This window comes from Chanodichthys erythropterus, chromosome 23 (genome assembly GCF_024489055.1).
Source record: "Chanodichthys erythropterus isolate Z2021 chromosome 23, ASM2448905v1, whole genome shotgun sequence".
Classification (NCBI taxonomy): Eukaryota; Metazoa; Chordata; class Actinopteri; order Cypriniformes; family Xenocyprididae; genus Chanodichthys; species Chanodichthys erythropterus.
In genome coordinates, this window is record NC_090243.1 from 27,444,998 (window position 1) to 27,517,086 (window position 72,089).

The 72,089-nt window shown below is 40.1% G+C and overlaps 3 protein-coding genes across 3 annotated transcripts in view; 2 read left to right on the forward strand and 1 right to left on the reverse strand.

The window, feature by feature from the left end:
• Positions 1-5,545: 5,545 nt before the first annotated feature.
• On the reverse strand, positions 5,546-8,142 carry LOC137013763 (protocadherin-8-like). Its single transcript, XM_067377694.1, has 2 exons — positions 5,818-8,142; positions 5,546-5,728 (listed from the first exon to the last, which is right to left on the reverse strand). The coding sequence occupies exons 1-2, from the start codon at positions 8,140-8,142 to the stop codon at positions 5,546-5,548; spliced, it is 2,508 nt and encodes an 835-aa protein (XP_067233795.1).
• A 12,799-nt stretch (positions 8,143-20,941) lies between these two features.
• On the forward strand, positions 20,942-40,859 carry LOC137013764 (ZP domain-containing protein-like). The gene is made up of 11 exons (XM_067377695.1): positions 20,942-21,077; positions 22,511-22,652; positions 25,768-25,923; positions 26,015-26,070; positions 27,018-27,193; positions 33,533-33,933; positions 34,821-34,917; positions 34,999-35,179; positions 35,263-35,353; positions 37,854-37,930; positions 40,549-40,859. Exons 1-11 carry the CDS (start codon positions 20,942-20,944, stop codon positions 40,857-40,859), a joined length of 1,824 nt encoding a protein of 607 aa, XP_067233796.1.
• Positions 40,860-68,996: 28,137 nt separating this feature from the next.
• LOC137013934 (tripartite motif-containing protein 16-like) overlaps positions 68,997-72,089 on the forward strand; it is a 9,984-nt gene continuing 6,891 nt past the window's right edge. Inside the window, exons 1-3 of the mRNA XM_067377985.1 lie at positions 68,997-69,618; positions 70,482-70,577; positions 70,664-70,897. Of these exons, the coding sequence (XP_067234086.1) occupies positions 69,049-69,618; positions 70,482-70,577; positions 70,664-70,897 (900 nt within the window). The 5' untranslated portion in view covers positions 68,997-69,048. The remainder of the gene's footprint in view (positions 69,619-70,481; positions 70,578-70,663; positions 70,898-72,089) is intronic.

Sequence of the window (72,089 nt, forward strand, 5' to 3'; positions counted from 1 at the left end):
ATGTTAATAAAAGATAATTACATTTATTTAAACAAAGGAAAAAAAAACTAAGAATCATTCCTCTTCTAAGAGACCAAGGCTTCTTCTTATTCCAGCAAATTTCTGGGCATTTTTCATTTTCATACATTCCATTGATGGAAAGTAATTAAAAATAAAGTCTCAAGGTTTTGTCTTCATACATTTGCATTTATGAATGAAACATTTTCCCAGAATCAACATTACATTAATAATTATTATTATTATTATTATTATTATTATTTTTTTTTATCATCCGTTTCCTAGCAAAAGTGGATTCAGATATAACCATAGAGGACATGACTTGATGTCTTCCTACCTTCCTCCGAAGGAAGTAAATGGTTCTGCCGCCACCTAGTGGACTCTCAGATCAAACCTCTCACTGTTTAAAGGGATAGTTCACCCAAAAATGAAAATTTGATGTTTATCTGCTTACCCCCAGGGCATCCAAGATGTAGAGGACTTTTTTTCTTCAGTCGAACGCAAATTATGATTTTTAACTGCAACCGTTGCCGTCTGTCATTCAAATAATAGCAGTGATTGGGAACTTGAACAATAAGAGTCGAAAAAACTTCCATAGACAAATCCAAATTAAACCCTGCGGCTCGTGACGGCACATTGATGTCCTAAGACACGAAACGATCGGTTTGTGCGAGAAACCGAACAGTATTTATATAATTTTTTACCTCTAATACACCACTATGTCCAACTTCGTTCCAGCTAGTGAGGTCTGATCGCGCTCTGACAACGGAAGTGATGTCTCGCGCTCATTGAAGTATATGGGCGAGACATCACTTCCGTCATCACAACGCATTTTTTGACCTCACTACCAGGAAGCTGAACGAAGTTGGACATAGTGGTGTATTAGAGGTAAAAATTATATAAATAATGTTCGGTTTCTCGCACAAACCGATCGTTTCGTGTCTTAGGACATTAATGTGTCGTCACGAGCCGCAGGGTTTAATTTTGATTTGTCTAAGCAAGTTTTATTTACTGTTATAGTTGAAGTTCCCATCTACTGCTATTATTTGAATGACAGACGGCAACGGTTGCAGTTAAAAATCATCATTTGCGTTCGACTGAAGAAAAAAAGTCACCTACATCTTGGATGCCCTGGGGGTAAGCAGATAAACATCAAATTTTCATTTTTGGGTGAACTATCCCTTTAAGGGTATAGTTTATCAAAAATACACATTCTGTCACCATTTGCTGACTCTCATGTCATGTCATTCATACACTCATACTCCACCTGGTCAAATGAGGCCACCTCAGTAGTAACTTTTTTTTCATTGAAATCAATGTAATATATATATATATATATATATATATATATATATATATATATATATATATATATATATATATATATATATATATATATATATATATATATATTACTTAAAAAAGTGTTTTGAAGGAACGACTTGCGGTTCTAATAATATTTATGTAATATATATATTTTTTTTTACAATTTTGCAATACACTACAATTAATTATTACATTCCCCCCAAATTAACCCCTTCATTGCTTTGTGCTTTTCTGCATTTTGGCTGACCTGTAGACTGTATCCCCCCCACCCACCTCCCCAAACATTTATGTATTTTTTTCCCCTCAATGGTGGTCATTCTTGACTGCAATGAGTACTTTTTTTTTTTTTTTGGACTAATTAACCATTTCGAATCATGTCCCCACAATTCACAAAAACAAACGTGTGTGTGTGTGTTTTCACATAGCAAGTGCCACAAAATTTGTGAAAATTTGCAAAAAAAGTGATTCTGACGAAGTAAAAAAAAAAAAAACGTTAAAATTTTAAACTATTTATTTTATTTTTATTTTTTGCAGGACAATGTTTTGAAGCAGTAATTTTCATTGCTTTTGTTGGAACTGTACTGGTCAGATGAAGCCAGAGCACTGAGTAGTGTAACATCTAGACAGTCTCTGAGGATTGAAACATATGTAACTAAGATTATTCAATAAACTCTGCTCTTTTATTATCATTACTTCGTCTCCTTCTGCTCTGGCATTCTCAGTTAAACTCTCAGGCTGACAGAAGACATACATCTTCTGGCAGGGATTCAGCGTTCTGTGTTGAATCTAAGATTTCTGACATGGAGATCCATCCAAACTAACATTTTGGTGCAATCTATCAATGTCTTTGTATGTAACTGTAATAAGTGAAAGACACATTTACAGCTAATGCACATTTAAAAAAAAAAAAAAATGTATCCCTTAAAATTCAATTCCCTTCTGTACATTCAAGCCAAATTAATAAATAAAATGAGACATTTCACCAAATGCAACTCAAACATGTTTTACAGTTTATTTTCTTAACATTTCAGACATAATGTACAAATAAATATATAACAGACACATTTTGAATTCAGAGAAATGTTTACTTCATTAACAATGGCCATTTTGAATTATAAAAAATACATCAACATGCTTTTAAAATCAAGTAGGCAATATAATTTTAGTAATCTTTTGTTTAATTATCAGTGGCATTATAAAAAATATACTCAGCTTTTCCAAAAGGACTCAAAATATTCTCTATAAGGTCAGCTGACTGTGTAAAAAACCTTCATAAGAACAGCACACTTTCGCACATGCCCACACAATAAATAAACTGTCTGTAAAAAGCTGTCAGTAATGCAGGTTTTGTTAACTTTACACTTCACGTGTGGAACAGTGTGTTGCTGTTGGTGAATACACTGGGATGTCATGTCCTCTGACTTGTTGAGGTGAATTTACTATAGTTATATAGTCATATTCACTGTGCATTACTTTCTCACAGACATTCTGCAGTCCCTCTGTTTTTGGAATGTGGGCTTGGTGGTAGTTTTCCCTCCTGAGATTGTCTCGTTGAAGTGAACCTGTCCTAGCAAAGGAATGTGCTAAATTGCTGTTTGTCATGGCAGCAGTTGGACACCAGCAGTCATCTGAATGGCCCAAAATCTTGCACTCGCTTGTGCATGCCCACAGACCTTGATAAACAAAAAGAAGATTATCAGTAAGTATAAGCTTTTTAGTCAATGAAATTAGACATTATGACAACTTAGGGGTTTTACAAATGCTTACTAGAGCACTCAAATATGTCAGCTGATATCAAAATAGGCAGTACTTCTATAGGCTCTCAATAAAACCACATTTCTGATGTAGGTTATTTGCTGTCTTTAAGCCTTGATATTATTTGCAAAGATGCTTTTTTGCCCTGCAATAAACTTTTAAATTCTTATTTAGAGGCAACATCTACCTCGAAAGACTCAAACACAAGTGAAACGAAAAACATTGGTTAACGAAGCCAAACTATGGTAAGCCACTCATATGGTAAGCCATTCACAATGAAAGTGGGACGAAACAGCGTTAAGCCATCCGCGTTCGTTCACCGTCCGCATGACGTCATTTTCGTCATGCAGCCCAAATTTCAAGACCGCGCGGATGGTGCACGTGCAACAGTTCATACGCAAACAGGACAGAAGGGTCCACTAGGTGGCAATAAGCACAGTACTGAGCACAATGTTCAGTCGTCGAAGAAGAGTGTGTGAAGAAGCGTTTCTCAATGTCAAGGAAGGATCCGCGGAAGCCAGAATTTCGAGGATGCTACGTCATCGACAGTTCCAATGTCGAGGATCCTTGGAATTTCAAACAAGGACTGAGTCCTTCGTTTGAAAAATATCCCATATACAGGAAAGGATGCATATGTGTAGCCTTTGCGCTCTTTGTGCTCTCAAATCACCCACAATCCTATGCGCGCAGCTTTGCGATCTTGTTAAAAAAATGTTTAAAAAATGTTGGACGTTAGCGGGCAATATGCTTTCAAATGTTAGTATATTTACGTTACCAAACGTTTGTTATAACTGTAGTAAATATTTCAGATAAATAAAGTTTAACGTTTAAATGCCAGTACAAATTACTACCGTATTGATATTATAAATTATACAAATACAAATTACGTTATTGATGGCTAACTGAACCGGACCATCATTTAACAATTGTTAGCTTGGTTGCCATCACCGGCATTTTCAGCGCCGAAAGCAGACGTTTTCACTGACGTAATGACGTGCACTTGCTAGTCTGTTCCATTTACGTGTTCAATGCAAAAGAGGAGCCTCGCCTAGCCTCTGAAGGAAGTGACTTGGAAGGATCCTTGACATTGAGAAACAAAAATAAGATGAGTAAACTCAGAAGTTTTTCCATCGTTTTTGATTCCTGTTCTCTTGGTGTATCTTCTGAACTATGTTGCAATGGTAGATGTGCTATTTTTCTTTTCCGATCCTGTCCAGCGGATATACAGTTGATGACACGATGTCTGGTAGAGTATAGAAAAAAATTGTACCGCGCATGTGTCGAACTCGGTCATCCGCGCGCATCCTTGGTTTAGTATACTTTGAAAGATGCAGTCGCGTCCTCGTTGCGTCCAGACGCGGAAAGTGAAGTATACCCGGGGCTTTATACTTTATACTTATGCGCAGTCGTGTCCGCGCATCCTTCAAAGTATACTCAACCGCAGATGTATGCGGATACCGAGTTCGACACATGCACAGTAAAAAAAAATTCTATACTCTACCAGACATCATGTCATCAATGGGACATTCACTGGGCAGGATTGGAAAAGAAAAACATTGTATCCACCATTGAAACATAGTTCAGAAGATACACCAAAAGAGCAAGAATCAAAAACAATGGAGAAGGATATGCTTCTAAGTTTACTTGTCTTGTTTTTAAATTGCTTTTTCCACACTCTTCTTTGACGACTGCTCACTGTGCTCAGTACCATGTGTATTGCCACCTAGTGGACTCTTCTGTCCTGCTTGTGCATGTGCTGTTGCATGCGCACTGTCTGTGCGGTCTCAAAATTTGAGCTGCAAGTGGACGGGGTGTACGGCTGAAGTATACTTTGGGCTTTACAGAGCTCGACCGACTCGAAGGGAAAACGTGTTTAATAGCGCGTAGCGCCACCGAACGGACAGCGCGCTGTTTCGTCCCACTTTAGGTGTGAATGGCTTCCCATACAACTGTTACAACTATCCGCCATTGCCTAAAAGACCTTGAGACACGCCAAATTAAACGGAAGTGCAACCACAGCTTCCTTTTCAAGTGAAATCAGCTCTCATCATCTACTGAAATCTCTTCTCATTTCAGTAATGCGTATTAATGAATCAATGTTTTCACTAGTGTTTGTTAGAGGCTTTTTTCAGTTATACATATGAATAAATTTCACTCAGGTTGACCAATGTTTTTGTTTGATTAGTGTTTGTAAGAGGCTTTTCAGTTATGCATATGAATGAATTTCACTATGGCTGATTAATGTTTTTCGTTTCACTAGTGTTTGTAAGAGGCTTTTCAATAACTATGGCCTATACGACCCCTCATACTCTTTAATGTTGTTAAACTGAATGGGCACCCCGCCACCACCACCCCCGGTCTTTCTCTCTCTCTCTCTCTCTCTCTCTCTCTTTAACACACACACACACACACACACACACATTTACGCATCACTGATGCTTAGGGCTATACTCTTTTGAACTTTGTTTTAATGCTTGCCTTTTCTTAGTCCATCGCCACTTATATCTGAATCACTGTCATTGTAGTCGCTGTCTCCATTCCCACTGTCCTTTCCACTGAATTGAGGATCTCCTGCTGATATAGTTGAGGTGCCTTTCCATATTTTAATCAGTCTCATAGGATTACCATAACCAGGTGGATTGGAATAATCCTATTAAAACAAAAAACAATACTTTAGAATACGAACCAGATAACGATATCAAATACAGAATTCACAAAGTGCAAGAGGCTGTAACTTACTTCTGACTTGACACCGTGGCTTTTGTCCTCTAGATCAAAGACACATGTACCATCTTCAGAGCTGCAGGAAATGTCGCCGCACGTCTGGATAAAGCCAGAAAAGTTTGGCTTGTTTGAATAAGAAGGCTGAATATCATACACACTGTCACTGTGCATTGCAATTAGTGGGTCGGAGTGGTTTCCATGTGCCTTAACTATGTCCACCTTTCCAGAATGGCTGTCGCCTCGATTATCCTTCTTTTGATTATTACAAGAAGTTGCAATAAGAATAATTGCTAAAAGTAGTAGTGCGCAGCTCCCCGCCAGTACCACAATTATAATGACTGAATGATCCCCTTCCCAAGTCTCTTCGTCAGTTCTGTGCCTGAATATACTGCGGTCACTGGGAAGAGATCCTGCAGTGATGCTGAAATTGATAGTGAATACTGTCGTTAGTAAAGGTCTCCCGTTGTCACTGACACTTACTGTTATTCTCAAGTTCTCATAATCTTTGTAGTTTAGTTCACGATTCAGATAAATTTCTCCAGTGGCTCTATTAATGGAGAACATAGAGCCCCCCTCTGAGATTCTGAATGACAATTCTGCATTGACACCTTCGTCAGCGTCCCTAGCAAGTATCTGGGTTACAACGTAACCTGAAGGCGCGTCTTTGGGCAGTAGAACCTCGGCAGAACCATTATTTAGCGCAGGCTGTGTGATAGAGGGAGCGTTATCATTCTGATCAACTATTTTTAGATTGATTATTGCGCTGCCTTGGAGTTGTGGCGAGCCTCCGTCACTCGCTTGGATGCGTAGCTGTAGCTGTTTGAGGATCTCATAGTTCAAACTTTTGAGCGCATAGAGCGAGCCCGTAGCGGGATCTAGAGAGACAAATGTTGACACCGGAGAGCCTATGATGTAGGTGTCCAGGAGCTCATAGCCGATTTCGCTGTTTTGTCCTAAGTCGAGGTCTCTGGCCACTACAGTTGTGATATATGCACCTGGTGCATTGTTCTCCATCAAGGATACTTCATAGACAGGTTTACTAAACACAGGGGCGTTGTCATTCTCATCACTCAACCTTATAGTATATTGCTTAGATGTTCTTAAGGGAGGTGATCCCAGGTCTTCGGCAACAACCGTTAAGTTATACTCCGCAATTTGTTCTCTATCAAGTGGAGATGTAGTTACAATAATAAAACTGTCCTCATAGGCTTGCTGGAGTTTGAAGTTATTGTGTCCATAGAGAGTACAGTGAATCTGTCCGTTTGCACCCGAGTCCCTGTCTGCAGTGCTGATCAGAGCCACAAAGCTTCCTTTAGCAGCAGCCTCTGTGATATATGCGATTTCCGCAGTGACTGGGGTCATAGGGGTAATGGTGATTTCTGGTGCATTGTCATTCACATCCTGCACTTGAACGACAACTTTACAGATGGATGGTCTCGGATTAGGACCCAAGTCAGATGCCTGTATATCGAACTCATATGTTTTCTTGCTCTCAAAATCAATCGGGCTCTTGAGCGTCAACTGCCCGGATTTTCGGTCAATGCTGAAACGCTGCCGGATCTCCAAGGGCACCTGATTTCCAAACCCATACACAACTTCCCCATTCAAACCATCGTCTGGATCAACCGCGTTCAAATCCAAAAGCAAAAACCCCACCGGCGAGTCCTCAAGTATATCAACTGAAAAATTGGTCCGGCTGAACACAGGGCTATTATCATTAAAGTCTTTTACTTTGACGTTGATTTTTGTTGTGCTGGACCTTGGTGGATTTCCTCCATCTGTTGCAACAAGCTCCAAAACATAGGAAGCTTGTGTCTCCCTGTCTAGTTCTTTCATTAGCACCAGCTCCGCATATTTAACCCCATCAGCTCTGCTCAACACATCAATAGTGAAGTGACTGTTGACAGATATTTGGTAGCTTTGAATGTAGTTCGAACCCACATCCTTGTCCATAGCAACATCTAAAGAAATTCTTGTGCCGAGCGCTGCGTTTTCTGAAATTTCCAAAGTTGATTCCTTTCTGGGGAACTCAGGAGCGTGATCATTGATGTCCTTTACTTCCACTTCAATATGAATTAATTGAAATTGCTCATTGGAGAGACTCACAACATCGAATGCAATGAGACACTGGACTGCATTCTTACATATTTTTTCTCTGTCTATTCGTTCTCCAATTGTTAGCTGTCCATCTTTTTCTCGGAGTCTAATAAAAGATGCATTGAACTGTTTCATCATTTTGAAATTGGTCTTCGAGTCATCTGAGGGATTTAAAAACATGTCCTTGGCCAAGTTTCCGATGACAGTGGATAAAGCGTCCTCTTCAAAAGTCTGGTATTTCATGATCATTCCCACTGCTAAAGTAGACAGAAAAGGCAGTGACACAAAGACGAGAAGCACTGTCCACCAATGCCACAAAACTCGACTGCTAGGAGTCCCTCCCATCATGGCTTGCCAAGAAGTCCTGCTGTATGTGACTTCAATTAAGGCAAAAAAATGTAAAAGTAAACAGTAGTCAAGTAAGCATGTATTTTGTTTCTCTGAAGTCAGATGGAGAAATACTGTCTCTCGGTGCACACACTGTCATGTATGACAAGCTCTACTCGCAGCTTGAGAAAACAGCAATGGTTGGGTGGTTTATAGACATCTTAATGCAAATGAGATTAAGTGTGACCAATCCCTTCTAAGGGGGGAGTACTCTGGTTTTGGGACAAAATTCCAAGCTGGGAGCCCTCCTCCTGGACAGCATGCCAAATACGCATACCCTTTACTCTATTTAATTATATCTAAATGTGGATTTGTGAACCTCTTGCCTTGTGATAAACACCATAATATCATCTGCATAATCTCAGCAAAATACAATACATCACTATCAAACCAACACAGCAAGTTTCTACACCCCAAATTTCTTCAAACTTTTCCACTTTCTTCATATATAGAAAATAAAATCATGCCTTGCTCTTGCTTTTATAAGCCCTTTAAAACACAATTCAACTACACAATTTTATTCATAAGAGAGAGAGAGAGAGAGAGAGAGAGAGAGAGAGAATTATCATTATCTCAGAGTTAAATTATTAATAATTGCAAAAGCAGATGTAACTAAGGCAATGTGTAAGAAAAAATAAAACCTTTATGGTGATTTTTAGTCTTATTCCTCATACATATATGGCATAATGGTGATCAACTACTAAATTTCCCAGGTGAAAAAAAAGTATACTTCTATAATGTACTAAAAGTGCTCTATTTTCGTGCACTAATTTTGAACTTAACATACTAGAAATTCTTCTTTAGTACTTCTTAAGATCATCTTAAGTACATCTAGGTGTACTCAACTGTGCTATTTTGAGACACCATGAAATATGAACTAAAATGTGCTTTTAATATCTCTGTATTAAAAATATATATATTTAGCTACTACTTGTAGTACACTTCAAATGTACTATACATGGTATCTAAATACATTTTTTAAATACAGAGATAGTAGCTATTAAAAGCACATTTTAGTTCATATTTCATGGTGTCTCAAAATAGCACAGTTGAGTACACTTAGATGTTCTTAAGATGATCTTAAGAAGTACTAAAGAAGAATTTTTAGTAGTACAAAATTAGTGCACGAAAATAGAGCGCTTTAAGTATATTATAGAAATATACTTTTTTTTCACCTGGGTTAAGATGTGTCACGAGCGAAATCTCGGGTTTTAGTCGCTTAATATGCATGTCAGTGGTGCTGTTGTGCCCTTTTCCCTTCTGGAATCTAGCCTTCTGTACCAGGTTTTAAAAAAAGGCCTTTTCAAATAGGATTTATTTAAAGCTTCAGGGTATTTAAAGTGCTTTCTATAGGATTGTATCAAATGCTCGTGAACCTCTCGTCTGCACATGTGATATCTTAGTGGGGTATCCCAATGCGTCGTCAATGTCTGTATTATTTTTGCAATGGCAGAAGGAGGGAGATGAAGTCCCAGGAGTTCTCCTGTCTGCGTTTAGATTGAACACAATAAGGCAGCGCCAGATGCGTGTCGCCTCAACAGGACACGGTTACGGTCGTAACTCTTTTGACTAAATTAAGCTGGCTATTGAATTGCCCCTGCCGGCTTTAAGCCCCTATTAAAACGCGTTTAAGGATCCACGGAGATCGCCACGGCTATTTAAGAGATTTTCTGCTAGTTTCCCCTTCACTGGACAAAACTTATAATGGAGCCACAAAGAAACAGTTGGAATCCATCTGTCACCATTGCGCTCGAGACGCAATATGCGAAATAACTGTGGCAATAGTTTTCTCTTGGTCCTGTTTGCTTTTAAGATAAGGTTGAATCTAAGGTTCATTTTATATTAATTATATTAATTGTATATGTTATAACCTATTTCATATTTAGAATGATTAGCTACAAGGTGCAAATTAAATTACTGAAATAACCTAATAGTGAATTCAAGTCAAGTCACCTTTATTTTTTAAAGCGCATTATACATTTAAAAAAGATGCTTCACAATAATAAACGGGAAAGTAACAGAAATAACTTGATTCAAACTTAAAACTTGAGACAAGTTCACATTGTGCAGTAAAGCCCCACATAAAAAAAAAAATTGGGTTGTTTTAACCCAACTGTTGGGTTAAATGTTTGCCCACACTCAAAAAAATGATTCTAGCTGCTTGTTCAGTTTATTTAAATAAAATAAGCTGAACCAACACAAATCTTTAGTTTTTTACTTAATTGGCATTCGCACTCAATTGTATTATGTTAAATGAAATTAAATTTGCAAAATGTTAGGTCTACCTAAACCATTTGTGTTGGGACTACATGAATCATTTATGTTGCATTGATTGAACCTGGGCAGTGGATTTCTAGTTCCCAGCATGCTTTGCGTAGGGAAAGATTGGGACAGTAAATGTTGAACTTAAGTGCTGTTTAATGTGTTTTTTAGTAAATGGAAATACCTTTTAAAGTTTGAAGTTCAGTTATATTTGACATTTAAAAGAGTTTATGTTATGTCGATTTTTTGAGGTTACCATTATGCTGAAGTGTAGACCTTGTGGTTAGGCTTTAGGTGGCTACGTAAAACAAATTTATAATTTTCTCAACAAGCTTTAACTGTGCTCAAGCTAGTAATGAGAAGTTCTTTATCTGATCATTTCTTGCATGCTATAAATGTTACTTAGCATATGAAAAGTGTTATTTTAGTTTAGTTTTTATAGAAATATAAATAAATTAGTTTGAGGGCCAGCACAAAATTTACACAGTCTACATATGGTCATCAGCTTTTCCCCTCTAAATGGTCATGAAACATGTATGTCTGTGTACAACAGCTACTCAAAACCTAAGCACAAGCGCACATCTTCACCATGATGGTAACAAAAAAAAAAAAATGGTTGGATCAACAAGAATGAATTATGTTCAGGAAACATACACAGAATACGTCAAATGAAACTGGTGTGATCTCATTCAATTAGGATGAATTTCACTGATTAGTACAATTAACCTAGCTTAAGTTCAAATAAATCAGTTCAACTGTGTGGAAATAGGTGTCATAATTGAATTAAGTTAGACCAACAAGTTATTTTTTTGAGTGCAACCTGCTGGGTAGTTTTATTTAACCCAACTATTGTTTAAAAATGACTATATGGCTGACTTAAAATTAATCTAAAATGATAAAAACATATTAATAAATGTTAATTTTCAAGATATTTTGGGTTCATTTTAAGTCAGCAATACTGTAATTTTTAAACAATAGTTAAGTAAAACTACCCAGCAGGTTGGGCAAACATTTAACCCAACTGCTGTTTTAAAACAACCCAATCGCTGGGTTTGTCCATTTTCAACCCAACTTGGGTTGTTTTTAACCCAGCATTTTTTAGAGTGTAGTAAATTATAGTATACTGCATATATTATAGTATTTGCAACACTTTGTTAATGAATGCTACAGCATACTGTAGTATGAACTATAGTGAATTGATAAACTGTAATAAATACTGTAGTATTCTTTAGTTTGTACTACAGTAAACTGTAGTGTATTGGAGTATAATATACTTTATAGTTCTAGAAAACTTAGTACAGTATTGGGTAATTTGTTTACATAACTATAGTTGTTATGTGGGACCTTTATTTTTAACGTGCTTTGTAATAGAAAAAGTTTCAAAGAAGCTTCAGAATAATGAACAGGAAAGTAACAGAAATAACTTGATGCAAACTTAAAACTTGAGCCAAGTTCATATTCTGCTGTAAAGTAGCAGCAAGTCTTTATTCAGATCAGCTCTACGGTGATCTGAATTTCATGCTGTCAGCAATGGCACCACATGGAAGAGAAATGTCACAAGACCTAAGAAAGAAAATATTTTTTTTACACCAGAAAGGTGAAGAAGATCAGCAAAGCTTTACTTATGAGTCAGAATACTGTAGCAAAAGTGGTACAAAATTTAAGAAAGATGGAACTGCAACCATCCCACAGAGACGTCCAGGTCATCCACGGAAGTTAACACCTCGACAGGAGCATCATCTAATGAGAGGGGTTGAAGAAAATCAGCATGCAAGTTCACTGCAGTTATCTAAAATAGTAGAAAGCCAAACTGGGGTGACTATTTCCCGTGACACAATACAGCATACACTGCAGAGGAATGACATGCATGGGTGCCATCCACGAAAGAAGCCTCTCCTATAAAGCCCAGACACAAAAAAGCCCTCCTAGAGTTTGCCAGGGCTCATGCTGACAAAGATGAAGACTACTGGGACTCTATACTCTGGAGTGATGAGACCAAGATAAATGTTTGTGGAACTGATGGCTTCAAAACTGTATGGCGTCACAAAGGTGAGTTATATAAATAAAAATGCATGGTGTCTACAGTGAAACATGGTGGTGTCAGTGTCCTTATGTGGGGCTGCATGAGTGCTGCTGGTGTCTGGAGCTGCATTTCATTGATGGCATCATGAATTCACAGATGTACTGCTCTATACTGAAAGAGAAGATGCTACCATCACTCCATGCCCTTGGTCGTCGTGCACTTTTCCAACATGACAATGATCCTAAACACACGTCTAAGGCCACTGTTGGATTTCTGAAGAAGAACAGGGTGAAAGTGATTCAGTGGCTCCTGATCGAACACCTATGGGGAATTCTGAAGAGACAAGTTGAGCTTCACTCTCCATCCAGCATCCAGTCTCTAAAAGAGCTCATTCTTGAAGAATGGAAAAAGATAGATGTTGCAAAATGTTGTTCATTCCATGCCTAGAAGACTTTATGACTGCTGTCATTAAAAATCATGGAGGCCATACAAAGTACTAGATGATGTAGTTTTTGTTGTGGGGTGTACTCATTTTTGCATCACCCTAATTTGAATAAAACTGAAAAATGCGTAATCTAAGTTATATTATTAACCTTACTTTAATGTTATAAGTTAAACAGATGTTATATAAAACTTTGTCTTGTCAACATTTTGGAAATTGTTTTTGTGTTCATTGAGATATTGTTCAAAATGTTACTTTTGTAGATATATAATATAATTATATCATCTGAGTTTGATGAAATATGGTTCTCTGAGCAGCCAGCTGTGATAAATTGGTCTATATGAACCACAGTCATTTGACCTCTTGCCAGGTTTATAGCAGTGTGATGACAAAAGTGTTCAAAAAGGGAGGAAGGATACCATTCTCATTAATATTTATATATTTTTAAAGTATCATTAATGGCAGTTTAGTGGAATAGCTGAATAGCCAATGACAAACAAAGCAGACCGCTAAACCTCTGAAGTATTAAGAAATATCAGTCATTCTCTCTCGTGATTCACATGCCATTCACGTGCTTGCCAGTTTCACAAAAGTGGGATTCGTCAGGCCTAAAGAATCACATATTCACACAGTCTATTTGCATTTGTAAAGAGTCGAGAATGGAATAGGGACAGCATTGTGAGGGCATTTGTTCTCAAGCACTCATGAGCGTTGTTTGTCTGAAGATTTTCTTTTGAGGGTGCAAGTCTTTTGGTATGATAATTAGGATATTTGGACTCTTTGTCAAGCATAAAATCATTAGAAAAGAATTATGAGGGTGTTGACTAATCGCTCCGTTTGTTCTCTCTCCCTCTCTCTCTCTCACACACACACACACACACACATGTTTGTTTTTGTGAATTGTGGGGACTTTCCATAGACTTCAATGCATTTTACACTGAACAAACTGTACATTCTATCCCCCTACCCTGCCCCTACCCCTAAACCTAACCCTCACAGGAAACTGTGCAAACTTTTACTTTTTCACAAAAACTCATTCTATATGATTTATAAACCCATTTACATTGTGGGGACCGCTGGCTGGTCCCCACGATGTAGGTGAACTCAGGTTTATATTACATCATGGGGACATTTGGTCCCCACAATGTAATATAAACAAAAGCACACACACACACACACACACACACACACACACACACACACACACACACACACACACACACACACACACACACACACACACACACACACACACAGGTTTGTTTTGCTATCTTAGTGAGGACATTTCATATGCGTAATGTTCATAAAATGTCCTCATGAAATGTCCTCATAAAACATGTTTATGTCATGATAACAGTGTAATACCATTATCATTATACAATGTTGTGTCCTCATAAATCATGAAAACAAGCACACACTCTAAAAAATGCTGGGTTAAAAACAACCCATGTTGGGTTGAAAATGGACAAACCCAGCAGTTGGGTTGTTTTAACCCAGCGGTAGGGTTAAATGTTTGCCCAACATGCTGGGTAGTTTTTTTCAACTCAACTATTGTTTAAAAATTACTGTATTGCTTAATTAAAATTAACCCAAAGTATGTTGGAAATTAACATTAATAATGTTCAATGAATAATTATTAAATAATAAACATTTATTAAATTGCTTATTAATAAATTTATATTAATAAACTATTAAACTGTTAAATTTATATTAATCAAATATTAAAGCTTATTAATAAACATTCACCTTTTGTCTATTATTGTTGTCTCTAATTGCATCTGGATTTTAATTTCCCAACTATTTTGGGTTCATTTTAAGCTAGCCATATAACAATTTTTAAATAATAGTTGGTTTAAATAAAACTACCCAGCAGGTTGGGCAAACATTTAACCCAATTGCTGGGTTAAAACAACCCAATCACTGGGTTTGTCCATTTTCAACCCAACTTGGGTTGTTTTTAACCCAGCATTTTTTAGAATGCACACACACACACACACACACACACACACACACACACACACACACACACACACACACACACACATGCATGCACACAAAAAACACACATTTGTTTTTGTGAATTGTGGAGACATTCTATAGGCGTAATGGTTTTTATACTGCACAAACCGTATTTTCTATCACCCTACACTACCCCTATCCCTAAACCTACCCATCACAGAAAACTGTGCACATTTTTACTTTCTCAAAAAAAAGTGTCGTACTATTCAGACAAAATTTAAAAAATCAAAACGTAAAATGTTTTGCTCAAAAGTGACCGAAGAGAATAAGAGGGTTAAAGGATCCCATTTAGTTGTTTTCTGAAGCCACACATTGCCATTACTTTATCATGTTTTACATGTAGTTTAGATCATATTTCTTTTTCTTTGTGTAGTTTTAGTCATGGTTTTTGAGTATTGAGGGAATGTCACACAACCTGTCCATTTTGGCATCCAGTTCAGCTGCTTCTACCAGGTGACAAATGAATAAAATAGAGTTCGGTCAAGAAGCATCTCGTCCATTTAGTTGGCATTCCCAACTATGCTTAATGATATGGTTAGTCGCGGCCTTATCATTACGGACCTGTGACCCATCTTTCAGTTATGACCCATCGGTTGAGAAGCACTCACCTAGGCCTATCTGGTACAGTGCTTCTCTAATTATGTTTTCATTTCCCGGCAGGAATGTAGAACATGTTAATCAGTATCATTTACACACACACAAGGAAACAAATACTGAAAGCTGATATCCATGGATGTTGTTTTGAAACAGAAGTGTGATCAGAAACATTCTTCATGTTCTTGTGTTCAGCTGGTAGAACCAGTCAAACTACAGAAGGAAAAATAAAATGTCCATGTAGTCGTCTGTGTTTACCGCATTACTCACAGTGCCACTTCATCAAACACTATGGCACATCCTGCGCTACTGCTGCTGATCAGCTTGACCGTTTCTGTGAGTCAAGCCGTAAGTTTCCATGGGGGATCTGTGACCTTCATGCCTGGAAACAGATATCCAGATGGAACAGTGGAGGTAAGTCCAGGTTAATACATTAGAACTAAATTAATATCTCTGTAATCTTTTAACTGTCACCCCCCCTTTTTTTTGAGCATAGATTTGAACCTAAATGGTTGTAATTCATGAATGCTTTGGAACACAGACTAATGTTGGTCTCTTTTTAAAGAAGACACTCAGCAGACTATTGCAGAAGTGAAAGCAGCTTCAAAAAAATTGAAAGTGTAAAAAAGTATATCAGGGTTTTTTTTTTCCCCGCTACCGGGACATTGGCAGTTAAAAGGCTAATGAACATTTTTTATTTGTTCAATTTCTGTTATTTGGTATGAAACTCAACATAACTGAGATGCCTATGTGTTCCTGCAGATGCACTTTTACTACAGAGAGTCTGGTAAACTGCCCTGTGATCCTCAAGTCTCATGGGTCTGTGATAGTGGCAACTGTGGCGTTCTCACATACGCACAGCCTGAGGTGACGGATCAGGACCGGTCGGGTCAGATCCTCTGGTGCCAGTCCGAGCGTCACATGACCACCAATGTCACTGGTGGCGGGCCCTTCGCTCTGAGGTAAGATCATGTGAAAAAGAAGTAGACTTTTATTATTAACATTACTGAAGTATGAAGCAGAGAAGGACAGGTGTTGTGGAGAACTTTTCCAGCAGAACTTTTATTATGATACAGTCGCCAGCTACCGCTTTTCCGGTCATGAGTATGAGGTAACGCAGCTCTGTTTATCATATTAGATACATTTGAGAGTGTTGAAAATGATGTTATAACGTTACTCTGTGCGTTCGCTCGGCGGCTGCTGTGAGACACTGTTACACACTGCAGTAAGATAGATCGATTTTACAATATCATATTAAATGCTGGATGGCTTGTGTTGATAAATGGCATGGAATTCATTTTAAAACATATTGTACAATGGAGAAAATTTTGTATTACTGTTACTAAAAATAAAGCTGCATCTGATTCTGCTATGTTAGCTACTTCACAAAATAGTGTTTTTCTCTGAGGCATGGTAAAGCATGAGACTCGCAAAAAATCAAGAAAATTAGATTTAAACAATAAGACTAAACACATTGAGCTATATGACAATAATTAGTTTTCTGTTTATAAATATATCAAAACAGTTGTTCCCTTGTCTATTAAAACATGTAAATATTAAAGCGTCTTTGGTGTTTCCATGGTTACTACAAAATAAAACTGGAGACCGAGAGTAACGCGGGTATGACGCAATTGACAGGCGACTGCTCACACGTTCTGAAGCCTTGGATAAAATGCATTTTAAATGCAAGTTGCAATTTTCTCACAATTTACAAATAGTTGGAAACATCTGGGATATTGTACTTTAGTGAACAAAATATATAACACTGGCCTAGTGGTTTTTGGATATTTTACTACAAAAATCTTACATATTGCACATGTAATTTCATAATTACTTTTATTATCTTTGAGATATGATTAAAGTGTACTGCTGAATACTGACAAGCTTTTATGGTAAAATACAACATACTTTAATGTCATTTCTATTGTCACTTGGATTACACTTTATTTTATGGTGTCTGTATTACAGAGTATTTATACATATAGTAATAATAATTAACTACAGGTACTTACCATAGGGTTAGGGTTAGGATTATGGTTTGGTTTAGGGTTGGTTGCATGTAACTATGCATAATTTATAGTTATTATTACAGTAACTACATGAAATATTGTGTTACAAGGACATTGTAAAATAAAGTGTTTCTGAAGCTTGTGTCATGTATTTATAAATATTTGTAATTACACATTTTGTAATGAAGTTTCAGTGTACTACATTTAAATATTTATATGTAATATCAGTTAAAAATATAATCAAGTACTTTAAATGTGATTTAACATGTTAGTCAACACATCAAAATGATTGTGCTTCTTTAAAGAACTACAAAAATAACATAATATAAAATGTATTTTAAAGTAAAACATTTTACAAGTGTACTTAAGTGTGTTACATAAAAAGTGTGCTCTCTTTAAGTACACTTTAAGTAAGTAGCCTTTTTTCCATTAATAAATTAATCCAATATATTGTCTAAAAGTATATATTTTTTAAATATACTTTTAAGATTTGAAATACACTACAAGTGCATATTCAAACACTTAAGTTATTATATTGACAGCATCTTAAATGTAAAGCCTTTTAAATATGTAGAATTTTAGAGATGTTTTAATGTTCAAAAATAATTACTATTTTTAAATGCATAACATATAAATTCGGTCTGAGAAAGACATTTTAATGGCAAATTTCTTTATATATTGGTTACAAATAATTATTTGTAATATGTATTATTATATCATGAATTCAATATTGTATCAACCTCAAAGGATTCATAACATTTTTATGTCTCTAATATTGCCATCAATGTGCTCATATACAAAGTTTGAATGTATGTGTGCTACTTTTATGTACAACTAGTCGCCAATATTAATGTATCACATTCTTTAAATATAAAAAATGACATAATAATAGAATGTTTTATTAATAAAAATATCTTTCAGTGGCTCTGGTTGCTGCTGGGCAAGTAATGTTCATAATCTCAGTGAATGGACACTTCGCAGTGTTGTTGACACAAGACAACGTTCAGACACTGGGACTGCAAACAGGTCCCCCATTTCAGCAACAATACCAAACATCAGGTTTGTGCTTTTAAAATGACAATTTTTTGAGGATTAAATATGTTTGTGACCGCCAGACTGTACAATATATTTAACTGCTGTCACTTCAACTATCAAGAAAATAGTTGCGTCTTTGATAATGGTCTTTCCTCAGGGTTCCTCAGAACTGTTTTCAGCGTCTTCACCTGCTGGCCCACGACCCAGATGGAGATGATGTGAGATGCAAGTGCCCATCTTGCCATCTGCACCCAAACATAAATCTCGATGAGGTAACAGTTTCTAATGAGACACTCCCATGAAACATCCAGATACAGATTAAACAGGAAAATGCACTTTACATTAGCAATTTAAATAGCTGATTTCAGTACTGTGGATGACAGAAATGTATATAATGTATATAAAAATATTACTATTTCAAGTCAAGTCACCTTTATTTATATAGCACTTTATACAATACAGATTGTTTAAAAGGAACTTTACAGTGATAAACAGGAAATTAAGAATTCAATGATGCAAACAGAATAAATTTTTCTGTAAAGCAGCTCTAAAAGAAAAGTGTCAGTTCAGTGTTGATTCAGTTTTGTTGTAAAGATCATCAGTTATTAAATTAGCTCATTTCAGCTATAAACCAGCTCTGCAGAAAACAGTGATTCAAATTCATGTTAAATGTATGACAAAAATGTGTGTAAAAAAATCACAACAAAACAACTTGAATTATTCTGCTTATATGTTAACTTGAACTTTCCCGCTATCCGTGAGAACTCGCCACCCTGGTTCACATGACCATAAATGATAAAATGACTTCCTTAAAGTGACCATCACATGTGAACTTGTGGAGCAGACTTCACGTTCACTTGCAGTCTTGTGTCTGTTAAATCCACAAGACCACAGGATTTCCCATTTGTCATTTTAGGTTTCAGATGGGGGCTCGCGAGTTTGGATTCACCCAGCGTGTTCAATGTTTCGTACTGTAGTCTAACAACTTTCAGTTGACAAACGCCATAAAACAGTTTTAAAAGTTGTGAGTTGTGAAAATTACGAGATCTAGGACCAGTGCATGTCATTGTAAAGACTATGGGCCCTATTTTAATGATCTAAACGCAAAGTGTAAAGCGCACGGCGCAGGTGCACTCAGGGCGTGTCCAAATCCACTTTTGCTATTTTAATGACGGAAAAACGGTTCGTGAAATGGGTTGTCCCTATTCTCTTAATGAGTAATGGGTGTAACGTTCAATAAACCAATCAGAGTGTCATCTCCCATTCCCTTTAAGAGCGCCAAGGCGGATTGCTATTTACATGGCGGAATTTGTTGGCGGAAAAGCTGAATGCTTTCAAGCGAAGAAACCGATCTGCTCGTGCGCGAAGTTAAAGCGGGCTTGCAAATGCAGGCTTTCAAATAGCTCCGCGCGATAAGTCAGTTAATATATATGTGTGTGTGTTGGCACGATTGTTCAATTAATTAGCCAATTTCGTTCATCATTATAAGTAGTAATAGGCTGAATTGAAAATAGGTAGCCTAATTCTAATACAAGCAATGACTATTCATCATTACATTTTTATATTTATGTAGCCTACACAATAATATTCTTTTACACTGTAATCCTTTTGTTTTTAATATTTGGCATGTTTGTGTGATGCGTATCCCTGTGTGTAATAAGCAAAGTCAACGCGCACTGTGGACGCTCCCAGAGGCGCAGTTTCTACCAACGCGCTCTAACAAAAAAATATTGCGCCATTGACTTTAGACTTTAGACCAGGTTTGAGTTGGTCTATGGCGCAGTCTATTTTCAGCTCCTTAAAATAGCAATGCGCCGGCAATGCGCCTGAACACACCTCTTTTTTAGACCAGCACGCCCATGGGCGCACTAACTGGCGCAAATGCATTTACTAATTTAAGGACGTGGCGCTGAACGGGAAAACGCGAACGGCGCCGGACGCAAACTAGCAAACACACTTGCGCTGCGCTGCATTGCGCCGGGTGTATTATAGGGCCCTGTATGTCTATCAGTTATGGTAACAGGAATTTAGAACATGTTGTTTGTGGATAATCTCTTAATCTGCATCATTAATACTGATACTGTTCAATATTTGTGCGATTCACCATGACAGACCTGCTACAAATCATCTATCCAATGTCTTTTTAGTTTATTTTGAAATGTTCTTCACCTTTGACATTTTTACCATTTTTTTTTTTTTTTTGTCTAGGTCTCATGTACTCTGAGCAGTAATGGTGCATTGGACCAGGGACTGCATGTTTTTGAGTTCACAATGGAGGATTATCCTGTATCAAATATCACTTTGACGAATGAGAATGGGATCTCCTCTGTCAGAAATCCTTATAATCAGACCACCAACATTGACTCAGCTCCACTCAGTCAAGTGCCTCTGCAGTTTGGAGTTGAAAGTGAGTGAGAATCATGTGGATCAGTTGTTCTCAACCTTTTTTAATTCCGTCCCCCATTGTCCACAACAAAATTCAGAGGCCTGGCACACTGCTAGTTTCTGTAAATTAAGTAACAGGATTCTGGATGTTTTAAGACCTGGATGTTTTTTAAGGCTCTTTTTAACCACATATACATGATTGGATAAAAAAAATAAATAAAACAATCTCCACCTGATAAATAACATATTTTGGAGCTTGGAATTGTTAGACAAAAAGTACATTCTTTATAAATAATCTCCATGACTTTTCCAGGTCTAGAAATTAGACTTTTAAAATTAGACTTCCTCATATATCCAGGTTTTCCAAGATCATGGAACCATGTTTCTTTTTTAGCTGATTTTAATGCTTATGCTGACTTACTTTAAATCATTAAATCATCTTGAGGACCCCTTGGAAGCTTGCTTAGGCCCTCTAGTGGCTCTTTGTTTGAGAAACACTGACTTAAAAAAAAGAAAGGTCTGTTTACTCCCTTTATGTTGTTCAAAAGCCATTTAAAAAAAAAATCTTCTGTAAATCACAAAAGCTTTTTTGTCTACGGAATGATAGTCAAAGGTATTGTTAAAGTATTGTTTTGAATTTCACTGTATGGACAGCTGAAACATCCTTGAAAATATCTTTTGTGTTTAAAAATCATATGGATTTTGAATGACATGAAGTGATATAAAATTATGTTTCTCCATTGACAGCATTTCATATTAGAATGCAACAATTGTGTTCCAGAAGTAAAAACTCAAAAAAAAAAAAAAAAAACTCCATAAGGAAATTCATTTTTAACAATAAATTATAAACCTTTAAACACAGCCCTGCTGTGAACTATGAGGTTGTTAATCAATGGTATTTGCTTCTGTTGAAGACATCAGACCACTTTATTTCAACATACTTTTTAAAAATAATTGTGTTTAACAACATAATTCATGGTGAAAAACTACATTACCCATGGTGCTGTACAGAAAATCCCACCAATCAGAGTGCCACGACAAGAAATACATGCCAAAAGAACTCTTTAGCCCCGCCCACTCTCTTGAAGCACTGCAATAGATGTAATTGAGTTGGTCTCCCTATGATCTCAAAATATTATTCCAAATCGAAGTTTGTAATGTTCATGTTTATGACTTATATTGCTTTGGATAAAGATTAAAAATAAAAAAATAAAATAAAATCTCTATGGAAGAATTGAATGGGGGCAGAAATACTTCCGGAACCAATATAGATGAAAAACTTCACTGCTGCACTCTATTAGAAACATATGTGATGAAATACAAACTAAAAGAACAAGTGCTATATGCTGTCAAAGACTAGTCCTGTATGACTAAGGCTTTAGCAGTAGTTCTCATGTATTGTGTAGCTCCAGCTCAACATTTAAATCATTCTACCCTGTTTCCACTGTTTTGTAGTCCTAACACCAGTCCATAGCTGTGTACCAGGAGTGAACAGGCCAAGTTTACTGACACCAACTCCCTTACATGGAGATGTACATCATGCAGCTGTGGGACATGTTCACATTATCGATCTCCGTGCCCAGAGCTCGCAAAACAGGTCTGAAATATGCATTGTCTAAACTAAAAGTATTCCTGCAGCAATTTTCCTGAACATATCCAAAGTTCAATCTATGAACATGCAGTTTTGAGACATTCAGTAGATCTATCAGATGCAGGTCGAGTTCTACAGGGGTGCTAGAGGATGCTAAACACCCTCAAACAAAAGCAAGAGCACTCTCAGCCTCAGTTGCTACAGTAATAATCTAATACTGGTGAAACTGATTTGGCAAACACAGTGCCTATTTGTGTTTGCTCTCTGGGAAGTTTCTATTTACAATATGTTTTTACAGCTCTGAGCAATGTAGCCAATCAAAGACATGTCTGTTGATCTCTTAAATGTAGTGACCAATCAGAGGTTTTTGGAACCTTTCCAATCTGGCTTCACTGCTTATCATAGCACAGAGTCTGCTTTGTTAAAGGTATCTAATTATATTTTACTTGCAGTTGATGCTGGTAAAAATGCTGTTTTGATGATAGATCTTACAGCATGATACTGTAGATCATGATGTACTTCTTTGGCGTTTAGAGTATTTGATTGCTATCAAGGGTACCGCCATACAGTGGTTCACTTCATATCTTAGAGATAGGTCCTTTTCTGTATCACTGGGCAAATTTTCCTCTTCTTCAGCTCCTATTATTAGAGGTGTACCTCAGGGTTCCATCTTGGGCCCGCTCCTCTTTAACTTATATATGTGTCCATTAGGGAATATTATTAAAGGGCACAATGTTTCGTTTCATTTATACGCTGATGATACCCAGCTGTATATTCCATTGAAAGCTGCTGATTCCATTCAACCATTGTTGGACTATCTTGATGATGTCAAGAAATGGTCAAAAAATAAGTTTCTCAAAATTAATGAAGACAAAACTGAAATAATTGTTTTTGGTCCCCCGAGATTGAGAAACGGACTCATTAATGAACTTGGCAATCATTTCCCCTCAATTTCTTCTCAGGATAGGAACCTTGGTGTCATCTTAGACTCTGAATTATGCTTAACCAAGCAAATCAATTCAGTTGTTAAGAATAGTTTTTATCAATTACGGATTATTTCTAAACTTAAATCATTCTTGTCTTTTCAAGATTTGGAGAAGGTCATTCATGCTTTTATCACATCACGTTTAGATTATTGCAACTCATTGTATTTGGGCCTTCCTCAGTCATCCATTGCTCGCCTCCAGATGGTTCAAAATGCAGCTGCAAGGATGTTAACCAGAGCAAAGGAATTTGACCATGTCACCCCTATCTTAGCATCACTCCATTGGCTCCCAGTCCATTTAAGGATTCATTTCAAAATTCTGTTGTTTGTTTTTAAAGCTCTTAATGATCAAGCCCCCTCTTATTTAAAAGATCTTTTTATTCCACATTCATCTAGTAGATCTTTAAGGTCTGCTGATCAGTATCTCTTATATGTCCCTCGATCACATTTAAAAACCAAGGGCAACAGCTTTTTCAGTTGCTGCCCCTCGCTTATGGAATCAATTGCCACTGGATATTCGCCTTGCACCTTCTACTATCATTTTTAAGAAGAGGCTGAAAACGTATCTTAGGCATTTTAATCTAATCTTAGTACTGTTTTATTGTCTTCTTTGTTGTTTTATTCTGATTTATTTTTTTAAAATTTATTATTATTATTTTTCTATACTCTGTTCAGCACTTTGGTCAGCTTTGCTGTGTTTAAATGTGTTATATAAATAAAATTGACTTTACTTTTTTCAGTGTAGAGTTTTGCACACTTTCAACTTATAACATTATAACAAAGTGTAGACATGATATACACTCTAAAAAATGCTAGGTTAAAAACAACCCAAGTTGGGTTAAAATGGACAAACCCAGCTGTTGGGTTGAATCTTAAACCCAACCTGCTGGGTAGATTTATTTAACTCAACTAATGTTTAAAAATTACTTTATTGATCACTTAAAATGAACCCAAAATAGGTTGGAAATTAACATTTATTAATGTTTAATTAATAATAATTAAATAATAAATATGTATTAAATTGCTTTTTAATGAATGTTCACCTTTTGATATTATTGTTGCCTCTAATAATTATGTGTCTAATTTTTAATTTTCAACATATTTTGTGCTCATTTTAAGCCAGCCATATAGTCATTTTTAAACAATAGTTGAGTTAAATAAAACTACCCAGCAGGTTGGGTCAAACATTTAACCCAACCACTGGGTTAAAACAACCCAATCACTGGGTTTGTCCATATTTAACCCATCCTAGGTTGTTTTTAACCCAGCATTTTTTAGAGTGTAAGTAAAATATTTACTGTACAGTTTAGACAGCTTCATTGATTATAACAGAAGTTTTTGCAAGAGTGCAGCAGAACTGAAGCGAGTGAAAGTTTTCTAGTGATTACAAAGGGAACGCTGTTTGCATGCTTTTTATATATGACCATTCTGAATTTGAATAAAGGTATTGTTTTCATGCTGCTAAGAGGACCAATGGCAGATTTAAATGCAAGATTCACTCTTGAAATTGCAATTATCAATAACCATAGTAATGGATGTCAAAAATACATACACTCTAAAAAATGCTGGGTTGTTTCAACCCAATTTTGGGTCAAATATGGACAAACCCAACCGTTGGGTTAAAAAATGCATTTAAAAATTTAACCCAATGGTTGGGTTTGTCCATTTTTGACCCAAACTTGGGTTGAAACAACCCAGCATTTTTTAGAGTGTAGCTGTGCATTAAGCAATGTACAATGCTGACTGGTTCAAGTCTCAGTACCGGCAGGAATTGTTGATGGGGAATTGAATGTACAGTGCTCTCTTCCATTCTCAATACCACAACTGAGGTGAGACCCTTAAGCAAGGCACCAAACTCCAAACTAAAATGGTTGTCCACTGCTCTGGGTGTGTGTTCACGGTGTGTGTGTGTGTTTGGATGGGATAAATGCAGAGCACAAATTCCAGACACCATACTTGGCTACATGTAATGTCACTTTCACTTTCACGCTTTACTAGAGCACCCTCCCTAACTTCAGAAGCACCGTCAGTAATTTGATATATGTGTTGTTGAAAGATAAAGTTTCAACCAACATGTTTTGCATGTACAGGTTACTAATCTACCGGTTATCTAATCTTTCAATCACTCTTGTTTAGTATCTTGGACTTCCAGGTCAGTGGTCCGTGGAATATGTCAAAGAGCTTGAGAAATGCAAGTCAAGGGGTTACAGAGGCCACGCTGACATGGACACCACAGGAATCAGACCTGTATCATCATGTACCTGTGTGTTTCGCTGCAGAGACACTTCAGAGGTAAAAGAGGTCTGTTCTGATGCTCACTGGTAATTCAGAATTTATATGAATTTTTCCATGACCTGTCATTTGTCTTTCTCTCTATAATTAGTCAGTCAGAGATGAGGTGCATTGTGATCATTGTGGCAAAGTCGAGGGTTCTCTCAGGTAAAAAAAAAATATTTCTTAAATTTCTTAATGTATTAAATTTTCTGTAAACAGTTGTTCATTTTCACAGTTTCTGTCATTGTTTTTTTGTATTGTGAAATATCTAGTTCAGTCATTAAACTCTAGAGTGTACAGGCTGATTGGTCCTTTACATGCAGTCTGCTACCAATCACATAATTTACTGCATGGGACAAGCTGATTGGCCTCTGCTGTTTCAGCAACCAATGAGATTGCTTGCTCAACATTTAAATAGTCTGGATGAGTCTTCGCTGTAGGTTAGTCCTGCAGCATGCTATCCAGTGTTGCCAAATCCATGGTTTTCCTGTGGAATTGGGCTATTTTTACACTGTTGACACAGGTTGTCTTTTTTTTGTCCGGGAGTTGAAGCAACTTTTCCCCCCAAATGCAATCATCTCCCCCAGAATGTGATTTTTACCAGGGAACCCCCCACAACGTGATTAGGATAGCTTTGGGTGAGTTTTGAATACCAATTGGGCTGGTTTAGTTATGCAAACCTGGCAACCCAGAGTTCCTCTGAAGGCCTCCACCTCCCCCAGCTCCACCTGCCTAGATCTGCTGTGAGATTCATGTATGTTTATTCATGCAGCAGCAGAATATCTTATATGCTCAGCAGCTTGTCTGTGTATCTGTTGGCAGTAGAAAGTCCAAATTTTCTCTGCAGCAGCATAGCAGATTTAGTCCACAAGACCAAATACATTATCACTGCCATATTCATTAAAATTCTAACGCTATTCCAAGAGTTTGCATTATTGAAATAATGTAGTTATCAGTTTTCTAAGCAGATTAATCCCCAATCCCGATACAATGATTTGGATTTAACAAATTCTTTTCAAATTTTTCTTCTTCTAAAAGCATTGATAATATCTTGCAATATTTGTTGTAATTTTTTATTTAGATCAATTAATAAATGTATCCTATCCCTCAAGGTGAAGCAGAGGTCTTCTGTGAGGATAACAGTATCAGTGTTGTAGTAAGCAAAGCATCCATGAAGGGAATTGATCAAAACTGGCTCCAACTAAGAGACCCCACCTGTTCTCTTACTTCCAATGACACACATATCCTGGGCACGGTGTCCCTCAACACCTGTGGTACCACGATGGAGGTAGAAATACTGCGGTCTATGTTCTCCAATTCAAATAGAATATTTGCTATGCTACACCGATGACACAAATATATTCAAGAAGGCCAGTTCCCTTTCGTGGGAACTATCGATGCTACGTCAGTGACGTGATGGGAATCCTCTGCATTTTTGTGTTCGTGAAGCACTATTGTATCTAACCAATGAGAGAACGCGACGTCAGAGGCGGGTGACGTCACGAACCGGAACCCATAAAGCATGCCCGGAAACCAAGAACGCTAGCTTCTGTTGTCTTCAGTAAGCGCTATTTGTATCTTGTCTGTCTTATTTACTGTTGTTTGTCTACCATCTCGCCAAAAAGTGATCTTTTCGTCTGAGGACAAGAGTTTCTAATTCAAGTAAAATAAGACACATACCTATATATATATATATCTATATATATATATATATATATATTTATATATATATATATATATATATATATAATGACGGAAAAAAGACAGCGTTTCACTAAGTGTGCACCTCCTTGCCCGTGATTCATCGTGGAGGGAGATACACACGAGATGTGTGTGAAGTGCCTGGGAGTTGAGCACGCACAGGCAGCTCTCGAGGGGGCTGTCTGTGTGCACTGTGAGAGGCTCACTCTCAGGGCGCTGCGCTCACGCCGAGCGCTCTTTGAGGAGGGCGCGGCGGCGAGTGTTCCCCGCGGGTCTGGTCCCGCTGCTGCCGAGGCACAGCGAAGGCTGCATTCGTGGGGTTCACAAATGGATTTAGTAGAGGGGGGAGAGACGGGCTCTGCCTTATCGCTCCCCTTACCTGCTAGATCTAGTGTCTCTCCGTTGGTGGTGGAAGCACGCACTGCGGTTTTTTCCCCCCAAAGGGAGGCACCGACACTGAATATATCTTCCTCCGAGGAGGTTGATGTTGAAGGTGTCGAGGGTGGAGATGAGGGACCGTCACCCTCATCTCCAGCCCATGAGGAGCTTATGGAGGTAGTGACCCGGGCAGTAGAAAAACTGAAAATAAGCTGGCCCGTGGAGGAAAGCGTTCCAAAAATAAAAAGCAAGTTAGATGAACGCTTCCTCCCAGCTAGGTCACTACCCCAGCGTCGGGGACTGACGTTCTTTCCCGACCTCCACACCGAGGTGTCGAGGTCGTGGAATAGACCCGTGCAGTACTGTGTCTTCAGCCCACAAACGACAATGTACAGCAATATCACGGGGCGGAAGCAACACAGTTATGGGGCGATGCCTCGGGTTGAGGAGACTCTTGCGAGCTATCTCTCACCCGAGTCTGCATCGTCCCTGAAATCCCCGACGTTGCCCACCAAACCACTAAAACAAACATCAAGTCTGGTGGGCAAGGCTTATTCGGCAGCGGGTCAGGCTGCGGCATGTCTGCACACAATGTCCATACTGCAGGCATACCAAGCTGATCTGCTGGGGGAGATTGAGGAGACTGGGGAAGCGACTTTTGAAACAATTCAGGAGTTGAGGAAAGCCGCAGATTTAGCTCTCCGTGCCACCAAGGAGACGGCCAAGTCAGTAGGCCGCTCTATGGCAGCCCTGGTGGCCACGGAGAGACATCTGTGGCTCAATCTTGCTGATATTAAGGATAGGGATAAACCTATCCTTATGGATGCGCCGCTTTCCTCCGAGGGCCTGTTCGGTGACGCAGTTGCTACTGTCGTCGACAGGTTAGAGGAGGCGAAAAAACAGAAATCGGCGTTCCAAAGATTCCTTCCCCGAAAATCTCATCCCCCTGAGGCTGCTGGGCGGGAGCAGCCTCAGCCGATAGCCGGCTCCTCGGGACACAGGTCCCAGCAAAAGGCTAGTGTGGCCGCCCGTGCTCCCCCGCGGAAAGCTTGGGGACCGGTGCGCACTGTACAGCAGAAGCCTTCTGGGGGTAGGGCGGATCTGAGGACCGTCATTATTTCCCGGAAGGCTTCCCAAAAGAAATCCTGACGTTCATGGGTCAGGGTTTCTGAGGGCAGTCCCCTCCAAAGGGGTTCGACGATTGATATCTATCGTTCCCCATCGGTGCCCTCAGGGGGCTGTTCTGCCAACCCTGCCACCCAGTGTGCGACAGGGCGCAGCAGTCCCTGTCGATCCTTCGAGTAGGATCGGCCAGCACGTGATTCGCTTATCTGCCGGTGCGCCGCGCCAGATAAACGAGCCAAGTGTTCAAAAAACACCAGAGACCAGTCTCGAGAGGCTGGTTCCCTTAGTAGAATTTTTGGGGGAATGGAAACGTCTTCCGAATATTTCGAAATGGGTGCTGCTCATGGTAGAACAGGGCTACAGAATTCAGTTTGGTTCTCGTCTGCCCAGGTTCAGTGGAGTGACTCACACAGTGGTAGCTCCAGAGCAGTCTCTGGTAATGGAACAAGAGGTTACGATACTTTTGCAAAAAGGGGCTATAGAACGCATATTTTCACACATCCATCCATCCTTCTCACAGGAAGTTCCTCAGGTTTGCTTTCAGGGGCGAAGCATACCAATACAATGTTCTTCCCTTCGGCCTATCATTATCACCCTGCACGTTCACAAAGTGCGTGGATGCAGCCTTGGCTCCTCTGAGACTCCAGGGCATCCGTGTGCTGAACTATATCGACGATTGGTTGATTTTAGCTCAAACAGAACGTCTGGCAGCTCAACATCGAGATGTTGTGCTGTCGCACATGAAGAGGCTTGGGCTGAGGCTCAATGCCAAGAAAAGTGTGCTGGCTCCGAGTCAGGTTGCCAACTATCTCGGGGTAATCTGGGATTCGATCACGATGCGGGCGCAATTGTCTCCCGCTTGTGTGACGTCCATTCTCGGGGCTGTGAATGGGGTGAAGTTAGGCCGGTCACTCACTGTAAAACGGTTTCAGAGACTGTTGGGTCTGATGGCAGCTGTGTCCAACATTATCACTTTTGGCCTGCTGCACATGAGGCCCTTACAGTGGTGGCTCAGGACCAAGGGGTTTTCCCCGAGGGGAAATCCTTTTCGCATGATCAAAGTCACGTGGCGATGCCTTCGTGCTCTGGTCATGTGGAAAAAGCCTTGGTTCCTGTCCCAGGGACCCCTGTTGGGAACTTCATGTCGTCGCGTAATGCTTACGACAGATGCGTCCCTCACGGGCTGGGGAGCGATCATGAGTGGTCGCTCAGCTCAAGGTCTTTGGGAGGTACACCAGGTCTCCTGGCACATAAATCGGCTGGAGATGCTGGCAGTGTTTCAGGCTCTGAAGCACTTCCTCCCCGACCTGAGGGGCCACCATGTGTTGATCCAGACAGACAACACTACGGTGGTCTCCTACATAAATCACCAAGGGGGATTGCGGTCTCGTCCACTATGCAAATTAGTCAGTCGCATCCTCCTGTGGACCCAAGGGAAATTATTCTCGCTGAGGGCGGCGTATATTCCGGGGTATTTGAAAATGGGGGCGGACACTCTGTCGAGGCAGAGCGCGAGTCCAGGGGAATGGAAGCTTCACTCCGAAGTAGTGGTGCTTATATGGAAAAAATTTGGTCGAGCGGAAGTCGATCTCTTTGCCACAGAGGAGTCAACTCAATGCCCTCTGTGGTACTCTCTGAGGCATCCAGCTCCTCTGGGGTTGGATGCCATGATAAAGACGTGGCCGAGGCGGCTCCTGTATGCTTTTCCCCCAGTCTCTCTGCTCTCGGGAGTTCTGGACAAAGTCCGTCAGGAAGGGGTGGACTTAATATTGGTGGCTCCTTTCTGGGCAAAGAGAATATGGTTTGCGGACCTAGTATCGCTTCTTCACGGCTCTCCTCTGGAGCTTCCAGTCAGACAGGATCTCCTGTCCCAAGCGGGCGGCATGATCTTACATCCCCGTCCAGGAATGTGGAAACTGTGGGTCTGGCCTCTGAGGGGGCAAGGCTCATAGAATCTGGTCTCCCAACTGAGGTTGTGGAGACCATCCTTCAGTCCAGGGCTCCACCTACAAGGAAGCTTTATATGTATAAGTGGAAGGTGTTATTTACATGGTGTAGTCATCATAGGTTGCACCCAGTCCACTCATCTATTAGCTGTGTGCTTCAATTCCTTCAAGAAAAACTTTCAGAAGGGTTAACTCATTCCACGCTAAAAGTGTATGTTTCTGCTATTTCAGGCTGAGGCCTTCAGTACGCCCAAAATCTCCGACCTGGGATTTAGCCATTGTGTTACAGGGGTTGGCTGAGGCGCCCTTTGAACCTTTGGAAGATGTGTCAGATAAAATGCTTACACTGAAGACTATGTTTTTACTGGCCATTTCATCTTTGAAAAGGATAGGGGACCTTCAAGCTCTTTCGGTTTTACCATCATGTTTAGAGTTTGCACCAGGCATGGTTAAGGCCTTTCTACATACATGGCCTGGCTACATTCCTAAGGTCCCCACTAGGGTCCCAGGTCCTATCGTTTTGGAGGCTTTTTACCCTCCTCCATTTATTAAACCGGATCAGGAAAGACTTAATCTGCTGTGCCCTGTGAGGGCGTTGGACGCATATGTTCACAGAGCTGCCCTGTGGAGAAAATCAGACCAATTATTTGTATGTTACGGGTCCCCGAGTCGAGGGGGCCCAGCGTCCAAGCAGAGGATGAGTAAATGGGTGGTTGAGGCCATCGCATTGACTTATAAAGCCCTAGGGCACCCGTGCCCTTTGGATGTTAGGGCACATTCAACAAGAGGTATGGCTGCTTCAAGAGCTCATATGTCAGGGGTTTCCTTGGCTGATATTTGTGGTGCTGCTGGATGGTCATCCCAGCACACCTTCATCAGATTTTATAATCTTAATGTGAGTAGAACTCCGGGTGCTTTGGTTTTACAAGATAGTAGCCAGGCACTCGGAGGCACGGCGTAGTTGGGACAGCGTTCCCATCACGTCACTGACGTAGCGTCGATAGTTCCCATGAAAGGGAATGTCTTGGGTTACGAGTGTAACCCTTGTTCCCTGAGTAAGGGAACGAGACACTACGTCACGTTGCCGTACCTCCAGCATGCCTGGAGCGCTTACTTCAGACATACCACAGAAGCTAGCGTTCTTTGTTTCCGGGCATGCTTTATGGGTTCCTGTTCGTGACGTCACCCGCCTCTGACGTCGCGTTCTCTCATTGGTTAGATACAATAGTGCTTCACGAACACAAAAATGCAGAGGATTCCCATCACGTCACTGACGTAGCGTCTCGTTCCCTTACTCAGGGAACAAGGTTTACACTCGTAACCCAAGACGTTTTTTAATGCATTAAGCACATCTCTTCTTGGTTATGTGAATGTTAGAGCAACATTCCATTCTATCATTTTTAAAACATTATGAGAACATTCTATTATTATTGCTGAGGAATGTTAATGAACAAGTTCTGAGAAATTTCCGTTTTCCTACTAACGATTAAAGAACTTTCTGAAAATAGTGGTCAAAAAAGGTTTTCTCCCAAGATTTAGTTACTCAGTTATGTATAATATTCCAAGAATTATGTTCTAAGAACATTTTTTATTCACATTGTAAGAACATTCATCAAAAAAAAGAAAAAAAAAATCATATGCATGTTCCATGAACATTATTGTCACCAGTGTTGGGGTAACGCATTACAAGTAACACTGTTACGTAATCAGATTACTTTTTTCAAGTAATGTATTTTTTAGACCTTTTGCTGCAAATTTAAATGACTTTTTTTCCATTTATTGACTGACGCCTCTCCTGTCTCCATGTTGAGAGAAGTCTGTAGTAAGGTGTTTTCAGTATTACTCAAAATGAATAAAAGCAGTGAAATGCAAACTCAGAATATTGAGCAAGCCTGCAATAATAAAATATGATAAACATCACATATACTTTATGTATTTAATCTCACTTTATTAACTGTACTGGGGTGAATTTCCTTCAGCCTGAGACTTATTCATTTCACTTCTAGTGTGAAAGGGCCTTTATATTTGGCAAAAAAAAAAAAAAAAAAAATAGATGTTTTTGTGTTGTTATTGAAAAACAAACCAGCACAGCCAAAGCGAAAAAAGTAAAGCAAAAGTAACGTAACATTACTTTCCAAGTAACTAAGTAATGCAATTAGTTACTTTTTTAGGGAGTAATGCAATAATGTAATACATTACTTTTAAAAGTAACTTTTCCCAACACTGATTGTCACAATGTTTTCTGCTAACATTACAAAAAACATTAATCAAACATTAATAAATATAAAATATATATATTATTAAAATATTAATAATGGTATTAATAATGTTCCATAAACATTATTTTTTTAAAGAATGTTTGTCCTAACATTTATATAATCTTTGAAGTCATTTTAACTGTCAGCCGTATAATATTTATGTCTGTTTTCTATTTCTGCCTGATCTTTTCACACACCTACTTTTTCCATACCAATCAGGATTCAGGAGACTTCATGGTTTTCAAAAACGAGATCAATTCTTTTGAGAACCCTAATGAAGTAATCACCAGACGCAGTCAAGTTAAAATCGGCTTCTCCTGCCAGTACCCCAAAGTAGCCAGTGTTTCAAACCACTACATCAACAAGAAGTCAGACTACATCTTCACTGAATCCAGCTTTGGCACTTTTAGTTACTCATTTAACATTTTTACTGACAACAACTTCAGCAGTTCAGTGGATCCCAGTCTGTATCCACTGGAAATAAATTTGTTGGATATGCTCTACATGGGCATTGCAGCCCATTCTGCTCTCCCTGAAGTCCAGCTCTTTGTGGAGTCTTGCAGGGCCACTCCAGATGACAACCCATACAGTGCCCTCTTTTATGACATCATCAAAGAAGGGTGAGACTGCAAAAAAATAAAAAAATAAATACTTGCAGTAAAGTGTAGTAAAACCTCTCTTCTATATCTGTTCCACATCATTCTTATTTTGTGAAAAAAAGAAAAAGGTGCCTTAGGTTTCCAGTAAAGTATAAGTATGTTACTGTAAATTTTACATACACTGTATAAAAATGTGTAGTTACTTTAATTACATAATTCAAATTTATCATAAACTATGCAAACAAATCAAATGGTAAGCAACAGCAGGCAAAGAAATCAACAAATATTTTACAGAACTCTTTGAATCTGCACCTGGAAACTTTTACACAGCTAAAGATACTTGTTCACTCCTCCTTTCAACTACATTTGTGTTTAAGAACAAATGATCTGTCACATGATAGTAGGATTTCCGTGATAGTCAAGTTTCTCAGATCACTTAATCTACAGAAAGCTGAAGATCTATTGTTTGAGAATTTCAGTAGAGATTTCTCCATAGGTTACACAATATACATTCATGTTAAAAAAAAAAATCATGTAATCTCTTTGTGTATCACTTTATTGAATATTCAGAATTAATATACTGTTTTGCATTTCCACAAAATAATTTGGAATACATTTTTTGTATGCAAGCCTGTCATGATTAAGAAATTTGTACTGGTTGTGATTAACGATTTTGTGTTTTGTTCATGTCACTTACAGTGTAAGACTATTTCTTTTTTTAACTTGGAATCGTATATAACATAAAAATAAAATTTACAATAAAAATAGGCACATATGATTTACATTTTATGTTGTGAACTTTAATAATATTTATATAATTAGTTATATATTATTTCAATTACTAAGATTAGGTAACTGAAACCTGCTTTGTATAATTCTTCAGAGGTCATGTGATCGTGTTCTTACAGGTGTATTTTGGATGAGACAGTTGAGATTTATCATAGTGATGCAAGAGCGTATGACTTTGGGATCCAAGCTTTCAAGTTCACAGGCGGCTACAATGAGGTATTACAGAATCACATGGTTATGTTGTAAATTCTGCTGAGCAGGAACATCTAACTACACTGCACTCAATTCTGTTGACAGGTGTACATTACTTGCTCTGTAATTCTGTGTGCGGAAGGAAGTTCAAATTCCAGATGCGCTCAAGGCTGCCTCAGAGATCTCGCACGCAAACGCAAACGAGATGTGAGCAAAGAAACCGCTAGACATTACATCACGCAGGGTCCCTTCCGTGTGGCGAGACAAACTCAGCATTCTGCAGCAGGTATATTAGTAAAGTCTTAAATAATAACGAGTTTAAATGATTCTGTCATGATCATTCATATAACCACATCTTTCTTTCTTTAGCATCAGAAAATGGTGGTTCTCTTCATGTCAGTGCAGGCACCGCAGTCTTCACAGGACTCTTTATTGTCTCCATTGTGGTGCTGGTTGGAATGTGGGTGTACAACACCAAAAAAACAAGAGAAACTGACCGCATGTATCTGATGTCCAGCTTCTGAAGAACATATAAACGTAATAAATGAATGTCTAATTTTCTGTTCACGAATCCTCTCTGTTCATGTTAATGAAAAATATAATTCAAATGTGGTAAAAATCTGCATTACTTTCTAACAGACATTGTACGTCTCTAAAAGTTGCACATATATGAAAGGGTTTTGTGTTTTAGAAACTGTTCATATTTTGATAGTTTGTGTATCTGATTCTGTCTGAAGGTAAAGACTTTTACAGGTCTTTTACATGAATAAAAGAATAGTTTAGAACAATAAATATCAGATCAGCAGCATAATTGCCTTTGCCTAGTACTTTACTCTTTTCAACCCTTTTTTTCTTCTTTTAAACATTAATTAAGGATCATCCAGTAACTTGATGCAACTATGTTGCCTATGGGGTGCAAAAAGACCTAATATGTAAATTTTCGACTGTCACAAACACCTGTTACCTTGGTGGACAATGTACTGCATCAGAAGTATATAGCCAGAAAAGCGTTTTTAAGGCTTAAGTCTAAAACTTCATATAATGATCCTGGTTTTATGACATCACAGCAGAGATATGAAGAATAAAGCAAAGTTGACTCTTTTTGACTTTTTTGTTAGAAGTACTGTTTCATTTGACTTCTAACTAACTGTAATAAAAATGTAATTCAGTTTCTTTCTTTCTATAAAAGTTCTGATTTACTATTCTCAACATGATATTTGATTAAAAAGCTTACATAAAGCTTACATTTTCCTCTGGATTCAAAGAAAATAATGTCACAAAAAGAATTATATCAACAATTTCATGGAGTCAGATAAATATATACTTTGGCTTATTTGTGTCTCAGTTATTTTTCTAAATAAGCTCAAACAAGGTCTGACCCCGATAATTTTGGTGACCCTGATGTGTTCTTACATCTTTCTAATTCTGCCAGTTTTAATCACTCAGTGCTCACAGATAATAATCCACTTAATATACAGACATATTTGCTTTTACGCCATCTTTTCCTGCAAATAATTCTGACTGTTATGAGTTTGGTCTATCTTTACTTAAATAGTTTCATCAGGCAACTTAAATGAACACACTTTATTGATTTCATTCTATCTTTAAGGTTTGCATGAAACACCAGCAGTACTTGTAACATAGATCCCTAAATCCTTTACGAATCCGTAATGAAGGCGCACCAAGCACTACAATAAGAAACTTATCATTGTCATGAAATGATGCTGTGTGTCACTTACTATTGATTTAATAAGCAGGATACTTCACATAACCACATTTTATTTGATTTATTATTTGATCAATACTATTTAATCTGTAATGATACAAAATCTGTTATGATGCTAAATCATTTTAACCAGTCAAAGGACAGAGTCTAAGCAGGATGGTGCTATTGACAGAGCCTGCAAATCCCCAATTATCTTTAGCAAATTAATGGCCATGAAAAAAAAAAAAAAATCTTTAGAGTCAGAAACTTGTCAGGCACTGACTCTAGTGGTTCAAAAAAGGGGTCTCGACTACCCACTCCAGGACTATGGACAAGTCCCACGATGGGATCTTTGCTCTAAAGGGAGGCCTCAACCGCCTCGCTCCATGGATGAGGTGGGTGATTAGAGGGTGCTTCCCGACTGGAGCCCCACAAATCAGGGCATGGCAAGCTGATATGGCGGTCACAAATACCCTGAGAGTAGCTGGCATGCTGATAATTTTTTCCCTTCAGAAAAAGGACTCCTGGGAGCAGATCAATTGGTGGAAATGCATAAAGATGCAGATGTACTTGGTTTCCTCCTCCTCTTGTTTCTCAGCTGATGAATCTTTAGGAGGAATCCCATTAAAAGAAAATACAGTACACCCAGAAATTTTCTCATTTAGGCTATTCGTCTTTTCAATTCTGACCAACTATCACCAGCACCTACATGAGAGTCGACTTTGCGTTCGACGAAGCACATTGAAATGAGCAACGTGAAGCTTTCATGACGTCCTCGCGGGAGATCCATGTGAAACTTGCACGAGAACTGCCGTCTCTGTTATTCTGTTTTGTTTGTTTCTCATTATCATTATCTGTTATTTTGTGTATTTTGTTGTGAGCAAAATACACAGAAAAAAAAACAAAACTGACGGCATCCGACATCCACGTGACTTTTCGCGTGAGTTTCTCGGCACGCTTACGTCACGCTTCAAGTTACGTCAAGCATGACCTCTTAACCCTCTCATGCATGCGCAGGTGACAGTTGGCCAAAAGTTAAACATTTTAAAATATTTGTTTTTTCTTACAAATACGTATCGTTTCACTTCAGAAGACATTGATTCATCCATTGGGGTCGTATGGATTACTGTAGTAATTGCTGTATGTGCTGTTTGATGCTTCGACTTTTAGGAACATGAGCTTGCATTGTAAAGCATTCCCAGATGATTTATTTTTCTAAAAACCTTTGTTTGCGTTCATCTGATTCCCTCTTAAGATTCATCAGTGGAAAGAAAGAAAAAGAAGAAGAGGAACAAGAGGAGGAGGAAGCCAAGCAAGAGAAACAAATAAGAAGTGTCGTAACTTTAAAGCTTTTTTGAAATAATTGGTTTTTAAATAAATGTTTCCAAGTAATATCAGATTGTTTGCGTTTTTTAAAAAAGCGTAGCCTGTAACTACATGAAACAAATGTAACAAGCATCACTTTAATTTACAGCCCGCAATGTCATAATTACCCTGTAAGTACATGAAACAAAAGTATATTTCCCCATGTATTAAAAAAGATTGCAATAGTTCTTTCTACTTGCCTTGAAACAACTTAATCAGTGCACTTTCTCGCTAAATTGCTCCCAAGCGTAAGATTGTTGTCTATCATAATAGTATAATTACCCCTTAGTTCTAAAATACTTAGTATAAATAATTTGTTATTTTCCTGATTGTTACCCCTTTATTCCCAAGACTTTTTGTTCCACTATACTTACATGTACTTACTTTATAGGTACACTATAATCATCAAAAGTTACGCTGTAAATTCGTTGTAATTTAAATCTAAAGCATTACCGATAAATTTTCAGCAATGCCTAAAATCAGAAAGACTAAGAATAAAGCTAAACAAAGAAAATACAGTAGTGACTACCTAACACTAGTCTTCATGTTTGGGAGCGGAGAACAACCGCTCTGTGTTGCTGAAATGAAGCATTACATTATTTAGCTTATTTTAGCTTTACTTTTTTTTTTTTTTTTTTTAGCTTTACACAGTATTTTACCAGTATAAGCTTCAGGTCTGTTTGATCTCTGTTTGCAACCTTCTTTTCTTCAGCCCAACGTGCAGTGCTTGGTAAACGCTAAACAACACCAACCTTTGCATTAGGTGAGTCAAAAAGATTTTTGTTTATAAGATCTAATTGTTATGTGCCAGAGTCTCTTGAGGCTAGGTCAGGCCTGGTTCCACAGGGGTGCTAGTGGGTGCTAATCACCTTCAAATGAGAGCAAGGGCACCCTTAGTTGATACTGTAATAATAGGACATTGGCGAAACAGATTTGGCAAACACTGCAGTGCGTATTTGTGTTTGCGCTCTGTAAAATGTCAAATGTTTCTATTTACAACATGCTTTTGCAGAGTTGAGCAATGTAGCCAATCACAGACATATCTATTGATTTTTTGAACACAATGGCCAATCATAATATTTAATAACAAATATTATAATGTATCACCGTTTATTCTGGGATCTGTAGGTTGTGGCTAGGGCTAGGCGACATGTAACTTAAAAGTGCAACATGGAAATCTCGGATGTACTGAAAAAAACATTTTATACTTTTTACTTGTTAAACGCTGCGGCTAATGTATTTCACGTGTGCAGTCAAATGTCCTGGTGTATGGACTATGCAGTGTTCTCAGCTATTTTTTTCTCGGCGATATGCTTGTTGTTTCCCGGAGTTTTGACGCGTTTTATATACTTAACAAATGCTTCTTTTTATTAAGTATCTACCCCCAACCTAAAATATCTTCAGGAAAATCTTCAATAAGTATTGCAGATGATGAGCACATCACAACATGAAATAGACATTTGAGTGAGTTATGTGTGCTATTATGTAGAATTCACTGTTGTCAACACTGTTTACAATACATGTACAGCCTACATTTACATTATGTAAGTAATGTAAATAAACAAATGTACAAGTAACTAGACATAAGTTATCTGTTTTAATTGTCCATTGGTACTGCTGATAAATTAAGGAACATTTGTGTTGGATACAATGTGAGTTAACACATCAGCCGCTACCTCAACATGTAAATGTAGCATTGAGCACATAAATCACTGAGGAAACTTGAATCTTGTCTGGATGTTACAGGGACAGATGAACACACGTGTGTTTATCTGGTGAAGAGACACTGATGAAGGAATGCTGCCATCAAAGGCTTTGAGTGAGTATACAGAAATGAATAAAAATCTATTTAAATATTAAGTTGTAGTTTATTTTAATTATTGCAATTTCAAACAGAGTTATTACAGCACTTTTCTGATTCTTGATATCTGTGCATTTGCTACAGAACTTTTGTTGTGAAGCAGAGCCTGCAAGGCAAGGTGACGGCAGCATTTGTGGGGAAAAAAGGGAAAAAGAAACCAGCAGGACAAACTTGACCAAAAATATCCTTTGTGTTCAGAAAAGAACAAACAAAACAAAACAAACAAACAAACATATGGATTAAACAGTGTGAAGGTAAGTTAATAATGACTGACTATATATATGTTTGGGTGAAAAAACCCTTTAAGCTTCCCAAACAGAAGTTGTAAGAAATGTATGTATGCATTTATATTATAGTAGTACCTTGAAAAAGTAAACTTTAAGAAAGCTGCTTTGAGCGTTTGTGCCCAAGACACTTACAAAAAGACACATTTACATTTATGCATTTGGCAGATGCTTTTATCCAAAGAGCTCTTATTACAGGGACGATCCCCATTGAGCAGCCTGGAATAAAGTGTCTTGCTCAAGGACATACTGGTGGTGACAGCTGCAGAGATCGAACCAGCAACCTTCGGCTTACCAGTTCATTGGTTTAGCCCACTACAGTACAAAAGTAATAAAGTTACAACAAAAATTAGCATGTAAAAATATTAAATGAAATATGGCAGGAAATGGAAAGCTGACATGAATTGTAAAACTTTTTTGCCTGTTTAATTGTTTTACAGGTAGTCATGCTGATGGAGAGCAGGCACATGAATGTTTGGAACAGACACAGTGGCAGCCAGATTGTCCCACACATCTTCTCCCACTCTTGCTTCAAGGTTGTGGGGTTCAGGGGTCCATCATCATCGTCTTCCTCATCCTCTGGATCAACGATGTCCTCATTGAGAAGAGCAGCAATGAGGAATATGATCGATGGCAGGCAAAGGTGTTCATGGTGGTCAGCTGCTTCAATAAAAAAGAAAGCTGCAGAACTGGCACAGCTGTGTTGAGATGGCTGTGGGATGTGAGTATCACCAACATTAAGTTTGAATAAAGATTTGTTTCATATGTTGTTGACTTGTATATGTATTTATTTATTGTCATGGTTACTTTTATTCATTCTTTTACTTATTCATGCTTCATGTATTAATTCATTGCTTGACTGAAAATTGAGATGTATTTACATTGGTTGCATTTGTAGAGTATTTATGCATAGATTATATGTTATTATATTGTGCTTAAGTGTTGGGGTGGGCTCAATGCAATTCATTCGTCTTCTCCAAAGGCGAGATCTTTGAGCAGATGCCCAACATCTCCTTTGTGCAGACATAGCAAATGCTTAGGAAAACCGCACTTGGTAGGGTTGTCGAGTTACAAAACGTCTCGGGTTACTTGTGTAACCCTGTGTAACGAATACGGACTCATGGTAAGATCCATTTGCAAGCTTTATTAAATGTGAGCGTGGTCGTACAGGCAGGGTTACACAGGAATAAACAGGAATAGCAAGGGACAGGCAGAATCGTAGTCAGGATACAAGCAAGAGGTCGAGGCAGGCGGCAGACAGGGATAAACAGGGTAACAGTCCAAACGGTAACAGGCAGAACAGACAGGGAAACGCTCAGAAATGCTACAATAGTAAACAAGACCTCGCGGTGAGGTGGTGTGAGTGAAAGTCCTTTATAGTCCTGTTAATGTACTGCAGCTGGGTGTGGTGATTAGTGATAGTAATTGGTGGAGTGAGTGCAGGTGATTGGCAGAGAGGATTATGGGTAATGTAGTCCGGGAACTGGCAGGAACAGACGATGATCATAACATAACGCCCCCCTCCCGGAAGGCGCGTCCTCGCGGCGTAAAAGGAACAGCTAGGGAGGGTGGGTGGGTGCATTGGGGACCTGCATGCAGATAGGAACTGGGTCCCCAATGCAGGTCCAGGAACTCAGGCAGCCACGGAGTGTCAGGAGCCACGGGCAGCCACGGCGGGTCAGGTGGCTCGGGCAACCACGGAGGGTCAGGAGCCACGAGCAGCCACGGAGGGTCAGGAGCCACGGGCAACCACGGAGGGTCAGGAGCCACGGGCAGCCACGGAGGGTCAGGAGCCACGGGCAGCCACGGAGGGTCAGGAGCCATGGGCAGCCACGGAGGGTCAGGAGCCACGGGCAGCCACGGAGGGTCAGGAGCCACGGGCAGCCACGGCGGGTCAGGTGGCTCGGGCAACCACGGCAGGTCATGTGGTTCGGGCAACCACGGCAGGTCATGTGGTTCAGGCAACCACGGCAGGACAGAGTCCGAAGATGACCACGGCGGGTCAAAGTCCATTAATGGCCATAGGGGTTTATAGTCCACGGGCGGCCCTAGCAGTTCGGAGCACGCTGATGGTTGCGGCCGTGCAGGGTCCCCACCCACAAGCTCCCCACCCTCTGGTATATGGCCCCCCCCAAAAAAGTTCTTGCGGAAATCAACGGTGGCCATAGTCGATTCGTGGACAAGGAGCTTGTGGGGCACCGGCAGGGCAAGTAGCACAGGTTCTGGAGCGGACTCGATGGTTGGAACATCCCCTATGTTCCTTGACACCGAAGGGGCGGCCATCTTGCCCGTGGGCACTGGCGAAACAGCCATCTTGTCCATGGCATCCAGAGAGCCGAGGTGCGTTGCAACCGGTGAACTTGAGTGCGTTCCAACCGGCGAACTTGAGAGCGTTGCAACCGGCGAACTTGAGAGCGTTGCAACAGGCGAACTTGAGTGCGTAGCGACCGGCGGGCTTGAGTGCTTGGCGGCCAGCGGTGCAAACGGCTGCTCTGAGACGGTAGCGGGCCGTTCTGTGACGGCAGCAGGCCGTTCTGGGACAACAGCGGGCCGCTCTGGGACAACAGAGGGCTCGGGCTGGCAGACTGCTCCCAAGTCCATAGAGCTCGAGTACATCCTCCACGCACGCATGACAGCCAAGACATAAAAAGTGAAAACAGTCCTCTTGGCCATGACAGAACTGAAAAGGAGAGAGGGCTGCTCTGGAACAACAGCGGGGGCGACCAGCGGAGACGTGACGTGACTCTGGGCGATCAGCGGAGACGTGACGTGACTCTGGGCGATCAGCGGAGACGTGACGTGACTCTGGGCGATCAGCGGAGACGTGACGTGACTCTGGGCGATCAGCGGAGACGTGACGTGACTCTGGGCGATCAGCGGAGACGTGACGTGACTCTGGGCGATCAGCGAAGGCGTGACGTGACTCTGGGCGATCAGCGGAGACGTGACGTGACTCTGGGCGATCAGCGGAGACGTGACGTGTCTCTGGGCGATCAGCGGAGACGTGACGTGACTCTGGGCGATCAGCGGAGACGTGACGTGACTCTGGGCGATCAGCGGAGACGTGACGTTGCTCTGGGCGATCAGCGGAGACGTGACGTTGCTCTGGGCGATCAGCGGAGGCGTGACGTTGCTCTGGGCGATCAGCGGAGGCATGACGTTGCTCTGGGCGATCAGCGGAGGCGTGACGTTGCTCTGGGCGATCAGCGAAGGCGTGACGTTGCTCTGGGCGATCAGCGGAGGCGTGACGTTGCTCTGGGCGATCAGCGGAGACAGGACGTTTTGTTGCGGCTGCCATCGTATGCGCGTTCTCGGGTGTGGCAGTCATTACAGGATTCACCACAGTAAAACGCGAACCAACAGTTAACAAGGCAAAGTCCAGGAATTCCACGAACAACCCTCGGGGACCATTGGTGAGTACACAGTTTTTTAGTGGTTCGTTTAATCCATAAACGAAGAAGTCAATGAGGGCACAGTCCGGCAGATCAGATGAATGGGCAATATCCCAAAATTTCTGGATATGTGCCTTGAGGGTACTGTTACCTTGACGCGGGCTGACGAGACACCATGCTGGGTCCATGCTGAGGCTGGACATGCTCAGAAAAGCTGCTGGATCTTGGTATGGCGAGGTCTTCTGTAACGAATGCGGACTCATGGTAAGATCCATTTGCAAGCTTTATTAAATGTGAGCGTGGTCGTACAGGCAGGGTTAAACAGGAATAAACAGGAATAGCAAGGGACAGGCAGAATCGTAGTCAGGATACAAGCAAGAGGTCGAGGCAGGCGGCAGACAGGGATAAACAGGGTAACAGTCCAAACGGTAACTGGCAGAACAGACAGGGAAACGCTCAGAAATGCTACAATAGTAAACAAGACCTCACGGTGAGGTGGTGTGAGTGAAAGTCCTTTATAGTCCTGTTAATGTACTGCAGCTGGGTGTGGTGATTAGTGATAGTGATTGGTGGAGTGAGTGCAGGTGATTGGCAGAGAGGATTATGGGTAATGTAGTCCGGGAACTGACAGGAACAGACGGTGATCATAACACCCTGGTTCCCTGAATTGTGTGCCACGAAGGAAGCGTATGACCCACCGAGGAACCCCCAAAAGGAGCATGATAAGCCGAGATGGCTGCTACATAAACCTTCAATGTCGAAGGAGATAACCCTTCTGAGAATTTTTCTTGGAGGAACTGGAGCACAAGGCTAATAGATGACTGGACAGGGTCCGTATTACGTTGACTACACCAAATAGAAAACAATTTCCATTTGTATGCATATAGCTTCCTCGTGGAGGGAGCTCTGGAATGAAGAATAGTCTCCACAACCTCGGTTGGGAGACCGGAATCTATGAGCCTGGCCCCCTCAGAGGCCAGGTCCACAGTTTCCATAGCTCTGGGCGGGGATATAGTATCGTGCCGCCTGCTTGAGACAGGTGGTCGTGCCTGAGAGGAAGCTCCATTGGAGAGCCGTCTAATAGAGACACTAGGTCCACAAACCATATCTTGGTCGGCCAGTACGGGGCCACCAGTATTAGGCTGACCCCTTCCTTGCGTACCTTTTCCAGAACTCGGCCACAGCCATGTCTGAACCATACAGTGGGTTGACTCTCCCGAAGCAAATAGGTCGACTTCCGCTTGACCGAAATTTTTCCAGATGAGCTCCACCTGCTCGGTGTGGAGTCTCCACTCCTCGGGCCTCAGCCCCTGCCTCGACAGGGTGTCTGCTCCCACATTTTGATGCCCTGGAATATAATCTGCTCTCAGTGAGCTTTCCCTGGGCCCACAGGAGGATCCGACGGGCCAAGCTGTAAAGTCGGTTAAAGTCTGTAAAGTTGATGTATAAGTCCACCGTTGTGTTGTCCATGCGGACCAACACGTGATGGCCCCTCAGGTCTGGGAGGAAATATTTCAGTGCAAGAAGTACGGCCATCATCTCCAGCCGATTTATGTGCCAGGTGAGCTGATGGTCCTCCCATAAACCCTGAGCTGAGTGACAACTCATGCCCTCCCCCCAGCCCGTGAGGGAAGCATCTGTCGTAAGCATTACGTGACGAAGACAAGTCCCCAGCACGAGTTCCTGGGACAGGAACCAAGGCTTTTTCCACATGACCAGAGCACGAAGGCATCGCCGCATGACTTTGATGATGCGAAAATGATTTCCCCTTGGAGAAAACTCCTTGGTCCTGAGCCATCACTGCAAGGGTCTCATGTGCAGAAGGCCAAAAGGTAGCACATTGGACACAGCTGCCATAAGACCCAACAGTCTCTGAAACTGTTTTACAGTGAGTGACTGGCCAAACTTCACCCCATTCATGGCTCAGAGAATGGAACTCACACAAGCAGGGGATAGATATGCCTGCATCGTGGTGGAGTCCCCAACTACCCCTAAGTAGTTGGTAATTTGACTCGGAACCAGCACAATTTTCTTGGCATTGAGCCTCAGCCCAAGCTTCTTCATGTGCGACAGAACAACATCTTGATGTTGAACTGCCAACTGTTCTGTTTGAGCTAGCACCCATTTCAAAATATATACGGGAGAAGTTTCCATTCTGCCGTAAAATCTACTAAGGGAACCAGTCTCTCGAGACTGGCCTCTGGTGTTTTTTGAGCACTTGGCTCGTTGGTCTGACATGGCGCACCGGCAGACAAATGAATCAAGTGACAACCGACTCTCCTCTGAGGATCAATGGAGACCACTGTGCCCTGACGCACACCGGGTGGCAGGGTTGGCAGAATGGCCCCCTGAGGGCACCCAAGAGACACGGATACCAGATTTTTTTAATACCCGAACCCCACCAGAGGGGGCTGCCGTCATGGGTCCTGGACGGCTGGTGTCAGGACTTCTTTTTTGAATTCTGAGAGATAATGACAGTCCTTAGATCCGCCTTACCCCTAGAGGGCTTCGCCTATGTTGGCCGCTCCGGTCCCCAAGCTCTGTGCGAGGGAGCACTGGTGGCCACACTGGCTTTCTGCTGCGCTCAGTGCACTGAGGAGCTGGCTGTCAGGCAAGGCTGCTCCTGCTCAGCAGCCGCAGGGGGATGAATGTTTACGATTGTTTACGTGTCTCCTGGAACCTATCGACGACAGATGACACTGCATCGCCGAATAGGCCCACAGGAGACAGCAGCGCATCCATGAGGATGTTCTTATCTTTCTCTTTAATATCTGACAAATTGAGCCATAGATGCCTCTCCGTGGCCATAGAGCGGCCGATTAACTTGGCCGTCTCCTTGGTGGCCCAGAAAGCTTGGTATGTCACCTTTCTCAACTCCTGTATGGACTCAAATTTCGCTTGCCCCGCTCTCATCTATCTCCCCCAGCAGGTCAGCCTGTTAAGCTTGCAGTATAGACATTGTGTGGAGGCAAGCTGCAGCCTGACCCGCTGCCGAATAAGCCTTGCCCACCAAGCCCGATGTTGTCTTTAAAGGTTTGGTGGGCAATGTCGAGGTCTTAAGGGGTCTATTCTACGACCTCGACACCTCACGCTCATCAAGTTTGCTTTCCGGCTTCATCTCGCTTCTCTCCGCAGGCCAGTCTATTTTTAGCTTGTTGACTGCCCTAGTCCCTACTTCCAGCAGCTCCTCATAGGCTGGAGATGAGGATGGCGGGTCCTCATTTCAAGTCTCGACCCTCACCACATCAACCTCCTCGGAGGAAGATATATTGAGTGCCAGTGTCTCTCTCCGGGGGGAAGAAACCGCAGTGCGTGCTTCCACAACCAGAGGAGAGACACTGGGTCTGGCAGGTAAGGAGAGAGATAAGGCTGGGCCCGTCTCTCCCCCCTCTGTCAGATCCATTTGTGATACCCATGAATGCAGCTTCCACTGTGCCTTGGCAGCAGCGGGACCTATCCGCGGGGAGCACCGTATGCCCATTTTTCCCTTTGTTTATTTATGTAGGTGCATTTGGTTGAGCTTAACAGCTAAGTTGTAGACTGTTATTAGCCTCCCTGATGCTGTTTTCTCAGGTGGTAGGCCCTTATCTCTGCACAAATAAGTTATACTGTGTAGCTAGGCCCCACTCTCTAGAACTTCTTTCATGCTATGAATTTGTCTCTATCCTGGGCCACTTGATTTTATATTCAAGTTTGAGTTGACAATGCTAGCTTTTAGCCTCTGTCCTCTAGGGCTCAGTACAGATTTGCTAAATCTGTTTGATGAGAGCATTTATCCTCTTTAGGATGGCATATAATACTTACTCCACATAGAACTACTATCATGATGTAGGCCCTTTCTGGCCTCCATTGTCATGCCAAAAAACTACTGTTGGGATTTCCTAAAGACATGCAGTGCAAAATTAGTGCTGAAAAGGCGTGGACTGAGTTGTTTTTGCGGCTGACCTTATTGCATATGTATTTGTATGAGTTCCCCTTTCAGACACAAAATTTATGGGAGGAGAATTTTTAAATGAATAACGCAATGTGATTTACTAAGATTAGCGCTCATCAATTTACTGGTATTTGCGCCATTATTTAACACTCAAAAAAAGCATGTCTGAATCCATTTTGCAATATATATATATAAATATATATACAGAGCTGGGTAGATTACTTATGAATTGTAATCAGTTTCTGATTACAAATTACATGTCAACATTTGTAATCAGTATGACTTATTGCAACCTCTGGAAGACAATGAAGGCCTTTTTGAGAGGCCAAATAATTTCATACAGTGTAGGTATGAGGAAAAAAAGAATGGATAGAATCAATCAGATTATCTCAAGGATAAATGATATAGATCAAGAACATTCTAGAATGCTACTCTGTAGCGTCTGGACCAATCAGCCACACAATTATTCATGGTATTTAATGAATTACCCATAAACTCACTCTCACTATCAAAGTTCTCTGAACTCATCCCCCTAAAACTGCAACCAACATCCCAAGTGTAGCTAGCACACAGGCACAACTAGGTGTCCTGTTACAGTTATATGGTACTTTTATGATCCATAAGAATGCTGTAGAGACTAGTGACTCATCCTTCCTGAGAAGGACAAATAAACTCTCTTAATCCTACGTATTCTCTATATAACCACTTGGGAAATGTATAAACATGTATCCAAGTTTCCCATCTCATGACTTTCCTTTTATAGGCTTTATTCTATGTATTAATTCTCTCTTTTGAACTATTTTGGTATTAATGTTCCATAGTTGCAAATGTATAGTTAACTGAGATCACATTGGCAGCATGCTTGGTATCTACGGACTCCAACTTTCATTTCCTATTTGGTAATTTATGTTACATGTTACTAACTCTGTGACACATTAGTATTATAAGAATCTAGAGGGTTCTTCTCTCAAACATCCAATCCAGTGTCTTATGCTAATATCTTGCTACAGAACAAAGACTCGTAAAACTTCCCTCCGAGGGGGGAACTCCTTATTGGCTCAGACACCTTAAGAGGGTGTGATGTCTCCACCCCTTATATTCATGGATCACAAGATAAAACCTCTCACTCTATACAAGGAGAGAGGTGTTTTACAGTCAGAATTCGATAACCTGATTACAGAGGCAGAGGAAGCATTGTATCTGAGATCTAAACAGCAAAAATTTAAGTATGGTGAAAGGGCCAGTAAGTTGCTTTCACACCACCTGAGACAGACAACTGAAGCTAATTATATAGCTGAAATCCAGACAGCGAAGGGAGTAACCACAGACCAGTTGAATATTAACAAGCAGTTTATATTTTTTATGAGGAATTGTACACATCAGAGCCATGTGACAAGGCAAACATAGCAAGTTTTTTTTTTGCCAAATTGGAAATGCCTACCATCAGTGTGTAAAATAAAGCCAATCTTGAACAATCTATGGTAACACTTTAGAATACTGATCCTTCATTAATAAATAACTACACAGGAAGAAATTAATAATGCATTATTAACACTCTAGTAACTACTATGAACTAACAATAAACTCTGATGAATGAATTAGTAAGTAATAGTGCTTAGTTGTAGGTGGTAGTTCACTATTAACTAATCAGTAACTACTATTTTTTCATACCTCTAAGAGAACTACTAAGAACTTCTATATACAGGTTCATAATTAACATGAATGATGCATAATGTATAATTAATTCTAAAGTAAAGGCCTTGGTAAACCACTAGTAATGAGTGAAGTATTACTAAATACTTAAGAAAGAATTACTAATTATTTGGATCAGTATTCTAAAGTGAAAAACATGATAACTCTCTAGTAACTACTGTAGTCATTGTAAACGTTTGATGTTTTTGTATGTTTTTGTACAGTAATTCCTTATGATATATTTGGTAACACTTAAGTAATTACTAGTGGGTTACTATGATCTTCACTTTAGAATACTGATCCAAAAAAGAAGTAGTTACTAGTTATTACTATCCAATACTTTACAAAAACCTCAAAAGTTTACAGTGACTTCAGTAGTTACTAGAGAGTTATCATGCTTTTCACTTTAGAATACTGATCCAAATAATTAGTAATTCCTTCTTAGGTATTTGGTAATACTTCAGTCATTACTAGTGGTTTACCAAAGCCTTTACTCTAGAATTAATTAAACATTATTCATTATTCACATTAATTACGAACCTGTATATAGTAGTTCTTAGTAGTTCTCTGGGAGGTATGAAAAAAACAGTAGTTGCTGATTAGTTAATAGTGAACTACCACCTTTAACTGAGCACTATTACTTACTAATTCATTCATCAGAGTTACTTGTTAGTTAATAGTAGTTACTAGAGTGTTAATAATGCATTACTCATTTGTTCCTGTGTAGTTATTCATTAATGAAGGATCAGTATTCTAAAGTGTTACCCAATCCATATCTACAGTGGAGATTGAACAAGCTATTAAACAAATGAAAAGTGGAAAAGCACCTGGCCCCGATGGGTTTATAATTGATTTTTATAAGAAGTTTTCAGGAAAACTTTCCCCTATTTTGAAAGAAGTGTTTAAGGAAATAATTGAGCAAAAAATTTTACCACCAACAATGTCTCAGGCTATTATTACAGTTGTACACAAAAAAGGTAAAGATCGCCTAAAATGCGACTCATATCGCCCTATAAGTTTGCTTTCAAATGATTATAAGATATTAGCTAAGGTCTTGGCAGTGAGATTGAATCCTGTCATGCACTCTATTATACATCAAGACCAGACAGGGTTCATGCCTGGACGGCAGCTCTCAAGTAATCTGCGAAGACTATTCAATATACTTTACTCACAAGGCAGCCCACGGCTACCAGAGGTTCTGTTGTCGTTAGATGCACATAAAGCCTTTGATCGCATAAAATACATGTATTTATTCACAGCCCTGAAACATTTTGGTTTTGGATCTAGTTTTTGCACTTGGATCAGTATACTCTATGCACATCCAACTGCTTGTATAAGAACCAACAGGGTAATATCAGATTATTTTTGTTTGCACAGGGGTACAAGACAGGGCTGCCCCCTGTCACCACTCTTATTTAATATTGCGATAGAACCCCTAGCTATAGCGTTAAGGAAGGAGACAGATCTGCTAGGTATAAATAGAGGTGGGAGCACCCACATGATTCCGTTGTATGCAGATGACCTCATAATATATTTATATCCACCCCAGATATGTCCATACGCAAAGCGATAGAACTTATAAATAGTTTTTGGGGAATATCAGGATATAAGATACATTTTAATAAAAGTATATTATTCCCAATTAATAATGAGGCAAAGCAGTTAGACCTTAAGAAATTCCTATTTAAAACAACTTCTAATTCCTTTAAGTACTTGGGAATTTCAGTGACAAGTACATACAAAGAACTATTTAAATGTAATTTCACTGTATTGATGGAAAAAACTAAAAAAAGATTTAAACCGATGGTCCTTATTACCTGTTTCATTGGCAGGCAGAATAAACACAATTAAGATGTCTGTTCTGCCAAAGATTTAATTTTTATTTCAAAATGTCCCATTGTTTATCCCCAAATCTTTCTTTAAGGAGTTAGACAAACTTTTATCTCCCTTCATTTGGAATAAAAGCATTCCAAGAATCAGGAAAACATTTTTAGAAAGACAGAAAGATGAAGGGGGACCGGCATTGCCCAACTTTTTGTATTATTATTGGTCATGTAATATTGATAAAGTTATCTATTGGGCAGAACATTTGGATCAGAAGAACAAACCTGTTTGGGTGGAGATGGAACAGGCATCTTGTGGTCCAGTCTCTCTATTCTCAATGCTCTGTGCCCCACTACCACTCAACAGGAAGTATTTGACAAGCAACCCTTTGGTGACTAGCACTCTAAAAATATGGGCTCAGTTTAGGTTACACTTTAAGCAAAAACAAGCACTTTCCTTGTTACCCATTACTTCCAATGCATTGTTTCCACCATCCTTTATTGATCATGCATTTCAGGCATGGTTTAGAAAGGGACTCAGGTGTGTAAGGGAATTTTCTCAAGGCAGTAGTTTTGTCTCTTTTGACCATATGATTAAAACATTTGATATTCCTAAATTTATTTTTTATAGGTATCTGCAGGTGCGAAGTCTAGTCAAAAAATATTTTGTCTAGCTTTCGGCCCCTCCTCCTCATTGTTGGATTTAGGAGCTCTTTGACTTGAGTATATCTGAGCGAGGTCTGATATCAACAGTGTACAGTCTGATTCAAAGAGCAGCCTCTCCATCTTTAGACTAATTTAAGAAACAGTGGGAAGAGGATTTGGGAAGTGTAGTCGCAGAAACAGTCTGGCAGTCCGCCATTAGGAGAATTCATTCAACATCTATTTGTGTCAGACATGGACTACTGCAATTTAAGATAATCCATAGGCTACAATTTTCTAGAAGTAAACTGGCAAGAATATTCCCAGAAATAGACCCAACATGTTCTTGATGTCACAGATATGAGGCCGCTTTGGGTCATATGTTTTGGACATGCCCAGTTGTAGGACCATTCTGGTCTGCTGTGTTTGAGACGTTTTCATATATGTGTGGAAAGGAGATAAAACCAGACCCCATAATAGCAATATTTGCTGTGGCATCTGAAAACCCTTCACTACCGCCAGGTCAATCAGATGCACTGGCTTTTTCTTCTATGCTGGCCCGACAGCTTATACTTCTAAAATGGAAGTCAAATAAACCACCAACACACATTAAGTGGGTAGAAAGTGTTATGGCGTATTTAAAGTTAGAGAAACTGAGACATTCCATGCAAGGCTCTGTCAACAGATTTTTTAAAGTATGGAGGCCTTTCCTTTCATATTTTGAAGATAGATTTAACCCAAAATACTAATTGTAAGGTCCCCCCTTAACAATACCCCCCCACCACCACCACCACCACCACCTAGTAGGTTCTTTTTGTTTGTTTGTTTGTTTGTTTGTTTGTTTTGTTTTCCTATTATGTTTGCAATGTTGTATTAACATTTTAATTTGATGTGACTGTTGTTCAAATGCTTGGAAAATTCAATAAAAAGATTTGTCTAAATAAACATTTGTAATCAGTAATATAATCTCTTAGATTACACATTTTTGGTAACATAATCAACTACTTTTGGATTAGATTACTTTTGTGCTAACCCTTATTTGATGTCACATATATTGTAGGATAATCTTGTACTATTTTGACAGATACAAAGAAAAAAATATTCCAAAAAATATATTCTATTCACCAACAAGAGCCTAAACAAATTGTTTTTAAAGTGCAATGTATGGACAGTTAACACTTCAAAATACTAAGACTAATGTAACACTGAATAAACCAAAATCACCTCTTATGATTTTAAACCATATTTACTTTAAATTAAGTAAATGTTGAAAACAGCAACATTACGAAAACAAATATTGAAAAACATGAAATTCACAGCAATATTACTGCTACGTCAAATATTTAATCTATATTTCATGTATTATTATTATTATTGTTATTATTATTTCATACATATATTTCCCCCTCACCACCGGAAAAATTTGAAGAATCACGAACGTATATAAACACTTCAGATGCAAGAACCAGACACAGAACAGCAGGACAACGCTACCCCAGAGGTAACTTCAAAGTGTACAGAAGTTTGTGGAGAAAGTGCTCCAATGCAATCCTGTGTGAAAATGTGCTTGGAGCTTGTATTTCCTCTAGAGCAATGGGAACAAGCTATCAAGATGAATGCCATAATTGACGACCAGAGCAACCGCTTGCTGGCCAAAGGAAAGTTCTTTGAGCTGTTTGAAATCCAAAGTAACCCCTCTCCATATTTGCTGAGAACATGCACTGGTTCCATAGAAATGTCTGGAAGGAAAGTGGTCAGCTTCCAAATAGAGACACTGGATGGTAAGACACGTCTTGATCTCCCACCATTGATTGAGTATAACTAGATAATGAGCAAGTTATCTGAAACCCACTCCAGAGGTCACCCTTGCTCATTCACACTTGAAACCTGTGGCACAGTTCATCCCGAAGCTAGATCCTGATGCTCAGATCTTAATATTACTGGGAAGAGACATGATCCGTGTACACAAAGCAAGACAACAAATCAATGGGCCTCACAATTTACCTTTTGCGCAGCGATTAGATTTAGGCTGGTGATTTTAGATGATGTTTGCATTGACAAAGCCCATAAATTGGTGTTGAGTGTCTTTAAAACTAACATCCTGGAGAATGGCCGCCCATCTATTCTCACTCCATGCATGAGCTACGTCGAGGTGAAAGATATATTGTGCCATGGCGGGGAGCATAATTCTGTTGTTTTTCCCCATTTGTTCAATCACGCCACTCATTGCATACAAGTTGAAGATGAACTTGGGCTCAAAGTATTTGAGAGAACCAACAATGATAACAAACATGCCATGTCTTTCGAGGATGAGATCTTCTTGAAGATTATGGAAGCAGAGTTCCACCAAGATGAACAGAAAACGTACTCGGTTACTAACGTAACCTCGGTTCCCTGAGATACGGAACGAGTACTGCGTATGGGGAAAGGTCTCCTTTTTCCCCGTTACTGAAGCCTTTTTCAATAACGCAGTGTAACTGCATCGTCATTGGTTCACACATAGACAAGTTGTTGAACCAATGACGGCGTGGCAAAGCTGCGCGACCTATGGCGACAGAGCGCGCGAATATTCCCGGCGAAATGGGCGGGGTTTAGGGCTATATAAGCGGGCGTTTTGCCATAGGATTTCAGGTCATTCGAAGCGAAGCGACGACGCTGAAGCCGCAGCCTCGTGGCATGGCAAGTAACGCAGTACTCGTTCTGTATCTCAGGGAACCGAGGTTATGTTAGTAACCGAGTACGTTCCCTTTCGATACTTCACTCGTACTACGTATGGGGAACGAATTCAACCACGCCGTGCCACGGCAGGGAACGACTGGACTTGTATTGGGCACCGTGAGGGAACCAGAGGACAAGTGAGAAGGCCGGAGCCGTCGAACCCTGGTTACACTACAAAAAGGGAGTTAACTCCCAGAGCGGCATGAAGCAGAGCTCGATAGAGGCCGCTGGATCATACCTAGAGGACCCGAGCTTGTTAGGTCGGGATGTCCAAATGATAAAATCTGACAAAAGTGGACGGCGAGGACCAGCCGGCCACCTCACAGATGTCTTTAATCAAGACTCCACTAGACCAGGCCCAAGAGGAAGCCATTCCTCTAGTAGAGTGAGCTCTAACTCCTATGGGGCAGTTGAGGCCCATAGAGGAGTAACAAAGAGCAATATCGTCGACTAACCAACGCGAAAGACGGTGCTTTGAGACCGAAGAGCCCTTGGTGCGGCCACCAAAGCAGATAAAGAGCTGATCAGATTGCCGAAAAGGCTGTGATCGATCAACGTAGGTCCTTAATGCCCTGACAGGGCAGAGTAGTTCCAACTCTCGCTCGTCCGACGAGGGAGGAAGCGCTGAGAGGGAAATAACCTGTGCTCTGAATGGAGTCGAGAGCACCTTAGGGACGTAGCCATGCCTAGGTTTCAAAACGACTTGGAGTCGTTGGGCCTGAACTCAAGGCATGCAGGGCTCACGGAGAGGGCCTGCAAGTCACCAACTCGCTTAACCGACGCTAGTGGAAGTAGCAGAGTGGTTTTGAGAGTCAGGGGCCTGAGGTCAGCTGAACGCAGTGGAGGCCCTTTAAGAGCTCTGGGGACCAAAGAGAGGTCCCAGGTGGGAACAGTGAGAGGACGAGGAGGATTTAATTGCCTAGAACCTCTCAATAAACGCACCACGAGGTTGTTTCGTCCCACTGACTGGCCAGCAATAGGAGCAAGAAACGCTTTGAGCGCTTTGAACAAGAAACTTTGAGCGTTGAAGGGGTGCGACCCAGATCCAAACGCTCCTGGAGGAAAGACAGTATCGGAGATGCGTCACACTGAGTCTGGGTCTATGTTGCGTGTAGGACACCAGTCAACAAAGACCGACCATTTCTGGGTGTAGAGGCGTCTCGTGGATGGGGCTCTCGCCTGAGAAATGGTATTCAGCACGTCTCCAGGGAGGTTAGCAGGCTCCCGTCGAGGGACCAGAGGTGCAGAGCCCAGAGTTCTGGCTGGGGATGCCAAATCGTCCTGTTCGCCTGAGAGAGGAGGTCCCGTCTCAGGGGGATCGGCCATGGAGCTTTTGTGGAAAGCCTGAACAGTTCTGAGAACCAAACTTGGCTCCTCCAGAGCGGGGCCACCAGGAGGACTCTGTGCTTGTCTTCCCTGATTCGTCTGATGACCTGTGGGATCAGAGCGATCGGGGAAAAAGCGTAAAGGAGGGTGCTGGGCCAGACATGAGCCAGCGCATCTTCCTCCTTCGAGAAATAAATTGGGCAGTGAGAGTTGCCTTCTGAAGCAAAGAGGTCTACCTCTGCCTTTCCGAAGAACTCCCAGATCATGAGAACCGTCTGGGGGTGGAGCATCCACTCGTCTGAGGGGACATTGCTCCGAGATAGCATGTCTGCTCCCAAGTTTGTTCTCCCGGGTATGTGAGTTGCCCTGAGGGACTGAAACCTCGGTGATGCCCATCCAAGAAGACGCTTCGCCAGAGCGCATAAGCGGCTGGGCGAAAGACCGCCCTGGTGATTTATGTATGACACCACTGTCATGCTGTCCGACTGGACTAAGACGTGGCGCCCTGTCAGGTGTGCCTGGAACGCATCAAGGGCTCGAATCACTGCCAACATCTCGAGGCAGTTGATGTGCAGATGGCATTCCTCGTGAGACCACGAGCCGAAGGCCGGTCTGCCCTCGCAAAGAGCGCCCCAACCTGTGTTGGACGCATCCGTTGAGAGCACAGTCCTTCTGGACACCACCTGTAGGGGTACCCCTTGGCTGAACCATACAGGGTTCATCCAGGGTTTCAGAGCTGCCAAACAGGCCTGATTGACCCTGAGACGCAGGCGGCCGTGCCGCCAGGCGTGAGGAGGGACCCGGAACTTCAACCAGTACTGCAGAGGCCGCATCCGAAGAAGGCCGAGCTGCAGAACCGGGGAGCTGCTGAATGGCCAGAGCGCGCTCTGGAAAGACTACAGCCGTCATACGGACTGAGTCGAAAACCGCACCCAGGAACGTTATACTCTGGCTGGCGAGCAGTAAGCTCTTGGCAAAGTTGACCCTGAGACCCAGGTACTCCAAGTGGCTGAGTAACACGGATCTGTGATGCTCCAGCTCAGCTCGTGACTGGGCTAGAATGAGCCAGTCGTCGAGGTAATTGAGAACCCGGATCTAAGATGGGTCTGAGACCGCCATCTTTTTTGGGAACTAGAAAATAACGGCTGTAGAACCCCAAATTGCTCTCTGAGGGGGAAACTATTTCTATAGCTCCTTTCCTCAGAAGAGACGCGACTTCGGCTCAGAGGACATGAACGTCGTCCATGTTGACTGAAGTCGGAAGCACCCCGCTGAAGCGCGGGGGCCTTCGGGCGAACTGAAGCGAGTAGCCTCGACTTATGGTTCCCAGAACCCAGCTTGACACTCCGGGGATGGCCCGCCAGGCCTCGGCCCGCGTGACAAGGGGTTGAATGGTATCAGGTGACGGGCCGCTGATCGGGGGCCCGTGCAATGGAGAGAGTGGAAGAGGAACTTTGCTCTTTCTTAGAGAAGGTAGAATATTCATAGTGTTCGTCATAAGAATAGCGTTTTGCATAGACACAGCACTGGGCCCCGTTCGCACAACACTGAACATATCTCCCACACCCGGAGCTGAACGAGGCGGAGGGGGGGTGGAACGAAAGAGCTTTTGGGGTGGTCCGGCAGTGGCGAGACTTTGCCCCATCCTCTTCCTTCCTGAAACATCAGGAGGGCTTAGGAGGTGTCGCCCTCGGGAAGGAGGAGCGCTTACGATGGTGCTGTTCCTTCGGTGGTGCTGCTTGAGAGGTAGAGGGGGCAGGTTTGTTCTGCTGAGCCGGCGCAGACTTGGGGCAGCTGGAAGCAGACGTGGAGATAGAGCGTTTAGGCAGGAAGTGTCGCATAGCCTGAGACGACCTTTGTGCTGCAGTAAAACGCTCCGTAAAGCCCTCTACTGCTGGCCTGAAGAGACCGGGGCATCCAAAAAGGCCGTCTTGTCCATCTCCTTAATCTCGGTCAGGTTGAGCCACAAATGGCACTCAAGCACGACCAGGCTGGCCATGGATCGTCAAATGGCCTGAGCTGTGGCCTTTGTGGCACGCAGGGCTAAGTCAGTAGTGCTGTGGAGGTCACGGAAGGCAGGTGCATCGACGCCGGACTCATCCAGAGAACGGAGGAGCTTCGCTTGAAACACCTGGAAAATAGCCATGGCGTGCAGCGCTGAGGCAGCCTGGCCCGCGGACGTATATGCTCTGCCAGCCAGGGCAAAAGTGGTCCTGCAGGGCTTGGATGGAAGGGCCGTCTTAGTTTTCCAACCCACAGCCGTGGGGGGACAGAGGTGAGCCACCACTGCTTCGTCCAGGGGCGGTAGATGCTCGTAACCCTTCTCTTCAAAGCCATCCACACAGGTGAGAGCTGAATAATGCGTAGTACATAGGCGGGCAGAATACGGGGCACGCCACGACTTCGTCAGCTCGTTGTGAACCTCTGGGAAAAACATTGCGGCGCATTGACGAGGGGCCTGGCGGAAACCCGGCAGGAACCACTCATCGAGCCTGCTCCGTGATGGCTCCTCTGGCGGAGCCCATTCGAGGTCCAAAACCTCTACTGCTTTTGAGAGGATGCGGAAGAGCTCGGCATCCATGCCCGGCTTGCAGTCAATGGGCTCCAGCGAGGGAAGATCAGCGAGGAGCGATGTGAAGTCGTCGCTGAAGGAGAGAGAACTGAAATCCTATGGCGAAACGCCCGCTTATATAGCCCTAAACCCCGCCCATTTCGGCGGGAATATTCACACGCTCTGTCGCCATAGGTCGCGCAGCTATGCCGTGCCGTCATTGGTTCAACAACTTGTCTATGAGTGAACCAATGACGATGCAGTTACACTGCGTTATTGAAAAAGGCTTCAATAACGGGGAAAAAGGAGACCTTTCCCCATACGCAGTACGAGTGAAGTATCGAAAGGGAAACTGGGTTGCTCCTTTTCCATTCAGGTCACCCAGACCATTACTGCTAAATAACTGTGAACAGGCTTTGTCTCATCTTAATGCTTTGCATTGCATGCTGAGTAGAAACCCTGAGATGAAGAAACAGTTTTCTGCTTTCAAAACTACAGCTACAGGTTTCAGAAAAACAAAAAAGCACACATTGACTACAACATAATCAGTTTTTAATATTTTATTGGTCCTCTTGTTTTTTATGTGTTCATAATTTCTTTGTATGATAGCCTGGCCAAAAATAATTTGAAATAATTTAAAATAATTTGAAATTTAATTTCATTATCACACATGAAACAATTGAATCCAAGTACAGCTATGTGATAAGTTTACATTTTTTAACAAATTTTTACCACCTCAGCTCAAGCAGCTCATGAACCGATCATCTTTTCCTACTAGTTATTTTATGGCATCAAATAAACATGAACGAACATGAGAAGGAATGTTGTTTCACATGCGGAATGACGTCAGTACACACCATTTTTCAAGTTCAAGTCCACCGAGGTTAATCTTCTAACGCCTGACTGCTTTGTCGGACAAAATGGCGGATTCGGCGTTATGATTGGTTAGATCGCTTGTCAATCAAACTCCCGGCGAAGGGTCAATTATAAACGTGACAGCCAATGTCTTCCAAACTCATAAATGGAGCCTCCAGGATTTCTTTACACATGCATCGCCAAAACTTTTTGACAATTAATTTTTCTATATAATGAACATGCAACCTGTCTTCAAAACCATTCAAAAAAGAAAGCAAAGCTGTTTTGCTGTGATGTTCCCGTAAATGTTCCCCCTCCCCCTTCTACTTGTTTAGCCAGTTATTCTAGTGTCTAAAACGATCTGAATTTAGTTCTTTTTGTAAACAAACGGTCGACTGAATAAGCATATAGTGAAACATGAAACAGATCTTTTTAAATGTCTAAAGTGTGATAAGAACCATATAAATTAATTTATAAAGTTATAATTATATTATAATTATAATAGAAACATTAGCTGCCCCTTTAAATTACAATTTGAGTTTCTTCTTTTCTCAAAGAAAGCCATTCCTATCACAATGTTCCTGTACTGTTATTTATTGTTCTGTGAGTTCTTTTTTTATTTTTTTTTTTTTTTTTGTCTGTAATAGTTGAAGATGGAATGCTGCACTGATATGTTTCAGATCTTGGTTTCTTTTAACCAAAGTTTTACCTTGAATATCTTATCTTATATGAGTTTGCTTGAAAGTCTGTGATAAATCTGTGTTGTCATGTTCGTATTCCACCCTGTCACAATTAAACAAGCTAAACATCTGTGATGGCAGCTTCAAATACCTGTTTGCTGCTCAACAGAGATTAAAAAATAATAATAATAATTAAATAGCTGCCCTTTTAATATAATTAATTTGTTTGACAGAAACATTCTTTAATAAGCCTTTTTCTGACTGGGTTCTTCTGTGCTCTAAATCACTCACAAATCTTTTGACAGTTTTTTTTGCAAAATATTAAAAATAATAATCTTCAGAAAGATTTTTTCCCCCCTCCCCATATTTCATGAGAATCGATTTACTTAATAATGTGAAACAACCTCTTTAACTAGGTTTCTCTTTCACCTAAGAATACCTGGCAAACTACTAAAAAAAAAAACCTGTTTGAGACTGAAACTATTTCTAAAAAGATATGAGACAAACACTTTCTTTGAAAAACTAAAATCTGAATGTTTATTGTTCTAAAATCCTTCAGATACATCTCTTAAGCATAATAATTTGGAACAGTGTAAATATTTTTATATATAAATATTTATACATTTAAGATTGAAATAATGGAAAACAGAAAAAGGTATGTGTTCCTTCACTTAGTGTCATGACAACTGAAGATTTAACAACATTATTCATGAGTACATTAAATATGATTCATATGCCTTTGATTACCAGAAACATTCAGTGGCATCTTTTACTTAATTCTGATTGCATCTGAGGAGAGCAGTTAAACAATTAAATGCTTTTATTCACAGTATCATATGTTAGTAGGTTTTTTTTTTTTTTTTTTTTTTTTTAAGGTAGTTAAAATAAAACCATAATAAAATATAAATATTGGTGGAAAAACTAATTAAACAAAGGCCCGGTTTCATAAACAGGGCTTAGACTAAGTGAGGATTAGGCCTTATTTCAGTTAAGACATTTAAGTAGCTTTCATAAACATACCCTAGAAAAAAAAAAAAAAAAAAAAAAAAAATACTGGTATGGATCTTGAGACAAAACAATGGCTCTGACATATTTTAAGACATGTCAGTGCAAATTCCTTTCAGTTTAAACAGCTCAAACATGCATTTTAGCCTAGGACTAGCTTAAGCCTTGTCTGTGAAACCGGGGGAAAAATTAGTAATGTTGCTTTGGCAGCTAACTGGAATGTTTAAGTTGAAGCACTAAAATTACTAAGTGGAAATAATTAAAAAATGAAACTCTTGATCAGAATTTCCAAGCAGAGTCTAGTTGTACAGACATGCAGTGGAGCTGCAGAACAATTGCATGCCAGTCATTCTTAAACTGGGATTAGACGTGAGATATCTTTCCTTTCATTGAAAACCTTTATTGTAAATGTGCATCTTTTTTTTTTTTTTTTTTTTTTTCGAAAACTTCCTCCATCAGGTCCTTAAAAAGGGCAGTTGCAGTGATCAGAGATGAAACCTCAGTCATGAGCATCATGTCTGCCTTTGCTCTGCTCTCATCCCTGCTGCTGCTGGTGTCCACAGCCACTGCCTCTCACTTCTATGGAGGCTCGATGAGCTTCAGCTCAAGAAAGAATCCTGATGGATCCTATAAGGTGAGACCTTAATTTACAACCATGAACAGGTGGTTTTGAAATTAGGTGTACTTTTATGTGCAAGGGGATTTTTGTATTTTTCAACTTTTGTATATTAATTTATAAACTGTCACATTAAAATATTATAATTTCAGTAACACTCAACTGCAGTGAGAGGCTACTGAAAATATATGCCGATATGCTGCTGTGAGTAAGACATAGTGCTGGACCTCTGAAGCGTACTGCAAACTGTAACCGAATGCAACCAGCCATTTAAATGTGTGATCAACAAGTACATTGGCTGCAGATGTGAAATATACCAATTAGCTTGTGCCATTTAACAAATACAACATCTGATTTTAATCATTTATTAGTAAATGTTGAAATAAACATTAACAAAGATTAATAAATATTATAAAAGTATTGTTAATTCTTAGTTCATGTTAACTAAAGTAGTTAACTACACTGTAGAAAAGAATTGTTGGTTTAACTTTAAAAAAAGTAAGTTACCTGGTTGCTTTAAAATTTTGAGTTCATTGAAACAGAAACTCAAAATATTATGTTATCTGAACATGAATTATCTTTGTTGATTTGAAAATGAAAAAATGTTATAACAAATCATGAAAATCATTTTTACAGTATAATGTTAACTAATGAAACATTATTGTAAAGTGTTACCATAATTGAAAAAGCTTTCATAATAGTAATAATTATTATAATGATTTTTCAAATGCCTTTTATGTGTAGATTTTTATTATTTAATCATTGTCTACCTGGACCCAGACTTAAAATCTTAAAATATGAAAAGCGTTATCATTAAAAATTTAAAATAATGTAATATAATAATATAATATAATAATTACTTTATATTATGATCACTTTGGAAAATATCATATAATATTTTAAGTGTGTGCCACTTTAAATTAGTCTGTAATTTTGTCAAATTAAGCCAAATGTGTGAAAATAATATATATTTTGTGTATTTAGGATACATTAAATAGTAGTCATGAAATTAGCCAAAGCAAGACAAAGTAATCTGCAATTTTATTCCAAAATGTTTATGAAAATAGCATTCTAGAACCATTAAAGATGTTGAGAAGTTGCTTACAACTGTTTTAATTCAGGTGGATATCCGCTTCAAGGAGGCCTATCATAGCTGTTATTCGTATGATAACTGGTCTTGTGGGTCTGGAAACTGTGGCAGTAAAAGTTATGTGATGGGTAAAGTGGACAGCAGCTCTAATGGTGGCGGCTGGTGCCAGACTGAGGGAGTCATGAAGAGAACCGTCCCCAACAACAACCCATTTCGGTTGCAGTAAGCACTTATGCAGAGGAATAAGACTAATCTGATACACCATTATCTAATAGCACTGAAAATAGTATAAAACTAAATTATTACAAAAGAAAAAAAATAAGTCTATGCTTGTGTCAACAGCCAAAGTAGTTGCTGCTGGATCTATAACACAGTCACAACTGTTGGAAACTGGGAACTTCTCACACATATTGACCTTGGAGTGAGATCTGACACCTCTCAGCCCAACAGATCTCCAGTCGCCACCATACTTCCCATTGTCAGGTAAAATCAGTTTGTCTTCACATAAAGGTTTTTTTGTCTTCTATTTTTTTTTTTTAATGTCCACTTTTTTCAATAAAGTAACTACAATTGTAACTTATTTTCAGTCTTCTTCTTGAGGAAATATACAACCTCAATTCAGACTTTGTGTCACGTTATGTTAGCTTGCACAAATCAGAATCACTTTCAAAAGTCTTATAATAGAAACAAGACAACAATTAAGAGAATAACCAAGGCTTATCTCACCTACACCATTAGAATGTTCAACATTCAAAATTTAACCAATATATCACAATAATGTCATTGTAATTATTATTTGTCTTTTTTTTATTATTTGTATAGGCTATTGTATATTCCCTATAATTTTATTTTATTATTTTATTTTATCATTTAACCTATTATTTTTTTATTATTGTTATTATGATCCAGTAAAAGTCACCTTAGGACCAGTTGTAAATTATTTTCAACAATATTTTAGTGTAAATGTGTCTTAAGTGTGTCCAAGTACTTCCTGAACTCTGTGTACTAAATTATAAATAAAAGTCAAACTCATTTCAAGATGACTGTTTTTGGATTGTTTCTAGAGTCCCTCAGAACTGCCCCAGGAACTACAATCTGTTGTCCTGTGATCCAGATCATGATCAGGTCAGGTGTAGATATGGAGTTTTCAGTGCAAATGAGTGTGGAATGTGCAACCAACCTGCAGGATTTACTTTGGATCAGGTGAGAATAAGCAAGGAACAATGTACAACAATGTGTGAGAGAGTTGATCGTTATACAAAAATAAGAAGTGTTTTCTTTCATTCTTCCAGATGTTCTCAGCTGACATGCTCTCAGTATCATTCACTGTTCAAATCTTTCTTGTTCCCAGAGCTCTTGTACTCTGTCATATGGCAACTCTTCAACACGTGGTGTTTATGCATTTGAGTTTGTCATGGAAGACTATCCCAACCAGAACATCACTCTAAACTACACTGCCATGGCTGCAGCGGTCAGAACCCCGTTTTTCAATGCATCCTCCAATCCACCATTGAGCAAAATACCACTCCAGTTCGCTTTAGAAGGTATCGTTTAGTGCTGAAATCAGTCTTTGGTTACACTTCATTTTAAGGTGACATAGTCACACTGTACTTACTCAAATAAGTACTGAGTAATATTAAAGGGTACCTATTATGATTCTTTTTACAATATGTAAAATAAGTCTCTGTTGTTCCCAGAATGTGTCTGTGAAGTTTCAGCTCAAAATACCCCACAGATCATTTATTATAGCTTGTCAAATTTGCCCCTATTTAAGTGTGAGCGCATTTTTGTGTGTTCCCTTAAATGCAAATGAGCTGCACCTCCCAGCCCCCTTTCCAGAAGAGGGCGGAGCTTTAACAGCTCATGCTTCGGTTGCTCAACAACAACAAAGCTGGAGAATCTCACGCAGCCAAAATGAGGATTGTCAGTAACGGTGTTCAGCCTTACATTGTTCAAACCGGAGTCGGACACTGATGGAAAAACTCAGGAAAAAGTTACAACTTTTAGAATGAAACTGGATGTTTCTGAATGGTTAGTGGATAAATGTATGTGGTTGCTGTGGAGTTGATTCAACTCATCCACTAGCATGTGTCGTCATGTCAATCTTTTGTGCAAATCCAGCGTTGAATTGACCCTCATTTATGAAGCAGTCTGGTGTAAAATGACAGCATGGCAACAACTCTCTACTACAACAACTCTTCCTTTTTTCTAAAGCAGCCAAACTTGGCCTCACCCTGTTTATTGCGTGTTCCTAGGGCCAGGGATTATGTGAATTTTAAGGTTAGTGATGTCACAAACCCGGGAAGAAGCTTGTTGTAGTCCCTATACCAGCTGTTTGTTGTAGTCCTTAAAAAGCAATTTCTGTCACAGAAAATATCTCCTTTGCATTGAACTTTGAGCGTTGTAACTTTGCAGATGTTGTTTATGCCCAGACAGCAACATTACACACTATATAAAGTTAAAAAAAATTGAAATCATAATCAAAGACCCCTTTAATTAACTACATGTACTTACTATAGAGTTATGGTTAAGGTTAGGGTTTGGTTTAGGGTTAGTTACTTGTAATTATGCATAACTTACTGTTATTACTAGTGTAAGTACAAGTAGTAAATGTGTAATTATGTCACCTTAAAATAAAGTGTTACCCGGTCTTTTAATTGTGATGCTCTGCCACAACCTTCATGTTATGTTTTGGGTTTAGTGGAGGCTCCTGCACCATCTTGCATTGAGGGTGAATATCTACCTCGATTCATCCACCCAACACCTCATCATGGAGAACACCTACAGGCTCGTGTCAATCAAGAGCTAGAGATCAGAGTAAAGGCTACAGCAACCTACTCAAGGTATGAAGGAAATGTCTAATAGTCTGATCACAGTGAACACCTTCCTCTGAGCGCCGATAAGTCGATGCTAGATCTTCATACTTCCTTCTGAGCTCAAACTAGATTTTCAAATTAACATGCCCTGGTCAGCAAGACCAATGTGTTGTGACTGGTCAAGCACTTCAAGTGTGTTGACCACAAGTTTCAAAACACTACTAACTCAACCAGGCCCTGCCCCTTTATTTCGTGTATGCTTTGGAGCGGGAATTATTTAAATGAGGAATATTGTGATGTGTTTGCTCCCAGCAGAAAACTAAAGACAATGGAGGTGTTTCAGGGAGTTTAGAAACAGTGCGCACTGATATAGAGAATAACTTCCGCTGGAGGGACTTTATTTGCAGACCTTTTTCATGCTCAAAAAGCTACATGACACACTAAAGAAAGTTGAAAATTAAAAAATAGGACCACTTTAATATATGGACACTGCTAATTTGTGTACATTTGAATATTGTTGTGGACAGTGAGGGGACTTGGAGTCAAAAAGGTTAAGAAACACTGATCTAAATCTTCACTATAACTTCAAAAACAGGATCATTTAGTTTCAGTTTCTAAACTGATACATGTGCATCTAATTGGATTTTTCCCCCGATTGTCCAGCATCACTGATGTGGTCTTTAGTGGACCTCTGAACAGCACAAAGGAGACCACTACCACTGGAGAGTACGTGATCAACTGGACTCCAACATCAGAGAATTTTGGCCAACACTTTCCAATTTGTTTCGCTGCTGAGGGCCAATATGGGTATGATTACACAGTTAGATTACTTCAATCAAAATGTGCCATATGAAATGAAGCTAATTAATCTTCTTAATATTTTAGGTCTAGGAACTATCAGTCTGAGATGAGGTGTGTTATTGTTGTGGTAGAGGCTGAAGGTATTTTGAGCTTTAATTGAAATTCTACTTGATATTTGACTTTAATTCTTCATACTCATGTAGTGTCCTTGAAGCAAAAGAAAGTTCAAACATCTACATACTTAGCATTGTTCTTTTTTTTTCAAGGTCCAAGAGCACACGTAACTTGCTCTAGAGACACAATGACGGTGTCGATAGAAAGAGCCACTATTGCAGGAATCCATGGAGATCACTTGCGGCTGAACAACAATGCTTCCTGTTTAGTTTATTCTAACAGCACGCATGTGTTTACAACTTTCTCTCTAAATGGATGCGGTACTCAAGTCGAAGTAAGGACTTCTATGAGTTTCAATAGATATAAATAATAATACCCTTTTTCCACTGTATCTAAACTACTTTTATACTTGTTTCTTTGAAGGAGACTGAGGAACATCTCCTCTTCAAGAACACAATTGTTACTTTCGATAATCCAAACCTCATCATAACCAGGAAAAATGAAATTGAAATTGAAGTAATGTGCAAGTACCAGAAAAAGAGCAGTATCACCACAATGTTTGATGCTCACAGGCCAGCTGTCAACTTCACTGAGAGAGGCTTCGGTTCATTCAGCTATCAGTTTGAGTTTTATCAGTCTGGCAGTTTCATAAACATGAGAAGCCCCAACACCTATCCACTGGAGTATGACGTGGGACAGACCATCTACATGGAGATCGCACCTGTCAATTTAGTGCAAAACACTGAGGTCTTCCTCGAGTCCTGCGTAGCTACACCCTTCGATAATCCCAATTATCCCATCTCTTATCCCATCATCACAAATGGGTAGGACTCTAGAAACATCATACAAAAAAAAGCTTTATGTTTCATTTAATGTTGTTTCAGTTTAAATCGGTCAGGTTTATGTGTGCACAGGAATCACTGAGTTTGATTCACCTACATGGTCATTAATATACTTGTATATTACTCTTAGTATTTCTGCAATGAAAAAGTATTTTGTCAGTATACTGTTCTTTTTTTAAGAAAGTACAGTAATGTAAATGTCAAATTAAATGCTTTGACAGCAGTGCCATTCTCAGACAAATTAATTTAAATCCAATTTGTCAATGTATTCCAGATGCACGGTGGATGAAACTGTTAACATCTACACAAGTCACGATCCCAATGTCAAGTTCAGTATGGAGGCCTTCAAATTTATTGGACAATATGACCAGGTAAGGATGGACAAAAAAACGCTGAAGAATGACAGAAATGCTATATTTTTTTGGAACAATTAATGTGTGTGTTTTTTTTTTAAATTGTCTCTCTTTTCCTCTCTAGGTGTTCATCAGCTGCTCCATTATCATATGTCAAGCCAACAATCCCAACACTCGCTGCGCTCAGGGATGCACCAATGGCACGGTCGTTGCACCATCCTCGCACGTTCACAAAAGAGAAGCTACCATCCAGACCGGAAGTCACTTCATTTCCCAGGGACCCCTGCGGCTGAAGAGGAGCGCATCACTTACTGGTACGTCCTAATTTTACCATGGTAATTTACACAGATTGCGCAATCAAAAAGTAAGGCGTTTTAAATGCTAATGTCCCTTATTTGCTTCCAGAGGCCATCAGTCCAAGCTTGAACCTGAACCTTGTTTTCGTCGCTGGATGTGTCGTAGCAGTAGTGGCCATGGTGTGTGGAATGATGGTCTACAAATCCAGGGGATCAAAGATCAACTACAAACTTGTGAAATCAGATGAGATTTGATCGGATCAGTTTGAACTGCGAACTAGTTAATCAACACAGTTTGAACTAGTTAATCAACATATTTTGGTGGTGTGTATTTCTGTGGTTTCTGCAAAAGATTTTTTTTATATGTTTGGTTTGGTAATATTATAAGATGGTAATATTCTGTCTTCATAAATGTAACTGCTGTTTCTAGACACATTTATGTTCTGCTGAAAACCCTGCATAAGATATAAAGTGTGGTTGAGGGATGGATTATATACTGTAATATTTCACTGTTTAATAAATGCCTTTGTGCTCCAAGTTTGTTAAAAATGTTCCATATCAGCCACTGCTTTCTGTTTACATGTATTCTAAGGTTTACTTTTCACAATTAAATCTCTATAACAATTGAACAGCCTAAGTATCATGAGTCTTGACTGTAACAAAGCCTAAGTGTACAGTACCTGTCTTTTAAAAGAGTCATAATTAAACTACTTGACAAATAACTGCTTACATGGCAAAATAATTTTAGACTTTGCAAAGCTTTAGGCTAAACATTTTCTGAATATTTGAAGTTAGCACAACGCCACACAATTTTCACACAAGCATTGTTAGTTTTCAGATGTTTTTTTCCCCCGTCTTACTGTTTCACGCTTAAGCAGTACCTTGTGGTCTGTGGTATTAATACTTGTAGCACCTTGAAAAGGCTTTACAGTGTACCCTTACTCCAGATTAAAATAAAGTAATAAAGTTTAAAGAAAAATGTGGTTTATCAGAAAAAAGTACATATTCTTATTACACATTCTTATATATAACAATAACATGTTATATATATAATACAATAAATAATGTGCGTGTGTGTGTGTGTGTGTGTGTGTGTGTGTGTGTGTGTGTGTGTGTGTGTGTGTGTGTGTTATATTGTTTTTTTTTTCTGGTCTTGTAAATGTTTTTTGCACAATTTTGGACTAGGGGATCACAAAAGATAAACACCATTTCACTTTTTGACACAATTGACCGTTATTAACATCATGCCTCATCACACTGCTTTACAGACACACCTATTTTGCACACGTCTCTCCAACACAGAACCAGGAAACATGAATCACATGATTTCAGGTAAAGAGAGACTGGTGTAGTTGAGCTGTTGTGTGTTTGTGTCTCTGTATTCATGCAGTAAAATGGCAGAAGACAGAATTTCTCAGGATGCGTTCAGGTGTCCAGTGTGTCTGGATCTCCTGAAGGATCCAGTGACCATTCCCTGTGGACACAGTTACTGTACGAGCTGTATTACAGTCTGCTGGGATCAGGAGGATCAGAAGAGAGTCTACAGCTGCCCTCAATGCAGACAGACCTTCAGTCCAAGACCTGCTTTAGCTAAAAACACCGTGCTGACTGAAGTGGTGGAGAAGTTGAAGAAGCGTAAACTTCCTGCTGACTGTTACGCTGGAGCTGGAGATGTGCAGTGTGACGTCTGTACTGGAAGAAAATACAAAGCCATCAAGTCCTGTCTGGTGTGTCTGAACTCTTACTGTCAGAATCATCTTGATCAGCATGAGAGTTTCTTTAAAGTAAAGAGACACAAAGTGACTGATGCCACTGGACGACTGCAGGAGATGATCTGCTCAAAACATGATAAACTCCTTGAGGTTTTCTGCCTCACTGATCAAAAGTGTATATGTGTGTTGTGTATGGATGAACATAAAAACCATGACACTGTATCAGCTGCAGCACAGAGGACAAAGAAACAGGTATGAACTTCCCATTATGCTCATTTTACAGGTTCATAATTTTGTTTATGGAGTCTACTAGAATACGTTTATATCATTTAATGTCTGTTTACACCCTCTGTCTGAATACTGTTTTAGTTTCCGTTTCTATAAAACCCTCTTTTCAAAAATCGCAGTCTGCTCTGATTGGTCAGCTGGCCCTAGTCTGTTGTGATTGGTGTACTGCTTAGAGTGTGTTGGAAATGTAACATGCTTTACCGTAAACGGTGATGAGGAGGTGGAGGGGTGCTGGAAGAATAGCCGCTGGGATGGCGCAATGACTTCTGCTTATATACGCTCAGAATTTTGATCGGCAGGATTGAATGATTATGACCTACCTTTGTAACTTCATTTATAACATCTGACCTGCATTGAACTGCATGGTTCAGAAAGCAATCATTATAAAATTGGTGAGAACACAACAAAATATTGAGGTTGTATACAAAAGGTTTTACATTCAGGGAGGTAAAAACAGTGTCTCTTGAACATGACGACAACACACTACTAACACAACTCAACCAGGCCTCACCCCCTTTATTTTGTGAATGCCTTGGGAGGGAATTAATTCATTGAGGGATATTGTAACATGTTCTTTCCCAGAAGAAAACAATGGAGGTGGACTACAATGGACTACAATGGAGGTGTCAAACAGTGACACTGATATAGCTAATATAACTCCTGCTGGAGGGACTTTGTAACTTTGTGTCCATATATTGAAAGTCAATAGGGTCCAATACAATGTAAGATCTTTAATCTCTCAATCTCATCACTTCACTTCAATGATACTGGATATCTATTTGTTTGATGATTTATGTGATGATTTCTGTCATTGGTTTGTCCTTTAGCACAAGCTGAAGAAGATGCAGAGGTCATTCCAGCAGAAGATCCAGCAGAGAGAGAAAGATCTTCAGCAGGTGAAAAAGGCTGTGGAATCTCGTAAGGTGAGTCTGAAGAAGAAGCAAGGGTAGAGAAGTCTCTGTCAGGACTCACTGAAGCCACTGTGTGATTGTGATGTGTGTCCTAACAGCGCTCTGCACAGGCAGCAGTAGAGGACAGCGAGAAAATCTTCACTGAGTTCATCCGCTCCATTGAGAGAAGGCGCTCTGAGGAGACACAGCGGATCAGAGATCAGGAACAGACTGTAGTGAGTCCAGCTGAAGGACGACTGAAGCGACTGGAGAAGGAGATCAATGATCTCAGGAGGAGAAATGATGAGCTTGAGCAGCTTTCACACACACAGGATCACGTCCATTTCCTGCAGGTAACAGAGATCTAGAAGAACAGGATCATAGTCGACTTGAGCAAGGGACTCACAGAGAAACATTTCTTGAGAGCAGAATGAGCCATCAACGATCTGTATTCGGTTATTACATGGTGGTGATCAGAATTATTGGCACCCTTGGTAAATATGATCAAAGATGACTATAAAAATAAATCTGCATTGTCTATCCTTTTGATCCTTAATTCATAAAATTAGCAAAAATCGAATCTTTCATTGAAGGAAAAGAATTGAAAGTGGGGGGGAAATCAAATTATGAAATAAATAGTTTTCTCCAAAACAGGTTGGCCACAATTATTGGCACCCTTTTATTCAGTACTTTTTGCAACCTCCTTTTGCCAAGGTAACAGTTCTGAGTTTTCTCCTATAATGCCTGACGAGTTTGGAGAACACCTGACGAGATCAGAGACCATTCCTTCATACGGAATCTCTCTAGATCATTCAGATTCCCAGTTCCCTGTTGGTGCTTCTTCTCTTAAGTTCACTTCACTCATTTTCTTTAGGGTTCAGGTCAGGGGACCATGGCAGAAGCGTCATTTTGGGCTCAGTGACACATTTATGTGTTGGTTTTGATGTTTGTTTTGGATCATTGTCCTGATGGAAGCTCCAACCATGGCCCATTATTGGATTTCTAGCAGAAGCGGCCAGGGTTTGATTTTTTTTTTATCTGTTGGTATTTCATAGAATCCATAAAGCCATGTATCTGAACAAGATGTCCAGGACCTCCAGCAGAAAAATAGGCCCACAACATTAAAGATCTAACAGTATATTTAACCGTGGGCATGGGGCACTTTTTATCCATGTGTGCACCAAACCCATCTGGTGGGTTTGCTGCCAAAAAGCTCTTTTTTTAGTTTCATCTGACCATATGTCTAACAACATATTCAGTTGTTAGACAGCATATTCCAGTCTTGCCTAACAACTGAATATGCTGGATATTGATTCTGGATGAGAGTAGAGGATTTTTTAGCAACTTGTGGTGATGTAGATGCTGTTTGATCATTTTTTTAGGCTTTCTGAGACTCAAGACTCAACTAATCTCTGCAATTCTTCAGCTGTGATCCTTGGAGAGTCTTTGGCCACTCAAACCTTCCATTTTTAACATCTTTAGTTGATTGGAACTTCTTAATTGTTGCCCTGATATTGGAAATGGGGATTTTCAATGCATAAGCTA

Coding starts and splice junctions, on each gene's coding strand:
- LOC137013763 (XM_067377694.1), bottom strand. CDS start 8,142: ATGAAATACCAGACTTTTGAAGAGGACGCTTTATCCACTGTCATCGGA. Junction 5,729..5,817: donor GCCACGGTGTCAAGTCAGAA/GTAAGTTACAGC, acceptor TTGTTTTAATAG/GATTATTCCAATCCACCTGG.
- LOC137013764 (XM_067377695.1), top strand. CDS start 20,942: ATGGAGGATTATCCTGTATCAAATATCACTTTGACGAATGAGAATGGG. Junction 22,653..25,767: donor GCCCAGAGCTCGCAAAACAG/GTCTGAAATATG, acceptor ACTCTTGTTTAG/TATCTTGGACTTCCAGGTCA. Junction 34,918..34,998: donor TCACAGGCGGCTACAATGAG/GTATTACAGAAT, acceptor TTCTGTTGACAG/GTGTACATTACTTGCTCTGT.